Below are 69,854 nucleotides of genomic sequence, written 5' to 3' on the forward strand. Positions count from 1 at the left end.
CCTCGGCCTCCCAGAGTGCTAGGATTACAGGCGTGAGCCACCGCGCCCGGCCCAACAGGAGATATATTTTAACATAGCAATCTTAAGATGGTCTACAAGGTTCTGCATGATGTGATCCCTTACCTCCTTTCCTTGCCTTATCTTTTACCACACTCCTGTTGCTTTTTCAGTTCTTTACTAGCACTGACCTTTCGGTTTACCAATGGCATTTGTCCCCCACCCACATTCCTGCCCCAGGACCTTTGCACATGCTAGTATCCCTCCCTGGAATTTTCTTCTTCTCCATTTTCACCTGGTTAACTTCAATTCTTCTTTTAGTTCCACTCTTCTGTCTGTTCCTCAGGGAAACCTTCCCAAGCCTCACTTTATTATTTATGTCTGTGGAACATTTGTAGGGCTGCTGTGTGCTCTTGTGCAAATGGCTCATCTAAACAAGTGTTACCAAATGAGGTGATAACTAGAGCTGAAATCCATTTTGTGCTCCATTCACAAAGCCTTTGCCATGGAGCAGGGCTGTATCAACCTGAAAGAAGGCATGCCTTTTTCTAATTCATCAAAGGCATAGTCTGCTTGCCATGCTGTACCTACTCTGGGCTGTTTCTGCCTATGGAGGTGTCTTTTTAAAAATAGCACGAAGATACCATATGGGCTAGCAGCAACCTGACCTTGTACTTCCCTTTCATACCACTTACCACAGTTGTAATTTTATATTTATTTGGTGATTATTCAATTAATGTTTGTTTTGCCTACTACACAATAAGCTCTAAGACAGCAGTAACTTGTCTGGTTTTGCTTATTATCAAGTCTCCTCAGCACCTGAAACAGTGTTGGGCACATAGTGGTTACTCAGTAAATATTTATGAAATGCATGAGATATTTTTTAACACTGGAAGAATATTACGCTTTTTGAAGGTAGAGACTATGTCTAATTTTCCCTTCCAATTCTGCCACCTCCTGCCCCCAGAATTACCATACTGCTTTGCACATAAATGGCATTTAGTAAATTCTTCCTGATTGATTTTAAAATGTTCAAAGAAGCCATATGATGCTCTGCTCATAGAAAACTAGATATGCAAGCATATGACTACGCATTGCATGAGTGATGATGAACAGCTGCTATTTATGAAACAGAAGAGACAAAAATGTTGAATGAATGAGAAATAGACTTCAATTGAAATGGGAAGGATTTAATTTAGCTTTTGAAACTCATTTCCTGACATGAAGCTTACAAGATACTAGAGGACAATGCCAAGGAAGGCTGTGAATTTCCTTTTTCTATATAACTAAATGATCGTGGAAAATTTTCTGAGATAGATCAACCACTTATTTAAAGGCTAAGAAGCTATTTCTTAACTGAGTTCGCAACAGTCTGATAGGAGATTTTTTTTTTAAAAAAATAGGATTTTTATTTTGGAATAATTTTACAGAAAATTTGCAAAGAGAGCACAGAGAGTTCCTATATTCCCCTCATCCAGTTTCCCTCATTGTTAACATCTTACATTACCATGGTACATTGATCAAAATGAAGAAACTGAAATACATGCATCACCATTAATTATACTCTAGATTTCTTTTGGATTTCTCCAGTTATGTCTTCTTTCTGTTTCAGGAGACATAGCTTTTTGATGTTCTTTGATATTGTATAAAAGATTGTGTAGTCTCAAGACCAAGCTCTGTGATTACAATTACATAAATCTAGAGCTGCCTGGGTTCTTCATCTTGAAGTAAAAGTGTTTTGGCTTTCCAAGCACTTTCATACAGTCCTTCGCTCTGCAACTTGAAGAGCTGTATGTCTTTGGACAAATTGTTTAATTACCCTAAGCCTCAGTTTCCTCGTTTATAAAATGTGGGTGATAAGACTGCTCCAACTGTGATGGCCGAAATCCCTCACAGGAGAATTCGGTGTTGAGAAACTTGTAATTTATTTATTTATTTTTTAGAGAAGGGGTCTCACATGTCGCTCAGGCTGGTCTCGAACTCCTGGGCTCAAACAATCCTCCTGCCTCAGCCTCTCGAGTAGCTGGGTCTATACGCACGCACCACTGCATTTGACAAAACTTATGATTTTTAATAGATAATTGGACTTTTATATTTATTAAATTGATACTATAAAAGTAGTACTCTAAATAGAATATCTGTGACATTTTACATAAATTAATGACAAAGACTCTTTTCTTGACCAAACTTTAGTCAGGTGCCTCCAAACCCTGTTCTTTACTAGGTCTTGCCCTTGGGTCTTGTCTTCAGCTTGCCTGGTTCAGCTGTAGCAAGAATTATGCTGTTAGTTTAGAGAGAATCCCACACCCTTGGTATCCTATCACCCTGCTTTTCCTTCAGCACGAATCCTGTTAAGTTGGTTTAGCAAGAATTCCCCACTTTTGATAGCCCTCATTGTAATTTTCCAACTACTGACCCTCCAACTCTGCTCCCTGACTATAAAGCCCCACTCCTTGCTGTATTTGGAGTTGAGCCTGATCTCTTTTCCCTATTGTGATAGTCTTGATAGCTATCAAAATAGTCCTGAATGAAATCTTCCTTACTATTTTAACAAGTGTCAGAATAATTTTTCTTTAACATAGTGATAATGAATATGAACTAATTTCCATTTATCATCCTTGACTCATCAGAAAAATTTAAAAATAATCCCTTCAAGTTTTAATAAGACTCTTTAAAAATATTTTTGCTTTATTACAATGAATGCTGTAAGGCATTCTCCTCCCATATGTGTCCTTTATCCAAATGTTCAGCACTTGTCTAATTTTATGACTAGCAGTTGACTCCCACTTCCCAGCTCCCACTGATCCCACACACACAGAGTAATTTTAATTCAAAATGCTTCAGTTAATTATCCTTTACTTGTAGAGCTATATTTCAGAAACATCCTTTCCAACAAAGGGGAGCATGTCTGTCTGTGCCAATAAAATTGTCATACCAAAGCACATCTTTGTATTTTTTACAGATTGGGTCTTGCTCTGTTGTGGAGGCTGCCGTGCAATGGCATGATCACAGCTCACTGTGGCCTCAACTCTTGGCCTCTTGGGATTCTCCCAAGTAGGTGGGATTACAGGTGCAAGTCACTGCACCTGGCCCAAAGCACAGCGTACTTCCTCAGTAGCTGACTCTATACGCGTCTCATCTCTCTCTCTCAGCAACTGAAGAGTGCTTAGCAGTGCCCGGCATATTAGAAGTGTTGAACAGATAATTTGCAACTATTAAGACCTGAACTTTAATTTTTTTCAGCTTCCTTATTTTTCCTGAGTCTTCATTGCAAAAACCTCTATTCTGCCCTGCCTTTGCTTTACTTTCCTTTTCTCATTCTCAACTGAGTTCTCTCCTTATCTCCAAAAGGAAGAGTTACTTGCAATCTGCAGATAATGAAACTGATGTTCTGGCTGTACAGGCATCATGCAGAAGTAATTCGAGCATAGTAGAATCTTATGGATGGTGCGCTCTAGACAGGTTATCCACTGGGTAATGCAATGAGGTCTAAAAGAGAAAATATATACAATATCAAGTAGTCGCTCAAGAAATGGTAAGTCCCTTCCTACCTCCTGATTTTTACAGATGTTGGCACTGAGACCCAGAAAGATAAGTAGTCATAACTGCGTTCTAAAAAAAAAGGGGGTGGGGGATATTGCATTTTATTTTTTGCCATCATTTGCCTTTTCTCGCTGCTCATTCAGATATATGGTTTAATGACCCATCCAACAAGTCCACATGGCTCACCAATGCATTTGGTACCCATCGAGAGCCCATATATAAAAACACAGACAATTATTTTGGTGAAGTATGTTTTGTTGTCCTCTCCTAAAATTTCATTGTAACCGATGTGCAAAAAAAATTGTCCTCCGGTTAAGTCTCACAGTCTCATTCATAGTTGGAGATGAACGCTGATTTACAGGCCTTGGCGCTGTTCAGGGCCTCAATACTCCTTCAGCGGTTAAAAAGAGCACTTCTGCTGAAACTCATTGGAGTCTAGAATCATATAATTTTAGGATATTTCTATTTAAACCTTAAATATTGGCACGAACTAGATAATCATTCATTGAAATAAATATTCATCAGAATAAATATTCGACAAGAATTTAGGGCGGGATCAGGGGCTATAATTTCGTAGCGCTTTGAAATCCATCCCGGGTTACCGAAACCCAGTCTAAGACTACCCGCTTCAGCAAACAAGAATTTGAAAAGAGGAGGGGCTTGGAGGAGGCGGGTCCCGACTACCCAGCGCGAGAATACGCCTCAGCGCATGCGCATCTCCTGATGGGTACTTTCCATTTGCTAGATGGGGGAGGCAAGCGGAAAGCAGTCTACATCTTTTGAATCTCCATTCTCAAGCAAGAATTAGGTTATGGTTAGTTCCCTGAATAATTGAGAGCATTATCCTCCAAGTTCAAGATTAAGAACATTTGTCATAAACAGTTAAAGCAAGAAGTGACTTCTCGTATCTTCCCCCGGCCCCTGGGACATGGGTGGTCTAGTCCATTCCACAGACTTTCGCTCCGTAGCAGAGGGTCGGAGATCGAAGGATTGGGCCAATTGCGGCTGAAACGTCTTTGGAAGGAGAAAGGGGGTGAGGGAGCATCCCTTTGAGTTCCGCCTCTTCTTTTGGAGGCGGTGGTGGGGAAAGGAGACATACGAAATACTGCCCTCTTAAGCCAGCGGATCATACAACTCCGTGCAAACTGCCGGGAGCGCGGCGGGAAAAGGGCAAGACGGCAGTAGGGAAAGGGAAGGAGCCAGGAAGCCGCGCGGAAGGGCGCGCGTGCGCGCCCCTTTTTCAGCAGTGTGGCGGGGTCGCACGCACGCCCGCCTCGGCGGCTGGGCGCAATTTGCGACAGTGGGGGGAGCGGTGGAGGTGGCGGCGGCAGTGGCAACTTTGCGGCAAGCTCTGGCCGGGCTTGCTTGACGGCGGTGTGGCGGAGGCCCCGCCCGAGGCGGCAGGAACCTGGAGGGAGGCGGAGGAATATGTCCGAGAGGGAAGTGTCGACAGCGCCGGCGGGAACAGACATGCCTGCAGCCAAGAAGCAGAAGCTGAGCAGCGACGAGAACAGCAACCCGGACCTCTCTGGAGACGAGAATGTGAGTGCAGCCCCTAACAGTCACGGGACTCTGGAGTGGAAGTTTTAAGTGTTTTTAAAACTGTAGGCGCGGGGGCGGGCGGGCGGCTATGGGGGGAGGGAGAGGTGTCACTCTACTCGGGAAAACGCGGGCGTGCGGGAGAAAATCGAACTTGTCTTTTTGGGGAGATTGAACTGGGGACGAGAGCAAGTAGAAACTTGGCTAAGGAGAGTGGTTTAGGTGATTGCGTGGGTCTGAGAGGGCTGCTCTGAAATCTTTTGCATGCGATGGGCGAACGTTTGAGCCTTTGGGAGATTTAGCGGATCTGAGATTCCAATAGTTTAAAAGGCATGTTAGACATTTTTCTAAGAAAGTTGGACAGAGGGGGCAAAGTTTGTTAGGGATCCTATTAAAAGAGTTTAGGGGTTGTGTCACTCTTAGACCCCTAGGCAATCTTCAGGATCGAAAGCGTAGATCTTAGATTTATGGAGTTTGGGAGACTTTGTTAAAGGGGGTTTGTGTCTGCTTCCGTTTTATCCGTGGAGATTGCCTTTTCTGTAGGAGCAGCAGAATTGAGAGGGTGATGTTCTGATTTGGAGGGGGAACCACCTTTAAGGGAGGAATGAGAGAGGACGGTTTCTTGTTTGAAAGTTTTTACTTAAGGTAAAGGGGGATGGCCTGGAGGATTTCAGGCAACGGTGGTAAAGGCATATATAATAAGTGTGGGCTCGTGGCTTTGGCAAGTGTAAGATGTTTTGGAATTAGATTTTTTTTAAAGCTCTGAAATTGATATTGGTAATCATCCTGTTCCAACAGTTAACCCAACTGTGTTTAAGTGACCCGTTAGCAATAGCCGAATTGACATTAATAACATGTCAGTTTCGTATTTTATTGATATCCAGTAAGGTCGGCGAAATGTCTTGACAATTTATTCAAATATATTACTCCAAAATGTGAACCCGCTTCTCATGATACATGGCAACAACTTCTGAACATCTTTTTAAAATCTTTAAAATGTTTTAGAAGAGTGGTGAAGTTTCATTTTCTCAATTTGGCTAATTTTAAGAATAAATGCTGTTATCTTCCTAAATTCTACTTAATAAACACTGAAGCATATATATGGCATGGTGTGATAATCAGGATTTTCACTGAAGAGATGGGAAAGGATTCCTTTTGCAGAGAGAAGGAAGATATTTTGGGGATTATCAGTTTATGGAATCTCAGACTTGAAATTTCAGGAAATCATGTGTGTTAAATGTTACTTTAAACCTTTTTTTTTTTTCTGTTTGTGCTCCCCAATCTCACTATATATTGGGATCTAACATTTTTGACTCTCTTCATTCCAGTCCTTGGAGACTTATTTTTGCATTTTCTTAAATTTCTCTAGGCAGATTAGAGTATTAAGAGCACAGATAGTAGTATTTATTTCGTGGGGTATTTGTGAGGATTATGTGAGTTAATATAGGTAAAGTGCTTAGAAGAGTGTCTGCCCCATACAGTACTATACAAAAGTTATTTATAATAAGTACTTATTTTTTGATTACATAAAGTGTAGTTATGTTTCTGGCAGCCACATACTTAATAATCAGGGATAATGAAAATGTCAAACCTATTTAGATGAGGAAAATTTCAGGGGATAAAATAAATTGAAAGATTATTTTCTTTTTGCAGACCCTTAAAAGGGAATATATTCTTTGGTGCAATTTTAAAGCTATTCAGAACCAAATGATTGGATTAGCCTTTGTTTTGGTTAATTGTGTGCGTGCCTTGGAAGCCTTAATGAATCCTGTGGAGCCTTCTCAGAATAACATTTTTAAATGTATGAAATACAGTATATAAGGTTACAAACAAAATCAATCATAAAATTGTATATATTTTTTGGACATATAGTTTTTCGAGATATGGGGCAACTACAATATAATACAAAAGTACCTGATTTCCATTGGTGACAAAGTCACAACTCCTGTAATATTAGCATGATGTTACCTGCATTATAATAGAAGGAGGTACTAAATTTCAGTTAAAGGTGGTGAAAATTAAGATGCAGTTTTATCCCTCATTCGAGTTCGCAGGCCCTCTAAATTCCTTCCAAGTATCCCTGATGTAGGACTTAGGTTAGGAGAGGCAGTAAGGAAAGGGAGTAGAGAACATTGTATAACAATGAGTTCAGAAAAAGCTAACAAGGGCAGTAGTTTTACTCTTGAGAGAGCTGAATATTGACAAAAGGCCAAAAGCAGACAGGAGGAAGAATGTGTTTTCCAGTTGGATCTAAGGTAACCTGAACATTTACTACTGTTAAAGTGAGTCAAAGAATTAAAAGGACACATTTTAAATTTATTGTATATATTGTCTGCCATTTTATCAACCTTTTTGGAAGAGTAGTAATGGTTGGGTTGTTAGTGAGATGAGAGGGCTGGATCTGGAGACTTCTTTTTGCTTAAGCAACCTGTGGCAAGATTAAGGACAAATTCCTGTCTTTGTATCTGTTTCTTTGTTGAGCAAATGAAGATGGTAGTGTCATATTTGTTGCACAGTATCATTCTGTACTTTGAGGAGGGGGGTAGAGTGGAAGTCAGTCTGTATACATATTAGACACTCAGCAAAGATTTGATTTTAATTTAAAGATAAAATGAAAACATTGTGACTATATTACATTTCCCTTTGATTCCATCTTGATTTGTCTTTGGAGGAGATGGGTAAATTAAGTGGTCAGAAGTAAAATATGCAGTGTGCCCTATTGACAGTGTTTTGTGTGGCCTGTTGATTGGCAGCTCATTGTTTAGCCAGAATGAAAAGAAGCTGGTGTAGAAATGTCTAAGAGTTTCATTGTTTCATTTCTCTAGTGTCAAAAGATAATTTTTCAGAAAAAAGGTAAATGACCACGTGTTAAAAATTTTATTTTACTCATCTGAGGAAACTAGGCAAATGTTATATATAGTAACTTGTTAACCAGGAAAGTCAAAACAATACAAATTTATATGGAATAAAGGAATATAGAAATTAATTGTAAATGGAGACAAAAAAACTTTGTTTTTCCATTGAGTAGGAAGGAAGACATTTAGAACCTGTACTGTGCAGACAAAATTTGAGTGTCTGTCAGTTACCTAGAATTTAAAGACTTAAGATAGCTCTGTAATCTGATAACTTGGAAGGGTGTCCTGTAGATAATGCGTAGTTTTCCATTAAAACACTAGTTTTCTGCACTTTTTTAACTATGTAAGTACAACTGAAAGGTGGGGAGAGATAGGGAGAGATAAAAATTTCACATTTTCTATTTCTATAAAGAATAATTACATTTACATTAAATTACAATTCACATATTTGTTGAGTACCTACTTTGTGCTACCCATCCACTTCATTTTTTTTTTACGCTACATAATCAGTATGTTTCTGATAGTGTATTTTTTTAAAAAGCATTTCATTTGGAAACATTTGAAGTTTTGAAAACACCCAAGAACTGTGTAATGCCATATTGTTTTTAAGTGAATTAATATGACTTTTTATATACCTTTTGACACTCTAGTTAATTTTTAACTTTCTGTAATATCATAAAACCAATTTTAGGAAGCAGTAATTTAGAAATAGCCCATAAAGCAACGTTTCCTAGACTGTGTTCTAACACATGTTAATAGATATTTCATGAAAAAAAGGCTTCCTCTGGAAAGAATTTCAGAACTACTGCCCTAAGATCGTAGATTTAAATAAATCTTTTTATTCCAAAGAATACATTGGAATCTGTAATCAAAGGAGGCAGTGAAATCTTCTGAAATTAGAGGGCTATTAATATGCCTTCTAGACTGGAGATAAGGTATAAGGAGAATTTTCAAGGTTTCTTGCAGTCATCTCTATATTTGAAAGTATTTAACTATTGAGTGTCTCTAGAGTTCTAATATATGAGCATTATTATTCTTTTAGAACTGAGGCACATTTCACTTGTAAATAGCATAGAATATGTAGGACTTTAAAAAAAATTCTAAATGGTTTGTGTTAGAAATAAGCAGAATTTGAATAACAGGATTTTTAAAAACCATATCTAAAGGAGGAAACATTAACACTCCTGCTTCAAACGGCTACCTACCCACCCCTCGTGCTTCAGGCTGAGCAACAGTCAAATAAATTATGAAGACATGTCCATCAGGTCACATATAGAAGTAACAGCTTGAGTTTGGATTCTAGCAGCCCCTACCAGCAACCAGTTAGGCTGTGTCAGCAATACTCTCTTATCTAACAATACGTTCTGTGAAGAGCTGTAAAGATTAAATGATCTAGTGTATTAAAGTGACTGGCACAGACCAGTGCCTTATTAAGACAATATTACTCTTCCATTATCATTCTCATTAGTATTTTGTTTTCATTTTTGCTGAAGTATAAAATATCTACAAAAATTCTAATTTGTAGCTGGATTACCTTTTATCCTTATTTGGAGACAAAAAATAGTTTTTCCATTTCTTGCAGAAATTATTTCTTTTAGGTCATTCAGCATCTTCCCAGTACAAAGTTATTTGCTGCTAAATACAGTATTGTTGTTTCATGTAGTTTTTCCTAATTTACTGCTTACAGGATGATGCTGTCAGTATAGAAAGTGGTACAAACACTGAACGCCCTGATACACCTACAAACACACCAAATGCACCTGGAAGGAAAAGTTGGGGAAAGGGAAAATGGAAGTCAAAGAAATGCAAATATTCTTTCAAATGTGTAAATAGTCTCAAGGTATGTGCAAAAAGATCTGTGGGCTGTTTCTCAGTGGTACACATTTTATACTCAAGATACTCTGTCAAGTTTTATTTTAAAGTTACAGTGTTTTGAAGGATTTTTTTTTTTTGTAGTTCAGACTGCATATTTCGTATAGTCCTTCCATGTTTAGTTTTTTTGGTTTTGATTTTAATGTGTGACATTGAGTATTACAGACTGTTTTTGCTTTATTGTTTGTATTCAAATAAAAGGTTTTGGGAAATGTTACTCTTAAGCTACTTCTGGCACCAGTTATTATTAAAAAGAACTGAATGTGAGCTATTAACTTTGAGTCAGTGTAAATTGAAACATGTCTTACTTTGTACAGTTTTTTAAATTTAACTTTAATCCTTTGTATTATTTGTAATTGTTTTTGAAGAAAAAGGTATAAAACTTAAAAAAACTTTTGAATATCCAATATTTGGGAAAAGGGATTTATTTATTTAAATTACTGTATCCTCAATAGTATTTCTATTTACTTTATAAAAAGGATTACTGATGTTCAAGATGTTTTCTTTTATTGTCCACTTTGTTTTTTAAATTTGGGGTTTTTTCCCTATACTGAGGGAAAATATATATTACATTATCTCATACATATGTAAGTTAAAATGTTTTCTAAATATCTAAATATGCTTTTTGGTAAAGTTTTGGGAAAGCATAAGAAGTCATGACTATATGACATTTTCCTGTGTAGCCAAAATTCGGTGCTCAATGTGTCAAATTATACCCCTGTGAAAAGAGAGAAATGAATCTCAGCATATTAAAAAAAAAAAAGTGGTGTCTGTTATTGTTTGATGTTTTTGTTTATTTGTATTAACCTGCTACTTTTAGGTATTATATCTTGAAGATGTTTTTAAGTGCCATTTAAGTATGTCAAAAGTTTGAATTTGTGGCTTTTCAAGTGATAAGAATATGAAAGTTGTTACTTTAAAAGTGAAGGCAGTGCCTTAAAGTGAAAAGTTAGTGCTAAATGCCAGGAGATTGCCAGTAAAATCCTAAAGCTGAAAAATAACTTTGTGAGCAAAAGTGAATAATTTTTTGTGTGTATATCTCTTTATAGTCTCCAGTAATCTGTGAAGTTACAGTCCATTCTCTCCCACCCCCACCACCACTGTTCAAGTATTCTTGTTTACTATATAATTTCTTGGGGTATTTTTCTTTTAAGACCCAAATTTAAGGTTATTTAAAATTGTTTATACAGGACTAACAGCAGTGATTTGAGTGGCATCTGATGTATGTCACTTTACAAGGGAAAAATTGAGCCTAATAAAATTTAGTGACTGCCAGAGAAACTGTATTACCTCTTTAAGGCCATTTGTTAGTTTCCTATTTCAGAAAAATAAATTGTGTTCTTATGGCCTAAGAGGCTAAAGGTGTCTACCAAAATTATCCAGTTTATTGTGATTCAGAAGAATATGATTGAGTTTGAGAAAATAAAAGGCAAATATCAAAGTATTTTCATAGGTAAGTAGTTATCTAACTTGTGATTTAAACTTTTAATTGTTTGAAAACTTTATAATACACAATATTATAAAATGTTAACCCTAGTGATACACAAAATGATGGATTGCTTTTTGGAAAAAATTAGAAGGAACAAAGTTAGTTTACTACCACTTTTTGGTTTCTAAGATACTTTAATTTTTCTCATTTCATGATATTTTATAGGAAGATCATAACCAACCATTGTTTGGAGTTCAGTTTAACTGGCACAGTAAAGAAGGAGATCCATTAGTATTTGCAACTGTTGGAAGCAACAGAGTGAGTGTTAAGGGGTCTGTTTGGTATTTGGCTTGATTATTGGATCTTGTGTTAATATAATATTGAAATGGAATGATTTCACAGTAGATTTTTGTATAGCTGGTTTAACAATATGATTGATTGTGTAAGAGTAACGTTTTCTAGAAATTGACAAGTTCAAACAAGTATTATGACTGAAAAATACATCTCAATATATTATTTCCAATTCATGAAACAGGTTTTATACTTGTATTTGTTTCCATAAATATTTTGAGTGGTTGCAAGAATTGACTTTCCTCTTTTTTTGAAATAATTTTGTTATTTATTCAAATAGGATAAGAAGTCTGATTTTTAAAAATAACATTATTAAAAGTGTCTTAATTATTTGCAATAATCATCTGAGTTTGTGTTTAAGGAAGCCAAAAATTATCTTGAATCAAGACTGATGGGTGGAGAGAGTCATGCTGGCACATTTTAACATAAACGATTATTTAATTTTTTTGTTAAACTTGGGGCTGAACTGGAGGATTGCTAAGATTTATTTATTCATTCCATTCACTTCTAAATGTGTGGAGAACAGGAAAATTTCCTAGTGCTTTCTAGGTAGTCTTCAAGAGTTTTCTACTAAAGTTGAAATCACCTCTGGGAAAAATTGTCCTCTTAAGTCTTTGTAAGCTAATATTCTGGTTATTTTTTAATGCTGTACTAGGTTGGAATGGCTGGATACCGTAGGAAAAAAATACTGTACTAGGAATTAAGAGGGATAGCATAGAAATAGGTTGGTGTACTCAGAAAAAAAATATGGAGGAAATAGATTAATTGGATATGGGTTGACCACAATAAAAGTCACTTCCTCTATCCTCAGCCCAAAGGGGGAAGAGAGGTGAATCTAAGAGATGTTCCATAAGTTATTTTAATTGAGTAAAATAAAATTTTATGCTTCTTTAGTAATTGTGATAAGATTCTTAAAGAAATAAAACAGCATGGTTTTTAATGCTCTCACTACATGTTTCCTATATTTGTTTCTGTTTCTTAGTATTGGTATTCTTCTATTCTCAGTCAAAATTAACTTGATAGCAGGGTAGTTGTTAATTTAGTATTTTTCAAATGGCAGCATATTTTCAAGGATTTTTTTCCCCCCACTTTTCTAAAAGTTTATGAATCATAGTAACACATACTAATGCATTCTGGGCTAGATCCTTCCTATTTATGTTTTCTAAAATGTAAAATTTGGCTTTAGGTGGTTTTTTCCTGGGCGCTCCTTAAAGGATGTTTTGATGACATTTGAGGCTCTGGTGCTTTTACTATTTGAGAAAGTCATTGAGATTCTAAATATTTGAAAGTTACCACCGAAGTTGATAACATAGGATAACAGCTTTTTTTTTTTTTTTTAAGTGTTCAGCCAAATGTAAGTTGTGTGATATATAGCCTGCTTATAGTTGTTTAGTTCCTAAATTCTTTGAAAACAATAATTCAGAGGAAAAGTAATGTGGTTTCAAGAAAAGATTATGGTTATTTTTTTCCTAATTGGTAAAATAGCCCATTAATTAAATTTGAATCCACTTTTAAGACATCTTATAATCTTATAAACTTTGTAAGATTTAACTTTATAAACCATTATAGTCATATAAACCTAAGATTATAATACTTGGCTATAATATTGATAGTACCAGAATTGGTATATTTTTTTGCTTCAGTATGCTTATTGCAATGTTCTAGGCTTTCTAAAAAAAAAAAAAAATCCTTATTCTCATTTAAGATGACATTAAAGGCTATTACATAGTTTATTGAATTATAAATAGTCCTACTTTTAGGATTTTTTTAAAAAGAAGAAAAGGAAAACGTAATTGTCTCCTAAGACATAACCTAGTTAGCAGTCATATAAAGAATATTTTTTAAAACATTAATGCAGAGGAGATTATTTTATGAATTAATAGACTGTGATGACATACAAGATCCTCATAGAGTTCTTATACACTGTTATATTAATAGGTGTTTGCTAATGTGACTAAGCTATCAAAAATGGAAAGAAATTTATTAAAGTTTAGTATTACAAAATTTCATATAGTGTGTATATTTTAAATTTTATAATGTGACAAATGAAAAAGGCCACCATACTTAGAAAGTTAATATTTGATTAGTTGTACCTATGAAAAAATTCATTATTAGGCAAATTGTAGACTTTCTTATATGTAACTAGTATGTAAATGCTCTAAAACTGCCCAAAAACTTTTATTGTGAATTTAAAGGATGATAAACCGCAATTACTTTGGGGTGTTCAGCTTTATGCACTTTGAAGAGTCAGTGCAATTATATGGATGAAATGTAAATTTCAAAGATTAGAAGCAGAAAATACTATTATTACATTATTTCATGTACTCTGGATATTATGTAAAACATTAGGCTTTGTAATGGCTTCCTTAAGCTTAAAGGAGCTTTTAAGGCAATAGTTTCTGTAGTATATTTAAGATATAATTGTGAGTAAAATATGTTTAAAAGTTGAAAAGGATATGTTTCTCTACTTGATGAAATTTACTGTATTTTTGTTTTCATTAGGTTACCTTATATGAATGTCATTCACAAGGAGAAATCCGGTTGTTGCAATCTTACGTGGATGCTGATGTATCCTTTTCTGGGTTTTTAGTATGTTTGGTCAAAGAAATGTATTTTCAATAAGTACACTACAACTTTCCTAAATTAATTTCCTAAAATTATTGTCCTTTTTAAACTTTAACCAGTGCTGTTTTTTCACTATCACTGTCACCTAAGATCTCATTATTACTGTCACCATCACCTAAGAGAATCCTGGTATTTAGTTTTCCTGATCGTTAGAAACCCACTGTGGGGTGGATGTGTTGGGTGGGTGCAGATGGCTGGAGATAGGAGCATTAGAAATCCAGTAACAAAAAATATTAGTAGAGATTAGCTAAAACCTCCTGTTTCTTTGACCTTGCCTAGAATTTATTTTATATAATGATCAACTTGGATTGATCAGAAGCTGTGACTGGCAATCACTCCAAGTATTTGATCAACAAAGCTTAGGGAGAGAAAAATAAATGTGCAGCTTAGGAAATAAAATATTGAAAAATGTGGGTTCATAAAGAAGAGGAAAAATTTGAAAAGCCGAAGGATTACCTTTGCTAGCAGTAAAAGCTAGGTGATAAGATGTTTCTTCCAGATGCGTTTGAAAAACCTAGCAAGCAAGACAAGGCAAGGATGTTCAGTCTTCTCTAGAAGATAAGGAAAGATGTGAGCTCCCACAGGAAAAGATGGAAAACTAAATGGTTATTCATTTTTATTTAGATATTCATAGTCAGAAGTATCAGGATAGAGCAGAGGTCAGTTAACTACAGCCTACAGGGCTGGCCACCTGTTTTTGCAAATAAAGTTTTATTGGAACACAGCTGTGCCCGTTTGTTTATATATCGTCTGTGGCTGTTTTGGCACTATAAGGACAGAGTTGAGTAGTTGTACAAACAGCTAAACAGTAAACAAAATTGAGTGTAGGGACTGTGATTTCGTTTGATCATTTGGTATGGATTTTAGAAAAACCTAAAATTGCCATTGTATAAATTTGGTTGTATAAAGAAAAATGACAACTTTTTACATCAAAAATTTAACAGCTCTTTGTAGGTTTCCTTATAATATCATTTTTAAAAAGTTTTAAAATTTTTTTCCTTAGATCCAGGGACAGCCTGGAATGTCTGTTATAATCATGTTTATTTTTCAAAAATAAATTATGTTTCCTTAACTGGCATTTATTAGGCTGATGAAAACTTTTACACTTGTGCATGGACCTATGATAGCAATACAAGCCATCCTCTGCTAGCTGTAGCTGGATCCAGAGGCATAATTAGGATAATTAATCCTATAACAATGCAGTGTATAAAGGTGAGTTTTCTCGTTAAACTATAGATCTGCTTCTTTTGAATGCACACTTGTGAAAACGTCATGTTAAACTTTAATGGAATCAATGACTGTAAAATGTGTGATTTGATTTGTACTTTGCTTGTTGCTTTCTTTAGACAAGTCTTTTGAGACCTTTGTCATATTTGGGTAATGTAAATTAAGGAAAAATGGGAAAATGTTAATATTTGCAGTGTTTTCTTTCAAAATCATTTTCCTTGTTCTCCCCTGCCTTGCTTTGAGAGGCTCTAAATGAACAATAACAGAACAGTGAGTCCATTTTCCAAGATACCCAAACTTGGAGTGGAGGCTGTAGAGTAAAGGAAACATAAGGGGAAGCCTAGGAAGTTGATATGAAGACAAATTTCACAAATCACTTTAAACGGCTGTTTTTAACCCTGGGGACACATTAGAATCACCTGACGGTCTTTTAAACCCTACATATAGCTGAACCTGTGCTAATCCAATCAAAACAGAATAGCTGCAGTGGGACTTTGGCATCTTTTATTTCTTTTTACTTCAAGTTCGTTGGGTGATTTATGCAGCCAAGGTTGAGAGTCACTACTTTAAGTGGAAATATTCATTCTCCAAAGACTTATGAAAGAATTGATTGATTTTGAGATATGAAACTTGAAGTGTTTTAAATTTATTGTAGCACTATGTTGGCCATGGAAATGCTATCAATGAGCTGAAATTCCACCCAAGAGATCCAAATCTTCTCCTGTCAGTAAGTAAAGGTAAGAGAAGCAAATGTTTCTTTAGTTTGTGGAAGTTGTCAGAATTAAAATGGAGTCACTAATGTTAAGCAAACCCTGAAAAGCAGAGTGAGGAAAAGCCATGAAGAGAGAGTTCTTATACTTGTATGCCTAACAAGAAAAACTATCACAGAAGACTACAAAAACCACAACCTTGCACAAAGGCCGTTATAACCTTACGTAAAAAAAATACTTCCATAAGGACATCTGCCTCATAACTTGCTTGTTCAGCCTTGGTCCAGCATCCCCCATGTTATTGCTCTTTGTAGCCACAGATAATTATTTCAAAACAATTATGTAATCTTCATTTTTTTCTTAAAAACCTTTGTTTTCCTTTACCTCTCTGAATACGCACATAGTTGACTCTAGAATGCATATTCCCATCACAATGCTTTATTCCCAAATAACATCTTTTCAAGAGCCTCTCTCTGTTATTTAGGTCAGCAAGTCCTTTTTATTTGGGAATAATTTTTTTAAGGGACAAATAGTATTCTAAGGAAAAAAGCCAAATTAAAAAAAATTAATAAAGTAAATTTTAGTAGAAAAATCTCAAGCTGTATTATCATCTTCAAAACAAGAATTGGGGAAAGGGACCATGAAATATACTTATGTCTGTTAACAGCAGACCCAAGTAAAATAATAGGTGCTGAGGATTAAGTATGGGTTTCCCTTATTTACCATATTGTATTGTGATAGTTCTAGAACTTTATACTCAACTGAATAATTATATTGTTTTATCAGTTTTAAGGGGCATGTCAAGAAAGTTATGACATTTTTAAAAGTTTTTAAGACAGTTTTGCAAATAATTGTACTGCTTACCATCACCCTGTCCAATCATGTAATAAAAAATTCTGCATATGAAAATCCATGTTGCTTTTTTATTTAAAAAAAAAAACATTTTAAAGGATTTCCTGTAAAATTTCTTAAAATGCTAAGTACTCTAGCTTAAGCCCTTTGGAATATTTCCCATAAAGAAAAGGTATTATGTTGCTCTTTATGCCTTTGCTGGGATTATAAATTTATTCTGAGTTTAGATGAATCTCTTCGTCATTCTTAATCATTTCTGAGCTATCTGAAATGAGTTAGGTTCTTATTTCTGCATTCTGTTCTTGATTGCCTTTTCTCTTTGCATTTCTACTGTACTAATGTAGTCAATTTTATTCTTTTCTTAGGCTTGTCAAACCTATAACCTCCCCTGCAATCTACTCAAAGGATGTCCTCAAATGAAAACTCTTACATGAGAATGTTTCATTGTCATTTTTCTGTAACTACCAAGGCTTAAGTTTGGAAATCTCCACCTCTAGGAAGAATCTAATACTTTTTCTTGTCTCTTGATAACAGTGTTTGGGCTCAGATATTTCTGTACAAGTGAATAGGTCATAATGCCTCACTTGTTCTAATATCACAACTTTTAACCCTGGTTTTCTCCTATTGTGTTAGCAAGGGCATTTTTTAAAAAAATGAAACAACTTCAACATGAATAAGAATTTCGCTACAAATGATACCATCAAGAAAGAAAAAGACAAGCTGCAGAATAGGAGGAAAAACATTCATAAATCATATATCTAAAAAAAGACTTGTATCAAGAACTGTTTAGCTCAATAAGAAAGACAGCCCAATTGAAAAATGGGTAAATGTTCTGAATAGACATTTCTCCAAAGAACATACATGGCTGATGAGCACATGAAAAGATGTTCAACATATTAATCATTAGGAAAATACGAATCAAAATCACAATGAGATACCACTTCACACCTACTTATGATGGCTATTAATAAAAAATTCAGACAGGGCCAGGTGTACTAGTTCACACCTGTAATCCCAGCACTTTGGGAGGCTGAGGTGGGAGGATTGCTAGAGGCCAGGAGTTCAAGACTAGCCTGGGCAACATAGTGAGACCTCATCTCTACAAAAAATGTTTAAAAATGAGCTGGCATGGTGGTACACACCTGTAGTCCTAGCTACTCAGGAGGCTGAGCCAGCAGGATTGCTTGAGCCCACGAGTTGAGGTTGCATTGAGCTATGATCGTGCCACTTCACTGTTGCCTGGGTGATAGAACCAGATCAGACAATAATAAGTGTTGACTAGGATGTGGAGAAATTGGAACCCCCCCCTCAAACATTGCTGACAGAAATGTAAAACGTAACCATTTTGAAAAACAGTGTGCAGTTCCTCAAAATGCTAAATATAGAATTACCAATCCTAGGTATATATACACATATATTTATCTCCTAGGGGTATGTGTGTGTTTATCTCCAAGAGAAACAAAAACATGTCCACAAAGAAACTTGTACACAGTTGGAATCAAGAAATCATTTTTACAGCAGTCTTAATTTCTACTATTGACACACATATTACTGCCTCTTGGTGTTATTTATGTAGTATGTTAATATTCACATATAGTATGAACATTGTCATATTTCAAGCTCTACATGACATTTCTTTTGCTGTACATTCTATTAATAATTTAATAGAAAAGATTGTTCAAATTATAGTTATATAATTTTTATAGAAGACTGTCCTGTAAAAAAATTGTGTCATGATATATGTAGTTTTCACATTTTGGGCTTACTGTAGAAATCTTATAAATCTATGAGTCTCCCTCAATTTGTTAATGTGAATGTGGTAAAGGCAAAAGTTTGTCTTGTTCTGTGGCATAGCATAAAATTATTCATGTCAGATCCCTAAGTATTTATTTTCTTACCTCAAAAATATATTTCCATCAAATTAGGATATTATTTAAAGAAAATTATTTGAGGTAAATAAGCTTAGAGTATTTTTAAGATGACAGATATTTCTTATTTACTGATCTGTGTTATTCCATGTTAGTTTGTCAAGAGATGCTAAGAGTAAGCAAGAGATAGAACTCGCAGCCTCAAGCCCTTTTATAATCCATTCATAAGAGTGGAGTCCTCATGACCTAAATACTTCCCATTAGCCTGTGCATCTCAAAACTTCTGTATTGGGGATTAAGTTTCCAACACATGCATTTTGGAGGACACATTCAAACTATAGCATTCTTCCCCTAGCCCCCCAAATTCCCATCCTCACATACAAAATACATTCATTCCATCCAGTAACTCCAAAATTCTTAATTTGTTCTAGTATCAACTCAAAAGTCCAAAGTCCAAGGTTTCATCTGTATCAGATATGAATGAGACTCAAGGCAGAATTCATCCTGAGGTAAATTCTCCTCCAGCTGTGAGCCTGTGAAACCAAACAAGTTATCTACTTCCAAAATACAGTGGTAGGATAGGCATAGGATACATATTCCCATTCCAAAAGGGAGAAATAGGCAGGAAGAAAGGTCCCAAGTAAGTCCAAAATCCAACAGAACAAACAACATTAAATCTAAGGCACCAGAATAATCTTCCTTTACTCCATATCTTGTCTCCTGCACATTGGGACAGGAGTTGTGCCCCGAAGGCCTTGGCAGCCTGCCCCATGGCTTTACTGGGTATAGCCCACACAGCATCTCTCGTAGGTTGGAGTCAGGTGTCTGCAGCCCTTCCAGGCTGTTGTTGCATGCTGGTAGCTCTGCAGTTCTGGGATCTTGGGGATCCCAAGATCCTAGTGGAGCCCCGTAGCTCCATTAGGCATTGCCCTAGTGGGGAACTCTACAGTGGCTCTGACCCCACAGTTTGGCTGGGCATTGCCTTAGTGGGGGCTCTCTGTGGTGGCTCTGCCCTTGGGACAAGTTTCTGCCTGGGTTCCAGGTTGTTTGTGACGTCCTTTAAAATCTAAGTGGAGGAAGCCATGCCTCCACAGCTCTTGCATTCTGTGCACCTACAGACTTAACACCTCGTGGATGCTGCCAAGATTTGCTGCTTGCACCTTCTGAAGCTGTGGCCTGAGCCGCCTTGAACTACACTTGGGGCAACCAAGGAGTGCTGCATAGGCAGGAAGCAGAGTCTCCAGGTGGCCCTGGGAAGTGAATGTAGAGAACTTGTGAGTGCCTATCTGGAAGCCTTGTCCTCAAGGTCCTAGCTTTGCCTCAGAAAACTCTGAAATGCCTTGGAGGTCATTCTCCTATTATCTTGATGAATAGAATCTGGCTTCCTTCTATCCCTATTAATCTGTTTAGCAATTGGCCGCTTGGCCACATCCTTCATATTCTCTCCCGAACACGGTTTTTTATTTGTGCAGCCAGGCTGAGCATTGTTCAGATCTTCTTGTTCTGCTTCCCTTTTAATTATAAATTCCATCTTTTAACTCATTCTCCTCTCATTTTACTGTAAGCAGCCAAAAGAAGCCCTGCAGCATTGTGAATCCTTTTTGCTTAGATATTTCTTCCAAATATCCTAGTTCATTGCTCTTATGTTCTGCTTTCCACAAAGTCCTTAGGATATGGACACAATTCTGCTAAGTTCTTTACAACTGTATAGCAAGGATGGTCTTTACTCCAGTTTCCAGTACTTTCTTATTTCTATCTGAGATCTTATCAGAATGGTCTTTACTATCTATAGTTTTATCAACATTCTGATCAGGACCACTTAAGTAATCTCTAAGATTTAGGCTCTCCTTGCAGTTGTCTTCTTCTGAGCCCTTAACAGAATTGACCTCAACATTCCATTCATGGCAAAACAGGCTTTTTCTAGCTTGCTTCTCCAAATTCTTTCAGCCACAGCATGTTACCCAGTTTCAAACTGCTTCCACATTTTCCGATATTTATAGGAACAATTCAATTTCTCGGTACCAATCTTGGTCTGTTTTATGCTGCCATAACAGAATGCCACACACTGGATAATTTATAATGAACAAAAATTTATTTGGCTTACAGTTCTAGAGGCTTGGAAGTCCAGGAGCATGGCATCAACATCTGGTGAGGGCCAGGTGCTGCATCATTCCCATAGTGGAAGGCTAGAAGAGAAAGAGAAGGTGTGAGGGATAAAGAGATTGAATTTGTAGTCTTAGGTCTTTTTATTAAATATAATTGGTATTAATCCATTCCCGGAGTTGGAGCCCCATGACCTCAATACCTCACATCAGGCCCCATGTCCCAACACTGTTACATTAGGGATTAAGTTCTCAACCCGCTTTTTGGAGGACACATTCAAATCATAGCACCTAGTTAATTCTATATGTGATATAAATATTTTAAGTTGCTATGTAATACAGATACCATTTTTAGGCTTTATTGTGCATAACTTAAGTCCAAACTTTTGTAGTTTTTTTTTTTAACAAGATGTTGGAAGTTCATAGTAAATGATAAAAGTTCATCTGAATTTTTTGTGTGTTTATACTAGATCATGCTTTACGATTATGGAATATCCAAACGGACACTCTGGTGGCAATATTTGGAGGCGTAGAAGGGCACAGAGATGAAGTTCTAAGTGCTGTAAGTTGAAAGCTGCAGGGCAGTGATTTAGATTTACATAGCTATGAACAGTCCCATGGAACTCCATATAAGAAAGCATATGTTTGTTTTATATAGCCTGTCAGGCAGACATTTCATTTATGTTTGACATATAAAATTTTAATCTTACATATGAAGGAATAAAGCAAGTAAAGGCTATTTTTTTGTATTTGTTTTCTTAATTACCTGCACAAATACTATGAACTTGTTCCTTTTCTAATATAAAACCACTAAGTTAATGTTTGTTTTACTGTTTCTCAGTTGTTAAAGGAAAACATTAAACTACTTAGCCATTAACAAACTTTTTCATCTTTTCTTTGAAGTTGAAACGTAAGTTATTCACTTTTAGGAAGTGGTTTATTGTGCTCCTACTGAGTTTTATATAACTTGTTTCTAACTCTTCTCTTTGGGTGGCGTGATATTATAAAAGACCAATGGTTGGTTCAAATACTGTCTTTCTATTGATGTATTATAATCCATTGATCTATTACAATATGATACAAGTGTTTTCACTAAGATTTCAGATTTTTACATTATTTTAGCTTTATTTATATTCCATGTATAGCTCCCTTGATTCCTTTAGAAATTTTCTACCTCTTTGGTTCTTTTTTATTTAACTATGTAAAGGGGTGCATATTCTGAAGCATGTAGCATATTAATTGGAGGCACTAAAATATTCCTATAGATGGGGTTTGTATGCATTTTTGAGAATCATACCTAACTTGGGATACCCTGTCAACTTGGATTTTCTAAAAGTTGCAGTAGCATTCTATATCTTGCTTTACGCATGTAAAAGCCAAGTGTACTATCCTTTATTAAGAACTCTAAATTAGAACTACTGACTCTGAGGATGTTTTGTTGCTGTTGACAGTGAGGTAATTAGAAATAGTGTACTTGTGAATTCAATAAACATAAGTCTAAAGTTCTCAGACTCTTACAAATCACTGCTCATAATTAATTGGAGGTTTGGTTTAACACATAATACCTAGGTTAATAGGGGAAATATCCTTTAATAGAACTCTCTACTGTTATTTCTTTTCTTTTTTTTTTTTTTTGAGACAGAGTCTCACTCTGTTGCCCTGGCTAGAGTGAGTGCCGTGGAATCAGCCTAGCTCACAGCAACCTTAAACTCCTGGACTCAAGCGATCCTTCTGCCTCAGCCTCCCAAGTAGCTGGGACTACAGGCATGCGCCACCATGCCCGGCTAATTTTTTCTATATATTTTTAGTTGTCCGATTAATTTCTTTCTATTTTTAGTAGAGACGGGGTCTCGCTCTTGCTCAGGCTGGTTTTGAACTCCTGAGCTCAAACAATCCACCCGCCTCGGCCTCTCAGAGTGCTAGGATTACAGGCGTGAGCCACTGCGCCCGGCCTTCTACTGTTATTTCTTAGAATGAAAACAGGAGACAGTATGTATCTCTTTTACTTAACCCAGGAGTTCGCTGCTAGGAGGATAGATGCGTGAGATTTTCGTTAACTTATTGTGTGCCTTACACTAAATTAAATAGCATCTCTGGCACTCTGGGAGGCCAAGGCGGGCAGATTGTTTGAGCTCAGGAGTTCAAGACCAGCCTGAGCAAGAGCGAGACTCCGTCTCTACTAAAAAAAAAAAATAGAAAGAAATGATCTGGACAACTAAAAATATATAGAAAAAATTAGCCAGGCATGGTGGCACATGCCTGTAATCCCAGCTACTCGGGAGACTGAGGCAGAAGGATTGCTTGAGCCCAGGAGTTTGAGGTTGCTGTGAGCTAGGGTGATGCCGCGGCACTCTAGCCCGGGCAACACAGTGAGACTCTGTCTCAAAAAAAAAAAAAAAAATAGCGTCTCTGGTCTTCAGTGTCCACCTATGAAATAAGATGAATCTGTTAGGTACCTATCAAAAATTACTAAATAGCAAATGAAGAAGTTAAAATTTGTTATTTTCTTCATTAGACTTTCTTATATATTTAAAAAGTGATCTCTAAAACCAATGTAAATGTTTTGACTTAGAAGTACAGATAAAGTTAAATTTCAGCTGTTTATGGTTCATGTGTTTTTCACATATAGAGGTCATTTTCATTGCTTGATCAGGATTGGACAGGAAGAGTAATATAACTATTCAGCTTTTTGTGTCATCGAATAATTATTCTACCTTAGTGTTTGATTTACCTTCAAAATAAAGCAAAAGAAATATTTAAAGATAATTGAATAGATAAGACTAAGTTCAAGTAATTTATTTTCTTGCCTTCCATATTGTAAAAGCTCATACTCTGGTGACAAACCAATTAAAACTGTAAATTCTTGACAGTAGTAAACTCTGATTTATAGCTTACATAGATAAAACCCAAAATGTAGTTAGTATTGTGGTTTAAAATACAATTTTCACTATATTACATCAGATGAAAATGGGATAAATATAATTTGGGACTGTAATTTATATACTTAAAATTTTCTGTTTTATATACAGGATTATGATCTTTTGGGTGAAAAAATAATGTCTTGTGGTATGGATCACTCTCTTAAACTTTGGAGGATCAATTCAAAGAGAATGATGAATGCAATTAAGGAATCTTACGATTATAACCCAAATAAAACTAACAGGTAACAGTTGTAGTATTCAAAACAATTTGCTGTGTTGTGCTGTTGAATACTTTTAAATCACTTAAACTTATGGAATAAAGAAAGTAAAGGACACAGTAGAATAATGTTGTATTAAGATTTGTTAACAGTGTAAATTCTAATTCAAGATGGTAAATGACAATTTCAATAAATGGAGTTCTTGGCCAGGCATAGTGGTTCACAGCCCTAGTACCAGCACTTTGGGAGGCTGAGGCAGGAGGATCACTTGAGGCCAAGAGTTTGGGACCATCCTGAGCAACACAGACCCCGTCTCTACAAAAAAAGTAAATAATAAGCTGGGTGTGGTGGCATGTTCTTATTACTTGGGCAGCGGGATCACTTGAGCCCAAGGGTTTGATCGAGGCTGCAGTGAGCTGTGATTGTGCCACTGTACTCTAGTTTGGGTGATAGAATGAGACCTCATCTCAAAAAAAGGGGAGGGGTTCTTATCTCTGATTCATGATAATACTAATGCTTTCCTCTAAATGATGCTCATTTCATAATGGAGAAAATTCACATGTAGGAGCCTTGCTTTATGGTACTATAGGTTGGGGAATTTTTCAGTTTTCTTACTAATTTTTGGAATGTCTCAATTAGTGTAATAACTGTCTCTACAATCTTATGAGGCTGTCATTAACACTTTCACTATAAACATCGTATGTCTGCATATGTTAACTTTGTTGGCATTTTTGTTTTAGCAAAGAGCTAGAGTTTATTTCCTGGTTATCAAGCTAGATTATTAATAGATCGTGAGTTAAATTTGTAAGCATTAGTGAATACTTCAGTGCACTAACATTCATTAGACCTCTATGGCCTCTAAGGATTATTACAACTTTAAGATTTCTCCTTTAAAACACCAGGGGCTAGGACAATGTTAAATTTATATTTTTTAATTGTTTTTTAGGTCTCTGGAATAAATAAAAATTATATTTCACAGTTTACAAAAAATAACATTGAGTTGTGCTAATCTTCTCCTTGAGAGAGGTTTAGTCATAAGATTATAATATTTACTTGGCTACAAAACAGTTAGCATAATTACAGCAGATTTAGGAATTTATATTAGATCATTAATAACATTTTAATGTTTTAAAAAACAAGATCCCAGAATTTGAATTAGAAGGGTTGTTTGAGATGATGCAGCCCAGTGTGCTTTTTACATGTGAGGAAAAGGTAAAGAGAGAACATAGGAATTTCTTAAAACAACTAATTCATGGCATATTCTACAGTTATTTCTGATTAAAAACTGAATCACTTACTAGATTAGACATGTTAGGTGTAGTATTAAATCACTACAAAATGAGTGGCAGCTTGTCTTGCTTATTGTCTTCTCACAAATATATTTAAGGAAAAAATGGTGCCACATTTTGGTTTCCTAAGTACAGAAATTATTTGGAAAATTCCTAACTAATAAATGTGAAATTCCTGTAAGGTGTCATTTTCAGAAATTAATGCTCAAGGCAGCACTCTCATCATCTAAACTTACCTTTAGCAGACTTTGGAATGATGTTTCATTGTTCCTAAAAAGATGACTGTCTTTTGCAGTATTGTAGATATGTTGACTGTCATAAACCATTAATGCTAAATTTTACAGGATTGAGTAGGTGGCTTAGTATATTTTCTATGATAAACTTAGTGATCCCCACATTCAGGTCTTTATCGTTGGTTAGGATAGCCAGAATTGAAGTGTTTATTTTTGGACTATATATAGTAAAAGGCAGGAGCTGCAATTTTAATAAATGAAATATTACAGGACAATGAAGTGGAATGAGACTTTAGCTCTCAATAAACAAATAAGGTATTCAGTTATAGAGGTACACAGAGGAATTAATAGTCATACATTTTTTTCAAAGTTTTATAAATCCAAAAATGAAAAAGTGTGATTCTACAATAATTTTTTCTTTTAACTTTTTACATTTCCATTCTTCCTTCAGGCCATTTATTTCTCAGAAAATCCATTTTCCTGATTTTTCTACCAGAGACATACATAGGAATTATGTTGATTGTGTGCGATGGTTAGGCGATTTGATACTTTCTAAGGTATGGTAACTGCAGTTAAGCTATACTTCCATTGTGTGTGTGTGTGTGTGTGTGTGTTTGTGTGTGTGTGTGTTGGAACTTTGCAGGGAGGTTTTTATGTAGTTTGTTAAAATGAATGGCAGATGGGAAAACTGCCTTTTTTTCTGAAGTCTCACATTTTGATGTATTTGGAAACTTGTTTTAGGGATAGAGCATCCTAGTGAATTAAAATTCTTTGTGCTCCAGTAAGATGAAAAATGTAGCTTACAAGGTGACAGTGTACTCTGATATTTGATGTTACTGCAAGGTAACCAGTATCTCAAGCCAGTGGTTTGTTTTCTGTGTTTGTTACTATTTCAGTAAAATTTTATTTACAAAATCAGGTGGCTGGAGTTGGCTCATGGACTATAGTTTGCCAGCCTCTGCTCTTGCATATTGATACAGCTGCTTCTCGATTTATGATGGGATTATATCCTGATAAGGCCATCATAAATTGAAAATTTCATAAGAGGAAAATGCATTTAATACATCCAACCTACCAAATATCATAGCTTAGCCCAGCCTACCTTAAACGTGCTCAAAACACTTAACATTACTCTACAATTGGGCAAAATCATCTGACACAAAGCTTATAATAGTGTTGAATATCTCATGTACCACATATAGCTAGCCCAAGAAAAGATCAAAATTTGAAGTTTGTTAAAATTATAATGGTTTCATACCATCATAAAATCCAGAAATCGTAAGTCAAACCATCATAAATCAGGAACCATCTATGTGTGTGTATGTGTGTATATATTTATTTTTTTTTAGCTGATAATGTAGAGAAGTTACTCATGATATATGAACATTGAGGATTGTCAAATTTGGAGAAATTGCTGGAAATTTGGAGAAGTTTCTTTTCTTGATGTGGATTTCAGGCTACTTCACATTTTCTTAAGCAGAGCCTGATTTATTTTTTTCTTGGCCTTAATGTCTATAGTTTTACTGGTTTGTATTTTTCCTTAAACTTTTGATCTTGAAATAATGAGATTCACAGGAAGTTTCAAAGATAGTTCAGAGAGGTCCCATTTGACCTTTACCCAATTTCCCCCGTAGTTACATCTTATGTAACTACAATACAATACCACATCTAGGAAATTGACATTAGTACAATGTGTGTGTATAGTTTTGTCATTTTTATCATGGTGAATTTTGTCATTTCAACACTGTTACAGTTTGGGACCTTTTGAGATTGTTTTATTCCACTCAGTGTAATGCCGTTGAGATTCATCCAAGTTGTTGCCTGTATCAGTAGTTCCCTTTTTTTTTTTTTTATTGCTGAGTAGTATTCCATGGTGTGGATGTACAACAGTTTATTTAACCATCTATTGTAGGACGTTTTGGCTGTTTCCAGTTTGGGGCTATTACAAATAAAGCTGCTAATGAACAGTTGTATACAGATTTTTGTGTGGACTAAAAAGTTTTCATTTCTCTGGGTAAATGCCTAGGAGGGCAATTGCTGGGTCATGGTTAAGTTTGTTTAGTTTTTTAAGAAACTGCCAAACTATTTTCCAGAGTGGCCGTGCCATTTTACATTCCCACCAGCAATGTATGAGAGATCCAGTTTCTCCGAATCTTCGCCAGCATTTGGTATTGTCATTATTTTTTATTTTAGCTGTTCTGATAGGTGTGTAGTGATATCTCGTCGTGGTCTTAATTTGCATTTCCCTGATGGCTAGTGATGTTGAACATCTTTTTCACATGCTTATTTACCATCCATATATCCTTTTCAGTGATGTCTCTTTGTATCTCTTTTGCTCATTTCTAATTGGATTGGTTTTTGTTGGTTTTTTTTAATAACTATTGAGTTTTGAGAATTCTGAATATATTCTAAATATGAATCCTGTGTCAGATACGTAGTTTGCAGATATTTTCTTTCAGTCAGTAGCTTGTCTTTTCATCTTCTTAATAGGGTCTTTCGCAGAGCACATGTTTTTAATTTTTATGAAATCCAATTTAGTGGGTTTTTACAAACATTTTGTGGATCATATTGTTGACGTTGTATCTAAGGACTCTTCACCAAGCCCTAGACCTTAAACATATTCTCCTGTGGCTTCTTGTAAACGTTTTATACTGCTGTGTTTTACATTAAATGGATGATCCATTTTGAGTTGATTTTTGTATAAGGTTTAGTTGAAGTCCTTTTTTTTTTTTCCCTCTGTGGATATTCAGTAGCTCCAGCAGCATTTGTTGAAAGACTGTTCTTCCTGCATTGAATTACTTTTGCACCTTTGTCAAAAATTGTTTGGCCATCCTTATGTGGGGCTGTTTCTGGTTTTTCTGTTCTGTTCCACTCTCTGTCTCTCCACTAGTGTTACATACACGGTCTTCATTATATTAGCTCTATACTATTCTTGGAATCAGGTAGATTTCTCCCACTTCATTCTTTTTTTTTATTTCAAAATTTTTTTTTTAGCTATTATAGTTCCTTCGCCTTTCCACATAAATTTTAGAATAATCTTGTCTATATTTATAAAAAAATCTTACTGGCCTTTTTTTGCAGGGAGGGAGCTTTTGATTGGAATTGTGCTAAATTGTGTTAAACCTATCTATAATTTTGTGGGGAAATAATGTCTTTTTGCCAAGCTTCCTAATCCACAGCTATGGTGTGAGTCTTTTATTTCGATCTTCTTTGATTTTTATGATCAGCATTTTGAAGTTTTAGCATATAAATCCAGTTTGTGCTTTGTTAGATTTATACCTAAAGTTTTTTTTGAACAATTGTAAATGATGCTTTATTTTTTTAATTTCTATTTTTATGTGTTCATAGCTAATATGTAGAAATACAGTTGATTTTTGCATATTGATCTTGAATCCTGCGACCTAACTGAACTACTTATTCTTTTTTTTTTTTTTTTTTTTGAGACAGAGTCTCACTGTGTTGCCCGGGCTAGAGTGAGTGCCGTGGCGTCAGCCTAGCTCACAGCAACCTCAAACTCCTGGGCTCAAGCAATCCTCCTGCCTCAGCCTCCCGAGTAGCTGGAACCACAGGCATGCGCCACCATGCCCGGCTAATTTTTTTTTTCTATGTATTTTTAGTTGTCCAATTAATTTCTTTCTATTTTTAGTAGAGACGGGGTCTCGCTCTTGCTCAGGCTGGTATCGAACTGCTGAGCTCAAACAATCCACCCGCCTCGGCCTCCCAGAGTGCTAGGATTACAGGCATGAGCCACTGCGCCCAGCCTAAACTACTTATTCTTGAAGGGTTTTTTTTTTGTAAATTACTTGGCAATTTTTTATGTAGACCATCATGTCATTTGCAAATAGGGATAGTTTTATTTCTTCCTTTCCGATATGTATGCCTTTTCTTTTTCTTTCCTTATTGCACTGGTGAACTGTCAGTCCTATGTTGAATAGCAGTGTTAAGGACATTTTTGACTTGTCATTCAATCTTTCAACATTAAGTATGTTAGCTGTATGTTTTTTGTAGATATTCTCTCATTTGACACGATCATGTGGTTTTCTTTATCTTGTTAAAATAGTGAATTGTATTGATTGGTTTTTGAATATTGATCTAGCTTTATAACGCTGGAATAAACTCCATTTGGTCATGCTGTATAATTCTTTGTATATGTTTCTGAGTTCTGTTTGCTAATATTTTGTTAAGGATTTTTGTGTCTGTATTTATTGGTCTGAATTTTTTTTTCATTGTTTTTTTCTGGTTTTATTAGTAATACTGGCTTCATAAAATGAATTGTCAAGTGTTTTGTCTTCTATTTTCTGGAAGAGATTGTACAAAATTAGCATTAATTCTTCTTTAAATGGTTGGTAGAATTATCCAGTTAAATCATTGGGGCCTAAAAAGTTTTGAGAGGGATTTTTAAAATTATGAATTCAATTTCCTTAATAGTTATAGGCCTGATTAACTAATAGTTATAAGGGTGATTAATTAATTCAAATTAATCACTGCATATTGTGTGAGTCTCAGTAGGCTGTTTAAGGAATGGGTCCATTCCATCTAAGGTAAAAATTTATGTGAACAGTTATTTGTAGTATTTCCTTATTAGCCTTTTGGTATCTGCCGGGTCTCTAGTGATAACCTCTATTACATTCCTGAAATTGGTAGTTTATGTCTTTTTTTGTCAGTCTTGCTAGAGATTTGTCAATTTTATTGATCTTGTTTCCTTGCTTTTCCTGTTTTGAATGTTACTGATATCTTCTCTTTCGTTTGCTAGCGGTTTGTTTTGCTTAACTTTTACTAGTTTCTTAAGGTGGGAGCTTAGGTTGTTGGATGAGTTCTTTTAACTTTTTTGAGAATTTGTTTTATGGCTCTATTTTAGATAGGTTCCATGGGATCTTGAAAATAATGTGTATTTTATTGGGTGGGATGTTCAGTAAGTGTTTATTAGACACTGTTGGTCAATGGTGTTGTTGAATCTTATATATCCTTGTTGATTTTTTTTTTGTCTACTGTTTTATCAGTTATTGAGAGGCAGGTGTTGAAATCTTCATCTGCAACTGTGGGTTTTTCTCTTTCTCCTTTCAGTTCTGTCACATGTTTTGTAGCTGTATTCACATTTAGTATTGCTTTGTCATGGGGGCTTGCCCCTTTTATCATTATGTAATCTTTTTTGAACCTTTTATTTCTAATCTATGTATATTGTTATATTTTAGTAAGTTTCTTGTAGATGACATACAGTTGGTTCATATTTTTTTAATCCATTCTGCCAATCTATCTTTTAGTTGGTTTATTTAGACCATTTATATTTAAGCCTTAACATCAGTTATCGCTTTAAGTCTGCCATTTTGCTTTTTTATTTCTCTCTTTAGGTTTTTTCCCCAAACTTCCTACAGGTTACATGAACACGTTTTAGAGTTCCATTTCCATTTATCTATAGTATTTTATTTATCTGTAATATTTTGAGTCTTTTATCTATATGTATTATAACTTACCACAGTCTACTATATATCAGCATTTTACCAATTTGAGTGAAGTTTACATCACTTTGTTCTTCCGCATTTATAATATAATTGTCTTGAATATTTATTTTACATTTGAGAACCACATCGGATGGTATTATAGTTTTTGCTTTAACCATCAAATGTAATTTAGAAATCTCAAGAGGAAAAGGAGAGTATTGCATTTACTCATTTTGCTTTTTCAGTTGTTTTTCCTTACTGGTAATTCTAAGACTCCTTCTTAAGTCATTGCCTTTCTGTTTAGAAAACTTCCTGTAGCCATTCTTATAGGGTAGGTCTTCTGGTGACAAATTCTCAGTGTCTTTCGTCATCTGAGAAATGGCCTCATTTCTGCTTCATTCCTGAAGGATATATTCACTAAATTCTGGCTTCACAATTATTTTCTTTCAACACTTGAAAAATGTGCTCCCTCTCTGGCCTCCATAATTTCTGATGAGAAATCTGCTGTCATTGGAATTGTTTTTCCTCTATAAGTAAGGTGTTCTTTCTGTCTTACTGCTTTTAGGATTTATTTCTTGCCTTTAGTTTTCAGATTGAGCACAAATATATTTAGTTTGAGGTTGGAGTATGATCTGCTTGATGTGGATCTCTTTGGGTTTTTCTGACCTTCTTGATTCTGTAGTAGGTTTCTGTTTTGGGGACATACTTTGTTCCAGATTTGGAAAGTTTTCAGTCATTACTTGAATTCTTTTTCAGCCCTGCTCTCTTCCCTCATTTTGGGACTGTGATTTTTTTCTTTGGTCCCTGGGACTTAATCATTTTTTTTTTTAAAGTCTGTTTTCTTTTTTGTTCAGATTGGGTAATTTCTGTTGCATTACTTTTAGATTTACCGACTCTCTACCCTCTCCTCTTGGTGTTCAGCCCATCAGTTGAGTTTTTTATTTTGATTATAATAGTATTTTTCAGTTCTGAAATTTCCATTTGATTCTTGTTCTGTTTCTTTGCTGAGACTTTTGTTATATGCTTATTTGTTACATGCTTGTTTGTGTTCATTGACAGCATTTTCATGGTTACTGTCTTAAATCCATGTCAGATAGTTCTGACATCTTTGTTGTCTCAGTTTGGCATCTGTTGATGATCTTTTTAAAGTTGAGATTTTCTGATTCTTATTGTGGTGAGTGATCTTTGATTGAAACCTGGATATTTTGGATACTATGAGACTCTGGATCTTATTTAGATCTTCTCTTATAGCAGGCTTTCTCTGATATTTTTTTAAAAAGCTAGGGAAATGGGGAGCACACGGCCTCGTGATTGCCAGGTGCGGGTGGATATCTGGGTTCCCCACACGATTGACTTGGTTTTGGTGGCTCATTACTGCTGGGTGGGTGTGGGAGTTAAGGTTTTCCATAGGTCTCAGCTGACACCACCCTGGCTGCAAGGGACCAGGATGCCTAATTACTGCTCCCCTAGTCTCCACTGACAGACATTGTGGATAGTTCGTGGTGGCCTTACCACTGAGTGGTTAAGAACATCCTAACTGTACTAGGCCTTCTGATACCACCCCAGCCAGAGAGAATAGGAGGCTTACCCCATTACCCCAAAGGGTGGTAGGCACTTGAGGTGCTTAGTTACAACCTGAGAATGGCTTTTGACTGGACATTTGCTGGTTCAGGTTGACGGTCCACAGATTTTTTTTCTGTAGTTTTTTTCTGTGGTGTTTGGCTGGAGTAGAGCATTTGTCGTCTGAAAATTTTATGTCTTGTTAGGCTGCTGCTTTATTGGTCCTTTGGCTAGAAAGAGCAGTCTCTTTTGAAGCTTTTTTTGTCTTCGCCCATTAGCATTTCTAAGTTGCTGCCTTCTCTAGCATCCAATCTGGGATATATAAGGCAAAAGAAAACCCAGAGAACTCAACATGATATTGTTCATGTTCCAAGGGTTCCTAACTTGTCTGCCTTTTCTCTGCCTTTCAGAGTCTTGTGTTTGCCTTTATACATGATATTCAAACTTTTAATCTATTCTTAGTAGACAAATAGGGAAAATTACATCTGCTCCATCATTTTTATAGCAGAACTAAAAAGCCAGTAGCGTTTTAAAATTTCTGTTCTTAGAACTCATTCAGTCCATAGGAAAAGATTTCTGAATTTTAGGTGGGAGGCTGAACCAAAATATATTGGTGATCTCAAATCTGGCTCTGCATCAGAGTCACTAGGAGAACATTGGAAAAATAGATTCCTAGACCTCACTTCAGAGATTCTAAATCTGGCACGAGGTCCTGGGAATTTGTGATTTTGTAAAGCTCTCTAGATGATTTTGAAGTGCAGCGATCAGCTCTGGCAACTTCTTTTTACCTCCCTATGCTTTAGTTTCCCATGAGGGAGCTCTAGTAATTAGGAATTCTTTACCAGTGCAGTCAGTAAGCAGCACTCAAAGAGCTATTTTATGTTTCTTTTGCCTTGCCCTTTCTCTTTAGAGATTCTGATTCAGTAGTGCTGAGGCCAAGATGAGTCTTTTGGGGAAACTCCACAGGCTTATTGATCCAATTATGCATTTAGTCAAGAGTCATCAAACTAGGTGGTTTCTAAGGTACTTCACAGTTACGAACTTGTATAACAGATACTATATAGCACTAGGATTTCAAAAGTCTAAAATAAGTGAAGAAGAAAAAAGAATGTGTTGTCCCCAACCTAATTCTTCCAGTGGCCCTGCTGTTAAACTGTTTAAATGCTAGTGAATCCCACAGGGCTAACTCCTGCGACTGTTATAGGCTGTCCTGTAAAACTCTAAGGGGCACTGTTCACCTACACCAGCGTTTCTCAATCCTGGTGCTGTTGATGTTGGGTCCTATAATTCTTTTTTGTGGACGGCATCATAAGATGTTTAGTAGCATTTCTGGCCTCTACGCACTAGAGCCCAGACACATTGCCATATGTCCGTTAGTGGGCAAACCACCCACAGTTTTGCAGTTTTCCTTCCATTGTGTTCTTTACCACTTACTGCTTAATTATAAGTGTGTGCATAAAGATTTGATGTTACAGGATAGGAAAAGAATAACTCTGCAGCCTATTTCAATCCCACCCCTATATCAGTGTCTAGATATTAAACCACTACTTTCCTATTCTATTAATAACTTGAGTTCTAAGGCCCTTTCTGTGAGTTCATCAGCTTTCTTTCCTAAGACATGTACTGAGTTCCTACTGTGTGGCAAAGACACCGGGGGTGAAGGATTAATAGTTAACAAACGAGGTAAAGGGGGACCACCTGTGGTTGGAAGTGAAATGAGAAATTGAATAGGGAACGATGAAACTAGTTGATAAGCAAGCGCTTATGAAGAGCCATGTCTTGTAATACTATGTATTTGTAATTGTACCTTTGCTATAAAACAAAGTCTCTGGGTGTCAGAATATCTAGAGCTGAACTTGGTTTGATTTGGAAGAGAAATTGTGACTTCCAAAATGGACATTTCAGACAGTGTGATTCTTTTGTATTGTCTAATTCTGTTGATAATCAGATTTTTTGTCCCTTTAAGTGTAGACATTGACTCTAAATATAAATGAATGTTTATCACTGTGCTTGGTAGATGGATCAACCAGGTTCTAAGAGCTGTCAGTTCTAAAACGATAGTGGAGAAAAGCTTTGTTTTTAATATTTAAAATTCAGTTCTACAATTAACATTTCTTTTCCTCATTTTTCTTTTGTAGTCTTGTGAAAATGCCATTGTGTGCTGGAAACCGGGCAAAATGGAAGATGATATAGATAAAATTAAACCCAGTGAGTCTAATGTGACTATTCTTGGGCGATTTGATTACAGCCAATGTGACATTTGGTACATGAGGTTTTCTATGGATTTCTGGCAAAAGGTAGGAACATATTTCTACATTTTGAAATGATTTGACTTATGCAAGACCATTGCAATTCTAGCTTTTTCTGTTGTGTACATGTTTTTTTTCTCTAAGAATCTACTTTAATGTTTTGAGGTGATTACTTTGCCCTTTGTTGTTACTCTACCTTTGTGGCTCTGCACACATTTGCAGTGGTTATTGAAGTAAAATTGGCAGTTAGGTATTGATGAAAGTTAGATGTTTATGTTCCATAACAAACATTAACATAACATTACTAAGACTTAATGTGTTAGTAATTAGAGTGTTAATCTTATGTAACTTTTTCCTAGAATAATGTACAGAAAAGTCAGGATGGAAGACAAAATACTAGTTATTTAAAATTTCAAAGAAATCTATTGGATTTTGTGGTAACAAATTACCTGGGTATTTATTTATGTAAGAAAGTTTTGGAAGAGTTTTCTACAGCTTTTGCTGTAATTCTTGAAGGCAGAAGAAAAAGTGAGTACCATGCTAACAATGTAAGTTGTAGAGCCCTTCATAAATTTACAAAATGCTGCCTTTTTTGCTGAAGACACTTGTTAAGTATTAATTGCTCTTATTCCCATTTACAAATCAGGAATGTATAAGATCCAAGGACATAGTCAAGAGCACAAGCAAAGGCTGGAGCTGAGGTTTTTTTGAAATAAAGATATCTTGGAATTACTCGAATGCTTTAGAGCTTGGTGATTTTGTTAATTCGATGTTTTAAAAAATATGTTTATACAGATGCTTGCACTGGGCAATCAGGTTGGCAAACTTTATGTTTGGGATTTAGAAGTAGAAGATCCTCATAAAGCCAAGTAAGTATTTAGAAATGTCTGTTCAAAATTTCTGCCTTTTTCTCAAATTTCATGCCAATATAGAGAAAATAATTGATATTTTCAATGTCATCTTTAAGTCATTTTAACATTTAACATTTTAACATCCTTAAGTTATTTACATCTCAGGGTTAAAGAATTTCTGCTTTATTCCGATAATGATTGTTTTTCATGAGTACCTTAGTGACAAATTATTTATTTTTTATACAAATTATGTGTGCTTCTTGAACTTAAATGTACCCAAATTTTATAAAATTTGACATTGAACTCTTAGTGAAGTAAGTATATTCTGGTTTTAAATGCTTTTTATATGACTTGGAACATGTGCTCGTTTTCTAATTCACTGTTTTAAGGTAGATACTGACGTTATCTATGGTATTTAATTTAACCAGTTGTCATGTTTTTTCTCTAGATGTACAACACTGACTCATCATAAATGTGGTGCTGCTATTCGACAAACCAGTTTTAGCAGGGATAGCAGCATTCTTATAGCTGTCTGTGATGATGCCAGTATTTGGCGCTGGGATAGACTTCGATAAAATACTTTTGCATAATCAAAATTAGAGTGTGTTGTCTCTGTGTAAAATAGAATTAATAATGTATCTTGCTAGCAAGGGCACATAGAGCAATTTAGAGTTGTCTTTCAGCATTCAATCAGGCTGAGCTGAATGTAGTGATGTTTACATTGTTTACATTCTTTGTACTGTCTTCCTGCTCAGACTCTACTGCTTTTAATAAAAATTTATTTTTTTAAAGTTGTGTGTTATTTTATTTTCATTGTGATGGAAGAGAGTTGAAAGTAATAAAATTATGCCTTATCTTTTTGTAGTGGTCATTTTTTGTAGTTCTCTTAACTAGAGAAAGCTAAATAATATAGAGATTAATTGTAGGCTATAGAACTAAACTGAATTCAGATCTTGGGTCTGCCACAATATGACCTTGGATAAGTAACTTAACATCTCATTGCCTGTTTCCTCACGTGTAAAAAAGAAATAATAATAACCTACCAGAGAGTTATTGAGAGGATCAGAATATTTAATATATGTCTGGCAATTAGAACAGTATTTGACAATAATAAGCACTAAACATATTTTATGTTTGTAATTATTGGAGATTATATTTCCTATGGTTTTATATTTTTAAATTATTTCTTCTGTAATAGTTTTATAAGTAATGTTTAAAATACTGTAGAGTTAAAACATATAATAATGTTTTAACCTTTCTTTACAGTTTAAAAAAAATATCACCGTTAGCTTTGCAACTAGGCCATTAGTAACCTTAGGGGAAATATTTTGTTAGAGCAAATGAGGAGAGGACATAGAAGCTTAAATGCAGTGGATCGAATAATTAAACAAATGAGAAATGTGTCCATTTAGTGAGTTGTCCCCTTTTCTAGAAGGATATTACTGGCTAGGAGAGATAAGTAGATTGAGGAAATCATAGGGTTTGAGACTAGTTGGTTATTTTTTTCTCAGACATGGGCACATTGCGTTTATTTGTGGGCAAAAAATCCTGAAAGAGTTAGGACCAAGATCACATATGGAGGAGTTAGCCTGAAGCAGAGGGAATGAAGAAAGCCTGAGTGATTATAAAGCTAAAGTAAAATGAGGTGAGCCAGGGTAAAATACAAAAGACTGAATTTTGTCAAGTTTTTAAAAAGATTGATGAACCTTGTTTCTATAAATACGTATATTTTTAAAATTTGGTTTGATACATAGTATTTTTTACACTGCCCCTTTTTCTGAGCTGTCTCTGAAGCAAGGTTTACTTCCCTGAAAATAGTATAATACTTAACCCTCAGTAAACAAGCAAACTTTATCACCATTAACCATCTTGGTCCAGTGGGTACTTCAGTTTTTTTTAATTAGAAATTTTAATAGGAACTTAAGCAGCAAACCTTTCTGGAAAGTAAATTTTGACTCACAATTATAAAAGATAATACTGTCATATCCTTTTTGCAAAATGAGGTGGTCCATGTTCTTGGAAAATATTGTGTGATGAAATCCTTCATGTTACAGTGACCAACTGGATGAAAATATCATCTTTCCTTTTGGTACTTAGAAATATTAATTGATTCTTGAGTTTGAGAAAATTCTAGGATATGGTCATCTGAAGCAATCATTCTAGGATATGATCACTCGTATTATACAATCAATTACCATCATTAGAGTCTAGAGTGGTGCTGTCTTTATCTTCTGATGTATCTAAAAACTGGGAAACATCCTCTATCAATTTTCTTCTAAGCAGAAAGTAAAAATTTTTGAATTCTCCACTGTTCAATGAAAGCTAAAAGCAGACTACAAAGATGGTTTCTTCTCTTTTGTACCTTCTTAGAAAATGATGAAATATTTTGGGCAGTGCAGTAAGAAGAATGAAGAATGACAATTTGTTTCAGTATCATATCTAGATAATTCATCATTTTTTCCTTTTGTTAGTCTTTTTAAAATGTGGTTGGGAATAATCGATGAGTAATGATGAATTCTTGGTTTGATGAAATAGCAAAATATGCCTAGGTGTAAGGAAAATAAGATAATGTCCCATAAAGTATTTGGACTTCAAGGCCCATATGTATTGCAAGATAGAATGAATTTTATTTATAAAAACAAAAATTTCCCTTTCTTTGAAGAACCTCTAAGAAAAATCATGAAATATCTTTATAAACAACTGCCCAAAAAGGAAACTCAGAAACAACTTGCAGTGGATCCTGATGGACTTTCAAGGGTTAAAGCTAGTACAAATAATGAAAGGTTCAGGAGGGAGAATTCAGAGGCCAGTTATCAGTCACATTCTTTATGCTCTATTTCTGTTCTCTCCTTACCCTGAAATACTGAGGGAATAACATTTCTCTTCCTGGTTGAAGCTGTCTGGAGGCCCACAGCCACCAGTTATCTCATTAGCATATAAAAAGACATTCTTTTCCCTCTGGTGACTACAAGGGTCACCAGAAGATCTTGTGTCAGGAACCAGAAGCTAAGAACAGATATATATTCCTTGTTTTAAATTTTATTTTTACTTTAAATTGACAAATAATTGTATATATTCATTGGGTATAATGTGATGTTTTGATACATATATACATTGTAGGGTGGGCAAATCAGGCTAATATATCTATCACTTTGTTCTTGATCTTCAGGGAAAAGCTTTCAACTTTTCAGTATTGAGTATTATGTTAGCTGTGGGCTTGTCATATGTGTTGAGGAACGTTCCTTCTATACCTATTTTTTTAGAGTTTTATCATGAAAGGGTGTTAAATTTTGCCAAATGTTTTTTCTTCAACTATTGCAATGATCATAGTTTTTGTGCTTCACTCTGTTAATATGGTGAATCAGATTTATTGATTTGTGTATGTTCAAACATCCTTGCATCCCGAGGATAAATCCCACTTGATCATGGTGAATGATTCTTTTGATGCACAGTTGAATACAATTTGCTAGTATTTTTTTGAGGATTTTTGCCTCTATATTCATCAGAAACATTGGCCTGTAGTTTTCTTCTAGTGTCCTCGTGTGGTGAGTTTTTCCTCTTTTTCTTTTAATAAGTCTAGCTAAGGGTTTGCCAATTTTTAGCTTTTAAAAAAACCAACTCTTGGTTTTGTTGCTTTTTTCTATTTTTCTAGTCTCTGTTTCATGTATTTCTGCTCTGATCTTTATTTCCTTCCTTCTATTAACTTTGAGTTTAGTTCGTTCTTTTCCTAGTTCCATAAGATGTAACGTTAGATTGTTTATTTGAGATGTTTCTTGTTTAATGCTATAAACTTCCTTCTTTAAACTGTATTTGAGGCATCCCATAAGTCTTGGTATGTTGTGTTTCCATTTTCATTTGTCTGAAGATTTATTTGTGTGTGTGTGTGTGTGTGTGTGTGTGTGTGTGGAGAGAGAGGGAGATGGGGGCTTGCTATGTTGCCCAGGCTTGAGTGCGGTGGCTAGTTAGGTGCTGTCATAGCGCATTACATCCTCAAATTACTGGGCTCACGCAGTCTTCTTGCCTCAGCCTCCTGAGTAGCTGGGACTACAAGTGTGCACCACCATACCTGGATTTCAAGATATCTTTAATTTTCCTCTTAATTTCTTCTTTTAGTCAGTAGTTGTTCAATATGTTTCTTATAAAGTGTCACAGTCTTAGGAAGGATAAAACCAACTTTGATATATTGGCTATTTATTATATTTCTGAGAACACAAGACAGGGTTTTTTAACTGCATACTTGAAAGTTTCAAACATACAGAAGCGTCAAGAAAGTAATGAATCCAGTGTACCGACAGTCAAGCTTCAACAATTATCAATACATAACCAGTCTTGTTTGAGCCGTACATCTGCTGGATTATTTTGAACCACATCCCAGACAAGTTATTTTATCTGTAGATTTAGTCTATATTTCTAAGAGAGACTTTTAAAAATTATTAATGGTACTATTCTTATACTTTAGAAAGTGTAATAATTTTAGAGCAGATACATAGTTTATATAGAAGTATAAAGAAAAAAGTAAACACTAAATTTTCCTACCCAGAAATAATTGCTTTTGGTGATGGGATATATTTTGTATGCACAATTTTAAAGAATTGTGATTGTACTGAGTATATTGTTAATATACTGCATTTTCAGATTGCTAATAATTCATCAAATATTTTGCTTGCACATCTTTCCATAAATTTCCATGAATATACCATTATCTAATGCCTTATTGTTGGACATGTTCATTGCTTTGCTTTTTGCTATTAAAAATAATATTTTCATTAACACCCCAGTACACAAGTCTGTATATACCTCTCTGGTTATTTTCTCAGGCTCATTTGTCAGAATTAGTTACTGACTGAAAGATATTTCTCTCTATTAAGGTTGTACCAAATTATACTTGCCTCAACAGCATATGATAGTGCCCGTTTGAATTTCATTATTAGTTCCTATGTATAATCTGTGTAGATTGGGGCCAACAATCTTTTTCTGTCAAGAGCTAGATAGTAAATATTTCAGGCTTTGTGTGCCATACAGTCTCTGTTGTAACTATTCAACTCTGCTGCTGTAGTATGAAAGCAGCAATAGACAACATGTAAATGACTGGGTATGGCTTTGTACCAATAAAACTTTAATTATAAAAAGAGGAAGCAGGCCAGATTCAGCCCACAAGCCATAGTTTGATAACCCCTTCAGTGGATACTAGTTATTAAAACAAAGAAAAACAACTCTTAGGGAGGTCCCTAAAACTGCTGAAGATTTAGGTCAACCAAATAGCTTATAATCAAAGATCACGAGATAGACAATGGAACAAACTATTAATATGACTTGACAGTTGAAACAATAAACGATATGCTTAAACCACCAATTCAGATATTGGAATTATCAGCTAGAGAATATAAAACAGCCACCTTATTTAAAATTGCAGCTCTCCCTCCTGTGCTCTCCCTCCTCTTGTTTTCTTATTTTTCATTTCAATTATCATGTACTATACAGCAAAACTGTGATGAAGGCTATATGAGGGTGGGTTCTGTTCTATTTCACTGGTATAACCCCAGCACCTAGAACAGTGCTTTGCACATTATAGGGGCTCAATAACTATTGGCTGAATGAATGAAACCCTTAAAGAAATAAAAGATACAATCACAAAAATGAGCAAACAGAATATGTAGACTGACCAGGTGGATTTGGGAAAGAAATAGAACTTTTAGAAATGAAAAATGTATTTGTTGAAGTAAAAAACTCGATGGATTAGACACAGCTGAATAGATATTAGTGAATTGGATGAGATTTTAAGAATTTACCTAGACTGTGGCACAGAGAATCAAGAAAATGGAAAATATGACAGCTTAAGAAATACAGAGAATAAAGCGAAAAGGTCTAACATATTTAATTGGAGATTGAGGAGGGGAAAAAGAATGAAGCACAAGCAATATTTGAAGAAAATTAATAATTAGCTGACTTGCTGCTGGGATACTCGAGTGCCTTGTGGGCATGTGTGCTAGAGCTAGGAGAGTGGGTGGTTCTGGCTTCTTCCTTACCATAATGTCTCCTCCCACTTTCACTGCAGTCATGGCCACTGATGTGCCAGTCTGCTTCAGTCTCCACCAAGCCCAGAACTTCCCCTGATCTGTATTATGTCCCGAGGAAAAGCAGCCTCCACAGTTTATTTCAAGCTGGTTGAGGATCCAGTTGATGCCATATCCCTGTTGTAGCCTTTTGTGGTGAGGCAAGGTGATCATCAGGACAGCAGTTTCTTCCAAAGCCTTTTACACCACAATCTGAAAGTAAGATGTGGAAGTCCCTGGTTTTGTTTTGGGACAATGAGAACCAAGAGTGGCATCCCTACATTGTGGGTCTACCTAGGGCCTGACATTTGATCTAAACTCCCTCTTCTAGTCACTCTCATCAAGAGTATTCCCTTATAAAATAGCAATTCGAAGTACTGTTTAAAAAAAAAAGTATTCCTTGAGCTTTATTTGGACCTTTGTTAAAGAAAAAAAAGTATTCCACTGCCGTGACAACCCACCAAGTTTTCCATGTAGTTGCACACCATGGAGCTCATTTCCTTCCTGGATTATGACCGTACCTTGGATTGGGAGGGCACTTTTTAAAGTACACACCTCGCTTACCTGACCTCAAACCCAAAAGTGGGTAAGACCCTGTTCAGCAGAGGTGTTAAGAACCCCACGCTGTCAATGTCCATTCAGGCCAAGAGCATGCTCTTTGCCCCCCAGGGAGCCAAAGTCATAATGACACATGACAGAGCTTGGGTAACAGACACAGTGAGGATTCCTGGATTTCAGAACGAAGTCTTCCTGGAGCCCCCTGTACTTCATGGACCCCACGCCCAGCTTGTCAAAGAAATGTGAAATGATTCAAGAGAAACACAGGATGCTATTGGTTCTGTTTCTAGTCCTGAAGACAAAGTCACCTGTATAATTTGCAAGGCTCGGTGGGAAATGAAAATGCAAGTCCCTTGCTTAAATAGCAGTTAAAAAGTGAGGTTAAAGGTATTAACTATAAAGCTTTTTCCTTTATTCCATAATTTCTTTCTCAACTTGTCCTGATATTTCTAAATTTGTGATTTAATGCCATTCTACGTAAAGTTAAAGATTTAAGCCTGGGCAACAGCGAGACCCCGTGTCTACAAAAAATGAGAAAAGTTAGCCAGGCATGGTGGCACACATCCGTAGTCCCAGCTACTTGGGAGGCTGAGGCAGAAGGATCGCTTGAGCCCAGGAGTTTGAGGTTGAGGTGAGCTATGATGACATTACTGCACTCTAGCCCTGGCAACAGAGTGAGACCCTGTCTCAAAGAAAAAAAGGAAAAAAAAATTATTGGCATGAATTTTACCATTCATTTTCATATTGTGTAGTGACAGTTTTAAATGCAAACATAAAAACCTTTAACTCTTACGTGAAATCACAGAACTTACACAATTGGTACACGTGGCTTATACACGTGTGTTTTGTTCTTATCAGGGAAATGGAAATGCTGCACAAAAGTAATATTACTGTTTTATTTTATTTGATACCACACATAGCAGCACTGTATGTTTGACTTATATTTAAGGATGAACTAAAAGGAAAACGAACTACCAGTTGCCCCATCTTTCCCTGTCTTCTATGTCATTGTGATCAGTGTAAATAGTGGCTAATACAAGAAAGCAACGTAAGAAAAGTTTCCTTGGTTTGTGATTCTTAAAACACCATGTCTTCTTTCTTCATTCAAACCAAGTTCTTTTTTTTTTTTTTTTTTTCTCACTCTGTTGCCCGGTCTAGAGTGAGTGCCATGGCGTCAGCCTAGCTAACAGCAACCTCAAACTCCTGGGCTCAAGCAATCCTACTGCCTCAGCCTCCCGAGTAGCTGGGACTACAGGCATGTGCCACCATGCCCGGCTAATTTTTTCTATATATCCAATTAATTTCTTTGTATTTTTAGTAGAGATGGGGTCTCACTCTTGCTCAGGCTGGTCTCGAACTCCTGACCTTGAGTGATCCACCTGCCTCAGCCTCCCAGAGTGCTAGGATTACAGGCGTGAGCCACCACGCCCAGCCACTCAAACCAAGTTCTGGTTCAAATTGAAAGCATGGCCTCATGGGACTGTCAGCACCCCTGCCTACCGGGTAGTAGGGTAACATGCTTACCTTGCACTTGTTTTGAGCTTCACTGAATGCCACATATTGTGCGTCCACTGGAATTCTTTGCTCAAGGGGAACTGAATGCTATATATTAATGGAGTGGCAGGGAACATGTCTTGTACTCACATACATGCTGCCTGTCCCATTGGACTTCACTTACAAAACACCATTTTAAAGATAAAATTATTAAGAATTTCAAGATGGGGACAGCAGAATATTAAAGCAAGCATGGGGCCGGGCGCGCTGGCTCATGTCTGTAATCACAGCACCTTGGGAAGCCAAGGCAGGAGGACTGCTTGAGGCCAGGAATTTGAGATCAGCCTGGGCAACATGGTGAGACCCTGTCTTTACAAAAGTATTAATAATTAGCTGGGTGTGGTGGCGTGTGCCTGTAATCCCAGCTACTTGGGAGGCTGAGGTTGGAGGATTGCTTTAGCCCAAGAGATCGAGACTGCAGTGAGCTATGACTGTACCACTGCACTCCAGCCTGGGTTACAGAGCAAGACCCTGTCTCTAAAATAATAAATAATTAACAAATAAACAAACCAAGTACGGGGCCTTTCTGAGCTCAGTGCCCTGTACTACAACCTAGGGTCACACACCCCTGAAGCTGACAAAATGGAGAAAGGACTAAGATGTAACCCTGGGTATATCATCTACCACAGAATATTGGAAAAGGGCTTGGTAGACATTCAGTGATGTTATATTTGTTTTTAAGCAAATGCCTGAGAAAGGCAAAGGTCTAAGAACTGATGGTCACCTTTTCCAGAAGTGCTTTAAAGAATTAGAATGCTCACTTGAGACAAAGGGGATGGTCATTCTGCTTAATTGCATCTTCAGTCTTGGATGAGGTATCATCTAGGACAGTAATTTTGAACTTTTTCTTTGAATGTAACCCACAGTAAGAAACAGACCATATGTAATATCCCAATCATACATACACATACATACCTGAAAACAAAAAGTTCCATGAAATGATATACTTATGATGCATTCTGAAATTTTCTATTTCATTTTTTTTTTTTTGTAATGCTGGTTGTGACTAATTTCACAACCCACTAATGGATCTCGACCTGCAGCTTGAAACACAGTGATTTAGGGGAAATAAGTCTAAATGGCTTTTACCAAGGGCATTGGGAGTGGGATCCACATTGTCAGAAATACAAGCCTAAGTAAAAACTGCTACATGTCTTTCTCTAACCAGAGATCTTAGCTCCAACTCTGTGAAGTTTGTAATTTCCCCTGCTTTCAGTTATCACTTCTGGGTTTCCCCTGTTGTGATTTGTAGAAAATGACTATCAGTTTGGAATTGAGCTGGTATATTTCTACAAAGATTCTTGGTATTTTATGGTTATTTTCTGATGCAGAGCAGACTTCAGGTGAATGAAAGCAGACTCATTTCACTTTTCTTGCTTTAGTTACCCCAGACTGATGTGGAATAAAAAGTGTTGGGTGATTTCTGTTACATTTCTGTATAATGAATGAGGGAATGTGTGTGTTTAATTCTGAAACCATTAAATTTTAGGTTGTTAGAAAATCATTGATTGCAAGAAGTGTACAGTACTGAATTAAGACCGTGTTTTATTTAATTAATTTATTTAATTTTTTATCATTTTTAAATCATTTTTTAAACTGTTAAAAGGTTTGGCTTATCTTTCTGAGTCTGGATGCAAGTTAAGGCTTAATAATCCTAGTTCAAAACAGCAACTATGTAAGAGTTCTGCATTGAGGATTCCCCTTAATCCTTGAATAAATCTGGCCGAAATACAGAGTTTATGACTCTTAAAGGTCAAAACTCTCAGTGAATGGCCCTCCAAAATAGTATTTTCTTAACTTTGCCCTAAAATGTGAGCTCCTAGTAGAGAGGAGAGGATCATTTATTCTTATATTTAATTGGTCAGGTGTGCAAAGCATTGTATTACTTAGGCCTCTGTATAAATCCGTATCATGCAGCGGTTCCCAAATGTAGAAAGAGTGACTGTACCAGCATCATTTAGGGACCATACAACAGATCCAAGTCCCAACTTGAGAGACTAGAATTAAGTATTTTTAAAAATCTTCTCCAGATTATTTTGATACACTGATGTTGAAACCATTTTGAAACTACTATACTACTTCATTACAAATAAATTATCCTAATTAGAAAATCTTTTTTCTTGGTGTATTTCTATAATATACTCTCAAGATTTTTGCTAAACTGCAATTTCATATGGCTGGGTACAACACAAAACAATCCAAAGTATATCTAATTATATAAAGTTTATCTCAACTCAACCCAGCACAACTTTCCATAGCCAACTTCAAACTCTCACTATTGCTGATTAGTGTCTCCCAAACTCATGTCCACATCTACTGCTGGGAGTGGTAGAGAATTTGTTAACAGCTCTGCTGCCTGTTGGGTTGCTGTTTAGCAGTTTCCATCCAGATTGCGTCCTGACTCAGCTTTCTGCCAGGACTCCTCTCTTTCTATGGCTGTGCCTTCCAGTCTTCTGGGCCATAACCAAGAGCAGGACATCCAGGAAGCCAACTGTGAACAGACTGGAACTTGGTAGGGCCCCTCACTGGCTGATGCCTCTGTCCCTTTCCTGCTGGTGGCCTTGCCAGCCTTAGAACTAGCTCCTGCCAAGCTGCCTCCCTAGTAGTAGAGGCTTTCCAGGTGGTCAGGCTGCTTTCTGCATGCACACTGTAAGGGCTCAGTTAATATTTGTTAAACAAACAAATGCGTCTGGAAGGGCTCTGCCTTTTTGAGTTACTGCCTCTCTTCTACTTCCCTTAATAATATCCCGGTTGAACTTACTCATTTTAGCATCTCACTGAAGTGCATGCACTCTTGTGGTTTTCTATGCTCTAAAATCAGGGCCAGACTAAGAGCTCTTGAAACAGGAGCCTTTCCTTATTTTTTGAATTCCTAATGCTTAACACACTGTTTGGCTCATAGTATGTATTCAAGGAAATATTGAATGAATGAAAAATGAGCTAAGAAATCTTTGTTTAAGTGGATTTCTGATGAGTTTCAGGCATACGGAAGAGAATATAGAGAGACGATGGCATGCTTGAACAGCACCAGGCCTATTCCCTTTTGTAATGCTCTCCTTGGAAAAGAAAGGTAAGATTTGTGTCTCATTGGCCCCAATATTCTCTGCCCTTAAGCACATATAGAGCCTCTTTTATATCTTCTTTAGCAGTGTTTTTCAAATTTTAGCATGCATTGGAATCACCTGGAGGCCTTGTTAAATCAGTTTGCTGTGTACCATCCCTGGGTGTCTGATTCACTAGGTTTGGCAAAGGGTCAGAGAATTTGCATTTTTAATAAGTTCCTAGGTCTGTTGATGGTGCTGGCCCAGTGACTACATTTTGAGAACTGCTGTAGTTTCAGTAGTGGTAGCTATTAGTTGAGTACTTACCAGTTTACTCCTTACCACAAACTGTGGTAAGTTCCTTATATATGTTATTTCAATTACCATTCTACCAACCCCATGACATAGAAATTGTTATCCTTATTTTACAGATGAAATCTGAGGCATAGAGTTATTAAATAACTTGTCCAGTGTCTTAAGTGCAGGGCTGAGATTTGAACTAATTCCTAACACATAGTCTTATGTGTTTCAGGTAAATACCTGACAATGTGCAGCCAGTAACTCCTTAGATAAATGTGCAATTATATCTTCCTACAAACAACTAAATGTCAGCTCTATGACAGCAAGGGTCTGGTCTCCCTTATTCTTTGCTTTATTTCTAGAGCCTAGAAAAAAGTTTACATAAAGTAAGTGCAGAACGAATAAATAATTGTTGAAAATTAATGCATAAAATAGGCAAAGAATCTTTCTGTGACTGAAGTAGGTACATGTTCACATATATAGACTGAGTGTGCAGAATTCCTCAGTTGGACTGATGGATATTTATTTTATTCCAGCTCAAGATCTCTGAATTGGCAAGACCTCTTTAAATAAGAGACTATATTGGTCAGTGTCTCTCAAATTGTGGTTTTTGGACCAGCAGCATCTGCCTCACCTGAGAACTTTGCAAATAAAATACAGGCACAGCAGATTAAATTTGAATTTCAGATAATGAATGAATAATGAAATATTTGGGACATACATATACTAATCACACCATCAGTGTAATTCTTATGCATCTTAAAGTTTGAAAACCACTGCCCTAGGCAATGCCTTGTTTACCCATAGCGTGGGGTAGCCAAATGTGGCCTGCTGTTTTTGGCACGTAGTCATGCCCACACCCATTCTTTTACTTTTTATTTATTTATTGATTAAATTCCCTGCCCTTGTGGAGATTATATTCTAGTGGTGGGGGGCTGCATTAATTATATTTTCAAGTATAAGTAATAATAAAGCCAACTAAAATTGACTTAAGTAATAAAGGAACACATTATCTTGCATAGCCAGAAGTACAGAGGTAGGGTAGGCTCCAGGGCTGGTTGCTTCAGCAGTTCTTTGTGTTACAAGGGCATGACAGGACAAAGACTTTACAGCACTGAAAGCCTAGTGTTTATTATCTGGCCATTTACAGATAACGTTTGCTTAACCCTTACCCAAGAGAACTTCCTCTGATAATAGAAGCATATTCTCAGCTATCTCTAACAGATGCTGGAAGCTGGGACAGGACAGACACTGAGGTTCAGAAAATGAAAAAAGTTCCTTCTGGCTCTCCTTGTATTGCTATTGTTCTTGGCTTCGAGTGGGGAAGAGAGAGAGGAAGGCAGCAGAGAAGAGGCTGAAGAGCAGAAAAAGGATTCCCAGAACCCAGAACACCAGTTATGGGCACCCTCTGCTGGAGAGTTGGCAAAATTCTGTGACACAGGACATTCAGTTAACGTGTAGAGGTCTATTGTATGCTGGGTTCTCTTCTTGAAGGGCTCGCAATCAAAAGTAATTAGGCTCCCTAATTAGATCTTTATGTTGTGTAATGAAGTGTTAACTGTAGATGTACTTAATAAATGATTATTGATAATAATATATTTACATTCACTCAGTAACTATTAAATGCTTACTAGGGGGCAGATGCTGGACTGTGCACTGGAGATATAATGGTAAACAAAATACACATTCCCTGCCTTCTTGGAGCTTATATTCTAGAGGAGGTTGTGCTAATTATAACATCACCTGTAAATTACAACAAAGCCAACTAAAATTGAACAATAAAGAAATATATTATCTCACTTAACCATAAGTACAGAGGTAGGACAGGCTCTGGGGCTAGTTGGTTCAACAGCACAAGACATTAATAAAGATCTAACTTATTTTTATCTCATTGCTCTGCCTTCCTGCTTGTGCTGGGTTTTTTCTCAAGTTGTTCCCTTTGAGGTTTCAAGATCGTTGGTACAATTCCAGGTGTCACCTTCAGATATGTCAAGGTACAGAGTAAAAAAGTGATTATCTCTTTGTGTGCCTTTCTTAAGACCAAGAAACTTTCCAGAAGCTCCCAGCAAACTTCGTCTCAGGTTATGGCACTAATCCTAAACCAATCACTGCAAAGGGAATAGATACCAGAACAAAACTAGGGTTCTGTTAACAAGGAAGAAGGCAGGAAATGGATGTTAAATAGATAACTACAAGTATTTGCTATAAGGAGGGGAAATTAACAAATAAAAAGTAATTTTATACTGTGAAGGAACTATGGAGAAGTTAGCTTTTGCTGCTTAACATTTCAAAACTTAATAGCCTAACACAACATTACTCATTATTCTATAACATTTGGCCTGAGCTCAGTTGGGTGGTTATTCTGGTCTTGACTGGGCTCACGCACGTGTTTGTGGTCAGGTGCAAGTCAGCTAGGTAGCTTTGCTCATGGGGTTTCACTGGCTGTTGGGTGAGGAAATAGGGGCAGGTGTCTTTCATTACCCAGCAGGCTCTATTTGGCTTTAGTCTTCTAGTAAATTGGTAAAGTTCCAAGAACTAGAGCAGATGCTTACAAGTATTTTTGAGGCCCAAGCTTAGAACTGTTACATCATTACTTCTGCTGCATTCTTTTGGTCAAATCAGGTAAGAAGGCCAGAAGGATGAAGAAATAGACTCCATCTCTTGATGGGAGAAGCCGCAAAGTCGTATTGCAAGGGCATGGACACAGGAGGAGGAAGAATTTGTGACATTTTTGCAATTTACCACAGGTGATAAGAGTAACAGGGAAAGCCACGTGGATCTGCCTTCAAGAGAGACTATCATTTGGAAAGTTTTAAATCAGCAATCTGTCTCCTTTGAGCTGAAATTCTTATGCTAGGATGGTTGTTACGGATAATTTCATGACAGTGTTTTTTCCAGGCAGCAAAAGTTCAGTCCGTGATACTGTGATTTAAAACAATAATATTAAAGAGACATAGAATCATGGCATATTTACTGCAGACAATTTCAGAGATTATGTAATCCAATTCGTCCATTTTAAAACATTTATAAAATTAAATTTTGTTATTAATATGGGCACATAGTTTAAAAAGTCAAACTGTACAAAGATCTTTTTTTTTTTTTTTTTTTTTTTTTTTTGAGACAGAGTCTCACTCTTTTGCCCGGGCTAGAGTGAGTGCCGTGGCGTCAGCCTAGCTCACAGCAACCTCAAACTCCTGGGCTCAGGCGATCCTCCTGTCTCAGCCTCCCGAGTAGCTGGGACTACAGGCATGCACCACCATGCCCGGCTATTTTTTCTAGATATTTTTAGTTGTCCAATTAATTTCTTTCTATTTTTTAGTAGAGACGGGGTCTCGCTCTTGCTCAGGCTGGTTTCGAACTCCTGAGCTCAAACAATCCGCCCGCCTCGGCCTCCCAGAGAGCTAGGATTACAGGCATGAGCCACCGTGCCCGGCCTGTACAAAGATCTTTTAAACAAGAAACAGTTTTCTGCTCATGTTCCATCCCTCAGAAGCAACTTTTAATATTTTTAGCTGTTCCTTTTTGTATTTACCTCATAATTCTAAGTAATATGCAGCTGCTTCTCTTTTGATTCATTAGTTTTGACATATATTGACTATGATAGAAGAGGATTTTTAGCTATTTACACCTCCTCTTCCTCTGCTCCCGTTTTCTTAATGTAGTTAAATAACAATATTTATTTAACCCACATTTGGAGTTTTTATTAAGATTATTGTGGTAGGCTGAATAATGCCCCCTCCCTCCGCCCCCGCAAATAGTCATGTCCTAATCCCTGGAACCTGTGAATATTATCTTACATGGCAAAAGAGACTTTGCAGATAAGGTTAAAGATTTTGAGACAGGGAGATTATCCTGGATTATGCTGGTGGGCCCTAAATGCAATCACAAATATCTTTATAAGAGGGAGGCAGAGCGATGTTTGACACAGAGAAGGAGTATCTGACATAAGATAGGTGATCAGAGTTTATGGAGCTGCAGTGGAGGCTAGAGGACTGTTCCTAACTCTGATCCTCCATATATAACCTGAGGTTGGGAAGACAGACCTGCTTGTGGCTGGTGGCCTAAACTCAAATATTTCAAATTAGGCAGAGACTCTTTACCATCCTTCCAAGAGGAAGAGCAATTGAAGCTGTGAAAGGCAGAATGAGTGTTGGTGGCAATCAGTACTTGATGACAGTTCTTTTGGCTAATGTTTTGTATTTCCTGTGAACCTTTTCTGCAAATGCATCTAGAAAAGAAAGAGACATTTTACAATAAAACTCCCACTAACTAAACACAGCTAGGCACTATTCTAAGTGCTTTATATATATTAACTCATTGAATATTCACAGCAATCCTAGGAGATAGGCACAATTATTATTCTTATTTTGCAAATGGGGACACTGAAGCACAAAGATGTTATATAACTCTCCCACAGTTGTACAGCAAATTAGCGGGAGAATTCAGTGAAGCTGGAAAGAACTATAATAAAATTGTAAACAAGTACAAAACAATTGGTTAGAAATTACTACTTCCGAGATACTGCGGAGCAGAAAAACACTGACTTAGATCAGGACTTCAATTCGGGCTCCAACATGTACGTCTGTGTAAAGATTGGTAGCTGGTTACTAGGAGCCTCGCCTATAAATTTCTTCGCCTATAAAATTGAGATTATAATACTTACCTTGTAGGGTTTTATAAGGATCTAGCGAAGTGATGATTGTAAAAGCGTACTGTTACTCTCTAAAATGTAACACAAACGTTGGAAACGCCTCCCAATAGTGTTCTTGGAAACTTCGGATCCCGACTATCAATCCCTCTCCCGGAAACTGGCGCAGGGCCCTCTGGGACTTGTAGTCTTGTACTGGCTCTAGCCTGCCTTTCTCCCTTAGTTGGGGAACCGGGTGTAAGCCCCGGAAGTACTCGTCGCCCGGGAGCGCGCTGGTTAGGAAGGGAGGGTCAGAGGTTGTAGGGGCAGAAGGCGTTCCTGCCGCTGGCCCAGTTGCTATGTAGTGAAGGGGCAGACGTTCTCCCGCAAGTTCTGGAAGGTTCTTGGGCTTGACTAGGCCAGTAGCCCCAGGACTCCTAGTCGCAGGCTTCAGGTTCCTGCCGGCTGAACGGAGCCGCCGCCGTCATGTTTGGCTGTCTGGTGGCGGGGAGGCTGGTGAGGATGGGGCCGGGTGGTATTAGGAAGGGGTCGGGTTACTGAGGGCGAAACCCTGGGGAGGGGAGGGTGCGCCGGTGCTAGGGATGCGGGGAAACCCACTCATTGTGTATATTTTGGTTGGATGTGTGAGGATGGAGCGTGGGACGCTGGCTTGCTCTTACTTGCCCAAAGATGAATTTGAATAGTAGTCAGGATATTAGCTGCCATTTGAGTGTGCATTTTGTGCCTGGTACTGGGTTAAGTGCTATACATGCCTTTTGTCAATTACTCATTTCAGCCTCTGTGTAGTGCTTATTTGGCACCTCGAACAATCCTCATAACTCGTGAGATGGTTATTTTAATTTCCATTTCGCAGTTGAGGAATTTAAGCTCAATCGGCAATATAAATACTCGCCTAACCTCATAACGTGAGTTAGGTAGAGGTAAACCTGGGATGTGAATCTAGTCTGTAGCAAACTATTTGTCAAAGATTAAGGTGCTCAGGCAATGCATATCTACTGGGTGTCTTTAGAAAGACCCTAGTGAAAATATGCATAACATAACTGGAAATCGGCTGAAAGAAACTCCTGAAACTTATTTGTGAGCCATATCTGAGACGACCAGAGAAGGATGCGAGCAATGTGTTTCCTTATTGGTCGTAAGAGATAAATCTACTTTGCTGTGTTATTAGAATTAAATGAGATCAGCGCCCGGAATTGTTTAGGAATAATTTGCAGGGCGAATCTTGTTTGCTTCCTTAGAAACCACTCACACATCCATTTTCAGACATGAATTCTTTCACCTGGAGTTCTTTTTCTTTCTGCTTTATTAAATGATGCAGCCCCTTTGTTGAATTGGTTTTTTGTCCATCAACTTTTTTGAGACAGAGTCTCGCTCTCCCTGGGTAGGGTGCAGTGCCGTCTGCCTAGCTCACAGCAACCTCAGACTCCTGGGCTCAAGTGATCCTCTAGCCTCAGCCTCCCGAGTACTGGACTACAAGCGCGCGCCGCGACCACCGGCTGGTTTCCCATTTTTGTTAGAGACTACATCTCGTTCTTGCTCAGGTTGATCTCAAACTCCTGAGCTCAAACAGTTCTCCCGCCTAGGCCTCCCAGAGTGCTGGGGTTACAAGTGTGAGCCAGTGCGCGCCTGGCCAGTCCGTCAACTTTTGATAATGTGTTGTATTCTGTACACAGTTAAAGAAACCACATGGATAAATTGCAGACGACTAGCCTCAAAGTTTATTGTCTGTCTCTTGAATGACTGGAGGATTCCTATAGTGATGGTGGTAATAGGTAGTCCTGGTGAGATGATTTTGGATTGCCCCTGCTCTTGATAAAGAGGATGAAAGACCAACCTGGGATAAGCATGAGTGTGGGACTCAGATGAATGAGTGTTATTAATGAGTGATGTTAAAAGGGTATGTGTTTTGTAAAGTATAAAAAGAATCCATGTATTTCTCATGTTGTCTACTAATTTGGAAGGAAATTTAGTTGTAGCAGTACCTGTGTCTATTTACCCAACACTCCTAACTTCTGTAATGGATATCCAATAGAGGTTCCTTACAGATGAGATTTACTGGGGGTGTTTGACTCTTTAATTCTGGAGTGTTAGAACACATTAATCAAAATGAAGGGCAAGTAGACCTAGTGACATCTCAAAATTTAACTATATTATTCTGTTACCAGAAAAATCCACTTATCTAAAGTTAAGAACCCAGTTTTCATTTCTTGAATTTTTTCTTAAAGAGGTATGTTTTTTCTTAAAAGTCAAGGATTAGAGTGTCATAATACTGATTTACAGATTGGTGCTTGTACAGTTAACACTTAAGAAATATTTATTTTGCCTGCTAATTATTTCAAGACTCATAAGTACCATAGTTTTCCGTGCTTTTTAAGGTTACATGCATGCTAGAGGCTGGTGGGATTGAATATAATACTAATGAATGCCATTTGGTTTATGTTCTTCCTTTGTTTCATTCTTTAGACTTAAACTGGAGGGTTTTTAATTGGGTCATAAGACTTCTGAAGAAAGGAATCAGGACTTGACTTTAAAAACACTCAACTTTTGTATTTTGAGATTTAATTTAGGGTAGTCGATATTACTTTAATACATAGATGAAATTATATAGCAGCATATTTTTCTTAAGCTTGTATTAATGAATGGGATATTATAGAGGGAAAAGCTTAGCATTTTTGGTAACAAGTAGGAAATATTAGGAACAAAATAATTTGCATTCTAGGCAATAAAATTGTTTAGTCTTCAAAAATAATAGTAGTAACTCGGATTTGGTATTTTGGCAAAGAGAATGGCAATAGCAATTAAAAAAACAAAACCAAAAACCCTTATATAAGATAAATTCTTGACAACCTATCACCTGAGTGCTCTCAGAATTAATATTTCTTTTTGCTAATGGATTTGAAATAGCAATTTTCAATTTCTTAACTGTAAAAAGAATTTTTTCTATGAAAATAGATTTCTCTCAAACTTCAAAATAAGATCTAATGTTATAAATTGATGTTTAATTCTAGAACAGAAAATTATATTATGAAATAAGAGGAAACTTTTACAAGTTCTCACGTACAAAACTTAAGGTAGAACTTTTACATTTTTACGAGCAATTGATCCTCATTCTTCCCGGTAGTTATGTTCCATCAAATCTCTGAACACCGAAGTGATGGATATGGAATAATTGCCCCCAGCAAAACTGCAGGGTTAGGTTTCTGTGAGCCTCTAGTAACAACATTTTTAATCGACTTATAAGCTTGTTTTATGTGTTTCTGTTTAGAGATAATTCAATAGGTGTTGCCGATTCATTAACATTCAAATCATGCCAATAACACTATAACTCATGGCTGAAGAAAAACTTACCAAACACATGTATTTTCTCCGTAAGGCGTGTCATGGCCTTCTTGCACTTAGGAACACTAGTCAGCACTTGAGCTTGGTGATTTTAAACAGCAAAATCGCCAACAAAAAATACAAAAATGCAAATAAACGTGGCATTAAATAGACTGAAAAGGATATTTGTTCATGGTACGAGGGCTGAAACAAGAAGATGCAGCATAGCCTTGTCCCACCTCAGCTGGCACTGTGTGAGTCAACTCAAATTTTTTGCTGCTCTGGCCATAAGCGTGTTTATGAATGACTGCAGAAGTGCAGCAAGCATTGATTTGGGGTTACAAATAAGTTTTAGTGAGGTGAATTCACAAATATGGAATGTGCAAATAAGGAGGATTGACTGTAATTACTGCTGGATTGCTTACCCATTTTAATTACCTGAGGTTCTTTACTTTTAAACTGGAAGATGTGAGCTTGGTGGTGGTGGGTTGAACAACCTTTCATTTTTACATTCTGAAGCTGTCTTTATGTCAGTAAAATCCTTTCAGGGTACCTCTGAAATAATTTAGTTACATTTTTAAAAATTGCATTCAGTAAATTATCATTGCAGGGCTAAATACATATAGTTTGGATTCTCTGTTAGAATTAACACTTTTTGGTATATTTGATAGTTTCATAATTAAAGTATCAAGTTAACCCATCATTATACTTGGTATAACGACTGTAATGGACTATGCTGGTAAGATACCTCATAGCAATGCTATAACAGTTATAGAAACTCATCAAAGTATTGAACTAAGACGAGTTTCTTATTTTCTAGGTGCAAACAGCTGCACAGCAAGTGGCAGAGGATAAATTTGTTTTTGATTTGCCTGATTATGAAAATATCAACCATGTTGTGGTTTTTATGCTGGGAACAATCCCATTTCCTGAGGGAATGGGAGGATCTGTCTACTTTTCCTATCCTGATTCAAATGGAATGCCAGTGTGGCAACTCCTAGGATTTGTCACCAATGGGAAACCAAGTGCCATCTTCAAAATTTCAGGTCTTAAGTCTGGTAAGAATAATATATTGAAATAGTTTCATAATTAGACTTTTTTCTTTAATAGCATACTTGGAATATGGCTTTAATTTACTTTCTATTTTTCTAGTTGCTAAAGTAACACATAACATTATTTTTTAAAAAGGAGACAATGTAGAAACATTTGAAAAATAGGAAGTGAAAGACTTTCTTGGCTCTTCCCTCCCACCCTGGAGAGAACCACTCACTGTTGTTCTCTTATACCTTTGTAGAAGGATTTTTCTGAATTAGTGGGTGGGTATTTTAGTAAATAATAAGAGGAGTCTTCTCATAATTTATAATATGCACATCTGTGTTTTAAATGAGAAGATAACTCAGGTGGACTTGTATTGGAAATAAAATGAGAGTGCTTCTTTTCTTTCATTAAGAGTTTTAAACTCAGTCAGGCGTGGTGGCCCATGCTTGTAATCTGAACTATTAATACATGGGAGACTAAGGCAGGAGATTGCTTGAGCAGGAGTTTGGGACTGCAGTGAGCTATGATTGTGCCACTGTACTCTAGCCTGGGTGACAGAGCTAGATCCCATCTCTTAAGAGTTCAACTCTTAGATTTGATTACCCTTCTTCCAATGTTCTTCTTTTGGTTCTGTTGACATTGTGGGGACATAGTCCTTGCTTTGATACTTTGAAGTGTTTCGTGAAGGAACTGAGAGTGAAACTGGATTAAGTGCCTTTACTTCCATTTACTGTCTGGTTCCCTTGAAAATCTGTATGAAGACAGGCTTGAAAATTCTTAAAATATACATTCTTCTAGAAACTGTCTATGGAGTCCAAGGAAAAATTATATTTAGGCAACATGTACATAACATTTATATATTTAACAAACATTTGGGTATTTACTGTGAGATTTAAAGAATGGTTTAAGTTCTTGCCTGAGATACTCATATTCTTATGAAGACAGTTCTGTAGACCAGTAATTAGAAGGGTGAAAAGTAATAGTGGATGTTTATACAAAGTGCTGAGGGAGAATAGAAAAGGTAGCAATTAACTCTTAAGTTGGTTTGAGCAGTTTTCCTGCGGGAGGTGATTTTGAAGCCCTGGAGAAGTCAAGTAGTTTGTCAGGCCTATGAGAGACCTACTGGGCATTCTTTTCTAGGTGGAGGTAATATGCGTATAAGGTGAAAGTTTGAAAGCATGGCATGTTCAGAATGGCACAAGGCAGGGTGTGTATGGGAAAGATAGCCATAGATCATGAAAAGTTTTATATATCACACTGACTCATTTGGAATTTAATAGGTAGGCAATTTTTTTTTGAGACAGAGTCTCACTCCGTTGCCTGGGCTAGAGTGCCGTGGCGTCAGCCTAGCTCACAGCAACCTCAAACTCCTGGGCTCAAGCGATCCTCCTGCCTCATCCTCCCAAGTAGGTGGGACTACAGGTGCATGCCATTGCACCCGCCCAGGTCAGTGATTTTTAATGTGCTGAAGTCACAGACTCATTTGATAGCATTATAAGAAATATGTGTACCATAATGTAAATACTCAAATATTTGCATCCACTCAGAAGCCCATTTATGTACCCCTTCCCAGAAATAACTCCTGAAGGTGTAGAGAAGCCACTAAACAATTTTGGGTAAAGGAATGTTATTTTTGTTGAAGTATCATTTCAAAATGAAATTTTTATTAAAAAAAATTTTTTTTGGCCTGAGGACTGTGCGAAGGACCTGAAGCAGGCTAGTTGGTGGACTCATAACTGCTCTTATTTTATGTAGTTGGAATTCTACAGGAAGAAATGGGAGAGAGCAATATTTAAATCTAAAAATTGTTGAGAATTGATGGTAAATAAGCAATATTTAAAGCTAAAAATTGTTGAGAATTGATGGTAAATACCAGTCTCCAGATTTAAGAAGCAGGTTAAGTCCCTGTAGTCCTTCTCAGTGGGGGGGCGTTTCATGAGATAATTATCCCTAATCTCTAAGGCAACTCTTAAAGTATGATCTCCCGATCTGCAGCTTATTAGAAATGCACATTCCTGGCAGGACCCCAGACCTGATGAATTAGAAACTGGGTGTGGAGTGTAGCAGTCTGTATTTTAATATGTTTCCTAGGTGTTGCATGTTAAAGTTTGAGAATCTCTGCCCTAGGACATCCACAGTACATAATGAATCAATGCTGCTTATACATGGTATAACATGGGTAATTGTTCTGAACAATCTTTAGGAAAGCAGTAGTCACTCTCGAGTCATTTTTTTTCTTCTTTGTGGCTGAACCAAAAAATAGACAATCTACAAGTAGAAAAATATAAATAGATAATTCAGTATATTTTAGTGAAATTACCAAACATTAAATATAAAGAGAAAGTAATAAAGCAACCAGAGAGAGAAAAGTCATTTATAGTTAAGCAGCAGTAGTCACTTTCACAAACTTATCAAGAGCATTAATAGAGGCCAAAAACCAATAGAATAATAAAGTACCAAGGAAAAATAACTTTGAAAACTGTCACACTAAAGTGAAGAAGAAATAAATATATTTTCAGATGGAGATGTAGAATTTACTACTCACAGACTGTTACTTACTGAAAGAACTACTGGAGGTTAGCCAGGTGTGTATCCCAGTGGTTTGGGAGGCTGAGGCAGGAGAGTCACTTGAGGCCAGGAGTTCGCGACCAGCCTGGTCAATGTAACGAGACCCGATCTCTACAGAAAAATAAGAAATGTTAGCTGGGTGGGGTGGTGTGCACCTGTAGTCCCAGCTACTTGGGAGGCTGAGGCAGGAGGATCATTTGAGCCCGGGAGTTTGAGGCTACAGAGCAAGCTATGATCATGCCATTGCACTCCAGCCTGGGTGACAGCAAGACCCTGTCTCAAAAAAACAAAACAGAACTACTGGGGCTAGTTGTACTTGATAAGAGGAAATTGAAGCTAGAATGAAGAAAAGGATTCAAGACACAAAGTTAGCAAAGAAATGGGTAAAGATATCTGGACAGCTTGATTGTATGAAACAGCACAATATATACACCCAAGGATTAAATACTTTTGGAGAAAACAATGTATAAGACAGGAGGGGTAGTGATCTAAGTTAAAGTTTTCTGAGGTTCTGTTCATTAGAAGGAGATTGGTAATACCGATTCTACCGTCAAGTAATCTTGTTAAAAATTTAAGAAAATTAAAAAAAAAACAAGTGCATCCTCCAAACCATTGGAGTAGGTGCAGTAACGTAGTAGAGAAAACAGTGAATCCATTAGAATGCAAGAAAAGAGGAAAAAGGTAAAATAGAGGGGAAAAGCAAAGAAAAAATGTAATATATTAAAAACAAAATAAGATGGTAGATATAATTTCGACTTTATCAGTTATCAAAATAAATGTAAATAGACTAACCTTACCAGAGAAACTATGGGGATTCCAGGGTGAGACTTTTTTTTTAAGGCAGCAAACAAAATAATTATATTGCTGTTTATGAGTAATAAGTCTGAAACATTCTGATGCAAGGAACCAAAAGAAAGCTGGCACAAGTATCTTAATTTTAAGAAAAATTAGACCAAGGCAAAAGCATTAACAAGGGTAAAGAGATTCATTCAACAGGAATGAAATAATTCCCTAGGCAGACTTAAGTATTTCCAGGAATAGGTAAGTGTCATGAATTTGTGTGTATAACATACTTCCAAAATATATAAAGTAAAAGTATTGATTATAGATAAATGGGCAGCCTTACAATTAATATTTTAACATACCTCTTAATAACATCAGACAGATACTAGTAAAGAAATGGGAGACTTGAGTAAAAGAGTTAACAAGTTTGGGCTCATGGACATTTTTAGAACCCTGCAACTAATAATTAGATCATACACAGGAAATTTATGAAATTTGACCACATGCCAAGTCACAAAAGAAGTTGCAGCAAATGATACATAATTAATATGCAGTCCACAATGTAGTGTTATTACAAATCAAAAGATAAATCATTATCATGTTTGGAAATTAAAAAATATTTTACAGTAATTCATGGGTCATAGAGGAAATTATTATGGAAATTAAACTTCTACAGACACCAAAAAACATTATGTATCAGCCTTTTTTTTTGACAAAATCATTATAGCCAATTGATTTCTTTTATTGACACATAATACTTTACATATTTATGGGGTATATGTTGAGTGTTTTACATGTATCAGATCTGTACTTATCAAGTCAGGGTATTTGGGGTATCCATCACTTTGAGTGTTTATCATTTCTATTTCTTGGTAATATTTCAAGGCCTTTCTTCTAGCTACTTTGAAATATACGATCTAATATTGCTAACTGTACTCACCCTAGTCTGCTATTGAACATTAGAACTTATTTCTTCTAACTGTAAGTTTGTATTTATTCACCAACTTCATTTTCCCCTTGCACCCTTCCTAGCCTCTGATATCTATTATTCTATTCTCTATCTCCACATGATCAAGTTTTTAAACTCTTACATATCAATGAGAGCATGCAGAATTTGTCTTTCTGTGCCTGGATTATTTCACTTAACATAACGTTGCCGCAGATGACATGACTGCATTATTTTATGGCTGAATAGTATCTCACTGTGCATATTATGTATATCACATTTTCTTTATCCATTCATCCATTGATGGGTGAATTAAATTGATGGATTGATTCCATATCTTTACTATCAAACCTTTTTAATTGTAGGTAAGATAGTACTCAGGAGACTAATTCATAGGCTTAAATGCACATATATGGAAAGGTTGAAATGATCTAAATATTTAATACAAGCATACCAAAAGAAGTAGAAGAAAGAAAATGATAATGCTAAAAATAGAAATTAGAGACAGAAAACAAAGAAACAGTAGAGAGGCTCATTGAACCAAAATCTGGCTCTTTGAAAAGACTAATGAAAAGATGAGCCACTCAAAGAATGTATCATAGAAAAAGAAGGCACAAATAGTGTTATTAAAAATGGGAAAATGGAGCAGTAACTATGAATCGTTTTATGCCGGTAGATTTGAAATGACAAAGGAGCAGATGAAATTGGCTGTTTTCTAGAAGAATGTGCTAAACAAAACTGACTTAAGAATAAATTGAAATCTTGAATAGATATATCAATAAAGAAATTAATATTAGTAATTAAAATATACCTCTCCCACGTACAGCTCTCAGGTCCACATGGTTTTACAAAGTTCTACTATATCTTTAAGAAACAAATTGTTCATATTTTGTGTAAACTTTCAGAGTATAGGAAAAGAAGCAAAGTTACCCAGCTTATATTTTGAAGCCAATATAACCTTCATACCAAAAAAGGCCAAGGACAAGATGAGAGAGGAAATTTAGCCTATGCCAATTTTACTTATTTAGAATTTTAATATTGACCAGGTACGGTAGCTTACTCCTATAATTCTAGCACTCTGGGAGGCTGAGGCCAGAGGATTGCTTGAGCTCAGGAGTTCGAGACCAGCCTGAGCAGCAAGACCCCTGTCTCTACTAAAAATAGAAAAATTAGCCATTGTTGTGGTACGCACCTGTAATCCCAGCTACCTGGGAGACTGAGGCAAGAGGATGAGTCGAACCCAGGAATTTGAGGTTGCGGTGAACTCGATGACACCACTGCATCCTACCCAGGACGACAGAGCGAGACTCTCTCTTAAAAAAAAAAAAATTAATATCCATATAAAATAGAGTAAATTGAACAGATATCTTTTTTTTTTTTTTTTTTTTTTGAGACAGAGTCTCACTGTGTTGCCTGGGCTAGAGTGCAATGGCGTCAGCCTAGCTCACAGCAACCTCAAACTCCTGGACTCAAGCGATCCTCCTGCCTCAGCCTCCCGAGTAGCTGGGACTACAGGCATGCGCCACCATGCCCGGCTAGTTTTTTCTATATATTTTTAGTTGTCCAATTAATTTCTTTCTATTTTTAGTAGAGACGGGGTCTCGCTCTTGCTCAGGCTGGTTTCGAACTCCTGAGCTCAAACAATCCGCCCGCCTCGGCCTCCCAGAGAGCTAGGATTACAGGCGTGAGCCACCACGCCTGGCCCAGATATCTTATTTTTAAATATTTTTTATTATAGAAAATTCAGGCATATATGGAAGCAGACCAAATGGAATATTGAATCCCTTTCTGCTTATCACCCAGCTTCAAAAATGACCAACTCATGGATAAATGTTGGTTTTATTCCCACTCACTTCTTCCTTTTCATGTTATTTGGAAGCAAATTCCAGAATCACAACATGTAATCTGTAAATATATTAATATGTGTCCCCTAAAAGATAAAGAGTTCTGCTGGGTGTGGTAGCATGTGCCTATAGTCTGAGGCAGGAGGATGGCTTGAGGCCAGGAGTTCAAAGCTGTAGTGTGCGACGATTGCGCTTGTGAATAGCTACTGCACTCTAGCCTGGGCAACATAGTGAGACCTTGTCTCTTAAAAAAAGTTTAAAAAAAAACCCCAAAAAACACACAACAAGACAGTCTTTTGTTTTTTTTCAATGTAACTATAATACTGTTATCACACCTAAAAACAAAGAATAAGTCTTTAATATCTAACTGAATATCTGTGATCAGTGTTCAGATTTCTACTGGTCTCAAAAGGTTTATGTTTATATAAAGTTTTTATTTTTTTATTATTTATTTATTTTTGGGGGGCAGATTCTCGCCCTGGGCTAAAGTGCCATGGCATCAGCCTAGCTCACAGCAACCTCAAACTCCTGGGCTCAAGGGATTCTCCTGCCTCAGCCTCCCAAGTAGCTGGGATTACAGGCACATGCCACCATGCCTGGCTAATTTTTTTATTTTTAATAGAGATGGGGGGTCTCACTCTGCTCAGGCTGGTCTCAAACTCGTGACCTCGAGTGATCTTCCTGCCTCAGCCTCCCACAGTGCTAGGATTACAAGCATGAGCCATCGCACCTTGCCTATGTAAAGTTTTTAAATAACTTTCATTCAACATCCACATTAAGGTCCTTTGATGGCAGTTGGTTGATAGATCTCTCAATTTATCTTTTATAAAATTGAAAGATTGAATGTTTTCTATTTCCAAGAAATTAATTGGGTTTAGAGGTTTAATCAGATTTTGTTTGAGTTCATTTTTAGATTTTTTGGCAGAATTACTATAGGTGGGGGTACGTTCTTTTATTAGGAAGCATATATATGATTCTCTCTTTTGTGAAATTAGCAATTCATTGATTAAATAGGGGTTCAAAATGATGGTATGTGTCATTTCCTTTATTATCTGTAAAGAGAAACTTGCATATTTACTATTTGGCTATCCGGGGGTGGAATCATTATACAAATGGCAGGATAAATACTTGATTCTTTCTTTTTATGTATTAATGTTCAAAAATGAGTTAATTCCCTAGCATCCTTCAAAGGTAATTAACAAGTGTTTTTAAAAAGTAATTATGAAACCATGGCTATATATGTGAGTGTGCATAGATATATTTGATTTATAGCTGATGTATTTTAACCATTGATACACCATCAGAATCCATTGAAGGACCCAATTTTAATTTTTCAATTCTCTGATATTTCATGGCTTTTTATCCTTTCTTAAGACATCTTCTAAAGAAGAAAGAAAATTTATTTTTTTAAAACAGATTTGAATAGCTTTATTGACGTATAATTGACATAAAGTAAATTGCACATATTTCAAGTGTACAGTTTGATAAGTTTTGATATATCTATAAACCTGTGAAACTCTCACCGCAGTCAAGATAATGAATATACCTATCTCTTCCCCCATTGTAGGCAACTGCTGGTCTACTTTCTGTCACTATAAAATTGTTTGCATTTTCTAGAGTTTTATATAAATGAAATCATACAGGATATACTCTGTTTTTGCCTGGCTTCTTTTACTCAGAATAATTATTTTTAGAGTTGTCCATGTTGTGGTGTCTATCAGTTCATTCCTTTTTATTGCTGGGTGGTATTCCATTGTTTGGATATACTGCAGTTTGTTTAGCCATTTACCTAGTGGTGGACATTTGGGATTTTTTTTTTTTTTTGGCTCATAAAAACTGCTGTGAACTTTTGTATACACATCTTTGTATGGACTTATGTTTTCATTTCTCTTGGGTAAATACCTAGGAGTAGAATGGCTGGATCACATGGTTCTTGGATGTTTTACTTCTTAAGGAATTGCCAAACTATTTTCCAACATGGTGGTTCTGTTTTACATTTGATCTGGCAGTGTATCTAGTTCCTTCATGTCCTCACCAACACTTGATATGGTCAGTTTTAGCCATTCTAATAGGTAGGTAGTGGTTTTCCATTGTGGTTTTAATTTGCATTTCCCTAATGACTAATGACATTGAGCACTTTTTCATGTGCTTATTTGCTGTCGTCTATATATGTTCCTTGGTTAATGTCTGTTCAGCTCTTTTGCATATATTTTTTATTGGATTGTTTTGTTATTATTGAGTTTTAAAGTTCTATATATATTCTTGATACAAATTCTTTATGAGGTATGTGATTTGAAAATATTTTTTTCCCAGTCTTTGGCTAGTCTTTTAACAGTGTCTTTTATAGAGCAGAAGTTTTTAATTTTCATGAAGTTCAGTTTTTCAATTTGTTCTTTTCTGGATTATGCTTTTGATGTTGTGACTAAGAATTCTTTACCTAAGTCAAGATCACAAAGATTTTCTCCTAGAAATTTTATAGTTTTAAATTTTACATTTATATCTGTGTCCAGTTTGAATTAAATTTTATATTAGTGCAAGGTATCTATTGAAATTCTTTTTTTTTCTTGGCAAATGAATGTTCAATGGTTCCAACACCATTTGTTGAAAAGACAAAGTCATAAACACAATTTTGTACATCCATCATCAAGCATGTTCACTTGATATTCACTTGGGAATTCTCAACTGCTTTCTTTTAAAATAAAATATTTATATATGCATATGTGAGTTTATATATTGATTTAAAAAGGAAAGAAACGGGAATAGATACTTTTGTAGTTTTTTTTACAATAAAACACTAGTTGGAAAATGATGGAGAGATTAAATGGATGCTGGTAAATATTTATAGTAATGAGCAATACAAGAGGAGAAGCAGCTAATTTGGGGGAATGGGGAGATGATGTTACAGGTTTGGATTTGAGAAGCTTGTGGGACATGGTAGCAGTCCCTTAAATGTGAAGTGGTAGGTTTTATTTGTGTAGCAGTTGTCTAGTAGCCAGTTGTTAGCCTCTTTTACATAGTTGGAAAGTGTAGAATTTAGCAGACTTACTTTGTACTCAGATTATATTGCACTGATTAAGGTGAATATGAGAATATTGGTTACCATCCAGTAGACAAGGACACATTAGTTGTTTTTGGAAACATACCAGTTAAATTGTCAATTTAATTGTTCCCACCTTACCCTCACTTCACCATAGCTTTGCCAACATTCTCACTTTGGAATGGGTTGTAACATTCCTTTTTCCTTTATGGTCAACACTATATTCCCTGCAGGAGATGCTTTGGGAACAATGAAATGTACTTTATCCTGTCCTTTTTGCATTGCATTTGGCTGTCTTCTCTTTTCTCTTGTGACACATAAGAGGTTGGGGAGGCACTCTAGGATCATAAGTAATTTCTTACTGTGTTATCCAGTCTGGAGAAAATTCAGCAATCAAAAATAAGTGAATCTAATTACTGTAACTAAAACTATAATAGTTTCTAAGTGAGATACATTTTCTGTTGTGGAGTTAGATAAAACAGTCTAAAACCCAACCCAGAGTAGTACTTGATCCAGTTCGAGAAATGGATTTTAATTATGATAATAAGACTGGTTGTTTCATTCTCCCACTTTTTAAAAAATAGTTTCTCATCATTTTCATTTAGATGGCTATCAGTAGTTTTATCTATGAAAACAAATTTTCAAGGCAATATTTGCAATGGTAAAGCATGATGTTTTATTATGGAAAAGTAAAGCAGCTTAAAATATTTAGAGGCTTAGTGCATATCAACATTAAACAAATGTTAAAATGATATTAAATCTTTTGTTACTAGTTCTTCACTAGTAAATTGTTTGGAAAAGCACTTTTTGAATGTTTAATGTATTAGAATTCTTAATTTTAAAGATTAGACCTAGCATTCCTATTAGAAAATTAGTATTTTTACTAGTATTGTTAAAATATTAAAATAGGTGGACTTGTAATGGATTTATATTTTCAACCTTTGAGGTGCCCCCAAGCCTATGGGTTTAAGTCTGATTATATTGGGCAAACCTGGCTACCTAGCACATCAGGGTGGGGAAGAGACTTGCTGAAGTAACTTCAGGCACTTGTGATTGAACTGAGAATTTATTAACAAATCTAGCAGAATTTTATAGGAGCCAGGAGGGGGAGAGAGTTATTCAAGTGAAACAAATTTCATGTTAAGAAATTTGGGCGGCGTTCACAGTTCTATGCTAGATGATGTGAACAGATTTCTTAACGTCAGACAAAACAATTTTGGTTTTGGACAGTCAAGAGAACTCTATTGGGAGAATTGCATTGGTAGGGGGTCTTGAAACCAATTACTGTGAGGTTTTTTTTTTTTTGCTTGAGAGCTGATTCTTTGTGATTCTTGGGTTCTGAAAAGGAGTTTCATGATAAATATAACATGTTTACCCTGGTGCTGGAACAATCTTCAGGTGATGGTTAAAAACCGTGATAGGATTAAATTTGAAAATATAAAATGAAAGTTTTGACACTAAGAAACAAGAAACGTCTATTTCTTTTTCTTTCTTTTTTTTTTTTTTTTAACATGGGATATAGAAATCCTAAAACAACAACAAAGTGGCACATGCTTAGAAGATAAGTTTAGGTGGTTGGAAAATTTGGAAAGTTTTAAATAAGTCCCTTACAATTTTGTCTTTAGATGTTATTTTTGGTTTTCATAATGTGGAAGAGACGTTTAACCAAAAACTTCATAAAAATTAGGAAAAACTGGAAGTTCTCCATAAAGAGATTCTTTGCTTTATAGGAAGTTTACATAAACTCATTAGTACATATAAGGGAATATTAACAAAATTAATTTTTTTTTATTGGAACTTGTGTTTAAAAAGTAGGAAGCTGCAGGTACCATAGTATACATGCTATAGGTCTTTTGCTATATTGTTGCTCTTACATTGTCTATTTACATTGTGAAAGCTTGAGAAATTACTTTAGGCATTTCCATTAAATAAATTACAGAAGACAACAGTATCTGCTTATGTAGTTGAGACTTTGTTGTGTATCTTATTCCTCAAGTAATTATTAAACATCTGCTTGGTGCCTACTCAGGATCTTTAAGCGTGTGTGTGAATATTAAAATATCATCCCAAGTTCAGCGGAGACAGAATAGTGAGCTGTGATAAATGAGAATGTCTCTATGGAAGATTAAACTGGAGAATGAACTTGGAAGTATGGGTGGGATTCGGATGAGAGAGAAGTAGAAGGATAGAAATTGCATTTGAAGATGATCAGAATCATAAAAGCAATATGCACTCACCTTCAAGTGACAGTGAGGGGGAGGCTTTTAAGGGTGGCGTGATTGGGTCCTATTTAGGAGGAGTAAGAGGTAAGGTTTTAGAGATAAAGTGGAACTGCTGTATGGATGGCCATGCTATGTGGGGTTTAAATTTTTTCTGGTAGATGAGTGTTTGAGCAAGAGAATGGTGTTAAAATGATGCTTTAGGGCCAGATGCAGTGGCACACGCCTTGTAGTCCCAGCTACTTGGAAGGCTGAGGTGGGAGGATTGCTTGAGCCCAGGAGTTCAAGACCAGCCTGGGCAACATAGTGAGACCCTGTGTCTTAAAAAAAAAAAAATGTTTTATGAAAATAATAATTGTTTGGGATGGCTAAGAGAATCTTACTGAGATTAGAGCCAGAGAAACCAGTTAGGCAGATTTTACAGTGATTGAAGGATGAATGAAAGGGTAGCAGATACTGAATATCTGCAATGTGCAATGCACTGTACTAAGCTTTTACATATATGTTTAATCTTTAACAACAACCTTTAGAGGTTGGGGTTATTAACTCCTGGTTTTCAATAGGCTGAATTTCAGAGAGATTAATTATTTTGCTTAGAGTCTGCTAACTTTTAGGTGGTATGTGTAAATCTACCCCTTTCAAACAGTTGTACATTATATGGCAATACCATACTTTATTTAACCCCCTGTTGATGGAAATTTCGGTGGTTTCCATTTTTTTGTTATTTTACTAGGAATGCTACAATAAATATTCTTATACATATCTTTGTACATATTTTCTAGCACCGTATTTCTGTAGAAGAAACTCCTAGAAGTGGAACTGAATTCCTGGATTAAAATGGCCTTAAAACAAATGGTATAGGAGGCCTGGGAGAAAGGGTACTGAATGTGGATAATGGAGCATGAGTGTCATGGCAGTTTTTAGAGAGTCATAATAAAGGTACAGTGTGCTTGGTACTACATAAAAAGCTAATAGAGCATATCCTTGCCAAGTATAACAGAGTCAGCCACGAAATATTAGAATGGAAGATCCTAAAGTAATCTAATTCCTTAATTTTACTGTTGAAGCTTATGAAATCTAGAAAGTTTGAGTGTTCCTGAAATAGATAAAGGATTAGGATCTAGATACTCAGATTTTTAGTTCACTATTCTGAGTGTAGTAGGTCTTTTCCTCTTCTAAAGTAAATTGAAGGAAAAAAACAACATTCAAATTTTTTTCCATTGTTTTATGTGTATACATAGTTCAAATATTTGTAATTGCTGTTTTCTGCCATTTTTACTTAATATTATTTTATAATGGGCTGTGAAATTTTGATGTATTCAAAAAATATTGTTTAGTTCTCCTTTTTTTTGCCTCCACTTCTTTCCTGTTAGTTAACCAAGTAAAGTGAGCAACAGATACATTCTGATCCTTAAAAGAGGTGGTGTGGGAATAGACGATGAGATTTTTATGTTTGTTTAAAAGTAAAAGGTGACATGAATTAAAAAGCTTTCAGAACACTGATCTACAGGATATGATCCACCTACATTTTTTCCTTCTTGTTTTAAATTGGTAGTGTAGTAATACATTTTGTTGATAATCTATGGTTTGCCCATTTCTTTTTGGGCATTTTGGGTGTTTTTTCTAAATCTCTGAATGTATTTTGAATCCACTTGTTTATTGTTAGTATTATAAAAGTACATTTGATTTTTTTGTTTGTTTGTTTTTTGAGACAGAATCTCACTCTGTTGCCCAGGCTAGCTCACAGCAACCTCAAACTCCTGGGCTCAAGCAATCCTCCTGCCTCAGCCTCCCGAGTAGCTGGGACTACAGGCATGCGCCACTATGCCCAGCTCATTTTTTCTATATATATTTTTAGTTGTCCATATAATTTCTATTTTTTAGTAGAGACAGGGTCTCGCTCAGGCTGGTTTTGAACTCCTGAGCTCAAACCATCCACCCGCCTCGGCCTCCCAGAGTGCTAGGATTACAGGCATGAGTCACCGCACCCGGCCTACATTAGATTTTTGTATATTGACTTTGTATCCTGAAGGGTGAAGGAAAGGGAAATATATATTGAATATCTTGCTAAACTCCCTAATTAGTTCTAATAGCTTGCTAGGATTTTGTATATCGATTATCATAATGTCTATGAAAAAGACTTTTTACTTCTTTCCAATTTTTATGCCTTTGATATCTCTCTCTCTCTCTCTTTCTCTCTCTCTCTCTCTCTCTCTAT

At 36.2% G+C, this 69,854-nt stretch overlaps 2 protein-coding genes across 3 annotated transcripts in view; both read left to right on the forward strand.

Annotated features, from left to right (window-relative positions):
* Positions 1 to 4,117: 4,117 nt before the first annotated feature.
* On the forward strand, positions 4,118 to 36,590 carry EED (embryonic ectoderm development). 2 transcript variants are annotated; one of them, XM_012641858.1, is made up of 13 exons: positions 4,118 to 5,082; positions 9,622 to 9,774; positions 11,461 to 11,553; positions 14,089 to 14,154; positions 15,298 to 15,423; positions 16,094 to 16,175; positions 21,441 to 21,532; positions 24,000 to 24,133; positions 26,083 to 26,188; positions 27,725 to 27,799; positions 34,768 to 34,926; positions 35,674 to 35,747; positions 36,178 to 36,590. In XM_012641858.1, exons 1-13 carry the CDS (start codon positions 4,969 to 4,971, stop codon positions 36,302 to 36,304), a joined length of 1,401 nt encoding a protein of 466 aa, XP_012497312.1. In that variant the 5' UTR covers positions 4,118 to 4,968; the 3' UTR covers positions 36,305 to 36,590. The 2 variants fall into 2 exon arrangements, with proteins under 2 accessions (XP_012497312.1, XP_012497314.1); XM_012641860.1 differs by lacking the exon at positions 27,725 to 27,799.
* Positions 36,591 to 52,112: 15,522 nt separating this feature from the next.
* LOC105808248 (chromosome unknown open reading frame, human C11orf73) overlaps positions 52,113 to 69,854 on the forward strand; it is a 33,647-nt gene continuing 15,905 nt past the window's right edge. Inside the window, exons 1-2 of the mRNA XM_012641850.1 lie at positions 52,113 to 52,378; positions 56,022 to 56,259. Of these exons, the coding sequence (XP_012497304.1) occupies positions 52,349 to 52,378; positions 56,022 to 56,259 (268 nt within the window). The 5' untranslated portion in view covers positions 52,113 to 52,348. The remainder of the gene's footprint in view (positions 52,379 to 56,021; positions 56,260 to 69,854) is intronic.

The sequence above is a fragment of the Propithecus coquereli genome, unplaced genomic scaffold, assembly GCF_000956105.1.
Source record: "Propithecus coquereli isolate 6110/MARCELLA unplaced genomic scaffold, Pcoq_1.0 Scaffold170, whole genome shotgun sequence".
Taxonomy (NCBI): Eukaryota; Metazoa; Chordata; class Mammalia; order Primates; family Indriidae; genus Propithecus; species Propithecus coquereli.

Excerpts from the sequence above, each read along its gene's own strand:
- EED (XM_012641858.1), top strand. The coding sequence starts at position 4,969 with ATGTCCGAGAGGGAAGTGTCGACAGCGCCGGCGGGAACAGACATGCCT. Across the intron at positions 16,176-21,440 it reads TCTCCTGTCAGTAAGTAAAG|ATCATGCTTTACGATTATGG; the intron begins GTAAGAGAAGCA and ends TGTTTATACTAG. Across the intron at positions 21,533-23,999 it reads GAGATGAAGTTCTAAGTGCT|GATTATGATCTTTTGGGTGA; the intron begins GTAAGTTGAAAG and ends TTTTATATACAG.